The sequence below is a fragment of the Mastomys coucha genome, unplaced genomic scaffold, assembly GCF_008632895.1.
Source record: "Mastomys coucha isolate ucsf_1 unplaced genomic scaffold, UCSF_Mcou_1 pScaffold4, whole genome shotgun sequence".
NCBI classification, from domain to species: domain Eukaryota; kingdom Metazoa; phylum Chordata; class Mammalia; order Rodentia; family Muridae; genus Mastomys; species Mastomys coucha.
The window spans coordinates 23,054,777-23,125,705 of record NW_022196910.1 but is presented as its reverse complement, the minus strand read 5'-3'; the positions used below and the strand labels follow the sequence as shown (position 1 = coordinate 23,125,705).

General features: G+C 44.3%; 2 protein-coding genes across 9 annotated transcripts; one reads left to right on the top strand and one right to left on the bottom strand.

The window, feature by feature from the left end:
- Window positions 1-19,558: 19,558 nt before the first annotated feature.
- Window positions 19,559-22,403, bottom strand: LOC116075960 (protein transport protein Sec61 subunit gamma-like). The gene has a single exon (XM_031349487.1). It carries the CDS (start codon window positions 19,932-19,934, stop codon window positions 19,620-19,622), a length of 315 nt encoding a protein of 104 aa, XP_031205347.1. The 5' UTR covers window positions 19,935-22,403; the 3' UTR covers window positions 19,559-19,619.
- A 4,093-nt stretch (window positions 22,404-26,496) lies between these two features.
- On the top strand, window positions 26,497-57,829 carry Socs2 (suppressor of cytokine signaling 2). Of its 8 annotated transcripts, none has more exons than XM_031349480.1 (5): window positions 26,497-26,593; window positions 28,593-28,949; window positions 30,642-31,093; window positions 56,383-56,527; window positions 56,982-57,828. In XM_031349480.1, exons 2-5 carry the CDS (start codon window positions 28,811-28,813, stop codon window positions 57,029-57,031), a joined length of 786 nt encoding a protein of 261 aa, XP_031205340.1. In that variant the 5' UTR covers window positions 26,497-26,593; window positions 28,593-28,810; the 3' UTR covers window positions 57,032-57,828. The 8 variants fall into 8 exon arrangements, with proteins under 8 accessions (XP_031205340.1, XP_031205338.1, XP_031205342.1 ...); XM_031349478.1 differs by lacking the exon at window positions 26,497-26,593 and adding an exon at window positions 26,733-27,137 and having other exon boundaries at window positions 56,982-57,829; XM_031349479.1 differs by lacking the exon at window positions 26,497-26,593 and adding an exon at window positions 27,148-27,772 and having other exon boundaries at window positions 56,982-57,829.
- The last annotated feature ends 13,100 nt before the right edge of the window (window positions 57,830-70,929 follow it).

Sequence of the window (70,929 nt, the reverse complement as noted above, 5' to 3'; positions counted from 1 at the left end):
GGGGGGGGGGAGGGAGAGCCCCGCTCTGGTTCTTTATAACAACCCTCCCCAGAAATTTAACAAGGCACTTGTAAGAACGACTTCTAGTCCCTTCAAGGGCATACTTCCAATAGACCGAAGGGCTACCTCTTCCCACGAAGCATTACCTCTTCAAGGTCCCACAACTCAGCACCATTGCACTGGGGATCAATATTTCAACACAAGGACCCTTGGTGGACAAACCAGTTCTTAACCATATACTGTGAAAGAGAAGACAGCATAGGGAAGCAGGCATAAGCAATATGACCTCCATTAGCCTGTCTTTATCTCCTTGAATATAACTGCTCCTCCAGTAGTTTCCTTGGTGACTTCGTGCACCCTCAAGGCCCTTCTCACAGTGTAGACATATTATAATCTGTCAGTAGCCTAGACATTTGTCATCTCCCACCAAGTCTATATCAATACAGAAGAGCAGGCCCTTGACAATGCCCCCTACACACTGTCAGGAGAACAGCAGGGAGACCCTGTGGAGAGAATTTGTTTAGAGCTGTCTAAAGGGTTTGAAGAGGATGTATTCAAACATGGTTTTCCATTTTTTACTCCTGGCACATAATCATTAAATTATAATATTAGATTATACAAAGACAATTGTTTTTAAATATATCATGTGTGTTAACTGTATTCATGCCTTTTCTTCCTCCCCTCAGTCCTTTCTCCTTCCCCTCCCTGGTCATCTCCTTTCTTCCTCCATTTCCCTTCAGCTTCCATGTCACATATATATGTACATATGTATGTACATACATATATATATATATGCATGTATGTGTGTTTTTGTATCTGTAAAAAAAATAGTACCCACAAACATGAGTAAGTTTTGTTTTGTTGATTTAAAGGAAAGCTTTACCATTTTTGCAGGATGTATAAACTTCTGGCCAGGTTCTAGTTTGTTTGCTGAGCATCAGCCTGCCAAGGGAAGGTCTTTGGGTGCCACTAAAGAGATCTTGGTTTATTTTCATTGTGATTTTTTTTATTCTTGAGAATTCTCACATATATACAATGAAATATGATTGTAGCCAACCCCAGAAGACCTTATTTAGTTATAAATATAATATGTCATGTACCATATATCATAGTTTCTTTTTAAAAAGCGATTTCTAAGACTTTCCTTGGAGAGACTGCAGGGCATGGTAGCTACTGGCAGAAAGGACAGTTCCAAGCATTTACAACGGGAAGGGACGCATGTTGAGCTGAGGAGGAAGATGACTTGTCCCTGTCCCATCAACCTGGTTCATGGGATGGAAATATCTCTTCCTCCCAGACTCTAGTGACGTGGCCATCCTCTGATCCAAGATTACTGAATTGTCTCTCCTGCCCTCCCCCAACCTCAAAAAAAAAAGACAGAAAAAAAAGGACAGAATCCCAGATAGCTGAGGCTAGTCTTCAACAAGATATATAGCCAAGGATAACCTTGAACTGATAATCCTCCTGCCTTTACTTGCTAAATTCTGAGATTACAGATGTGCCACTATACCCTCTGAGTTGGTGTTCCAACCTAGAATGTATGATGTAAGAGTAGGAAAGGGAAGTTCCCCATGGGAAGCAGAGTAATGTGCCCCAGACTCCACACAGAGATCTTTTCCCAATCCCTGGAACCTGAGGGTCACATGGCAAAGGGGCATAGAGCTACCAATCAACTGACCTTAAAGAGAGGAGAATGTGGGCTAGGTGGTGGTGGCACATGCCTTTAGTCCCAGCACTCAGGAGGTAGAAGATGAGGTTGAGGCTAGCCTGGTCTACCGAGTGAGGACAGCCAGGACTAGACAGAGAAATTCTGTCTCAAAAAAAAAAAAATGTTACTTTAAGCTTAAAACAGCTTTGAATGGAGGCTCTATAGCCAAGGATTTCGAGAAGTTTCTAGAAGCTAAAGAGGTCAAGGAAAGAAGTTCCGCAGTAGCACAGCCCTGTTGACACCTTCATTTTAGCCTAGTGAGGTCTGGCTTGGACTTCTGAGTTCTAGAACTGTAAGATTCTAAATCTGTATTGTTTTGAGTCACTGATTGGATGGAAATTTGTGATAGCAACAACTAAAAATCACCAACACTCCCTTAAAAAAATTATGGTGTTCTTTCCAGAAGGAAGAAGGTGCTGGGTGGGGAAATGCCAGAGTCTGTAAACTAGACTCTGGGCATCTTGTTAGGTATTTGCTGTGGGGAGAAGAAATCTGCATTCAGTCACATCTATAGTCCTGCGTATGTGGTCCTCAATGCTCACAGTGCCCAAGTCAGCAAGAGCAGAAACGCCTGCCTGTACTGCCCAGCCCAGATCCCTGCTTCCTTCCCTCACTGCTGCTCACTACCAGCAAGTTACTCAATCTCTGTAGGCTTCGGGAAGATGATGATACTCATCAGATGGGTTTTCTGAAGATTAAAGATGAACACATAAATTAAAAAAAAAAAAAAAACTCGGCCTCACTGCTGGCACATTACTTAAGCTACTAAATAATTCTTGGGACATTAGGACATCTGCCTTGGAGCCAAACTGCTTGGGTGTGAAAGTTACCTTTGCCACTTGGGAATGTCTGTTAGGGCAAGTGATTGCCCAGTTTTATTCTTATGTGAAATGCATATGCTATGGGCATTACCTCATCAAGCTTCGAGGAGGAGCAGGGTCAGGGTATTTAACTCAGCAACTACTGTTTCATGTATATGATACATGCCACCCTCAGCATCATCGTACAGGGCCACGCTTCCTCTGGATGGTCCATAATTAAGCGAGCATGCGGGAAGGTGGCATCTCACAGGATCACCAAGACTTTCTCAGGGGGGAAGGACCATGGTTGCCATGGGAGGAGCAGTGTTATCTTTCTTCCAATCAGGAAGCAAGACATGGCAGTACTCCGGCAAGCTGCATAGTTAGCACTTGAAAAAAATGAGGCCAGTGGGAAGCTCAGTGTCCAAAAATGCACCTTGCTCTGTGGGACGGGAACCCAGACAGAGAGCAATGTCTTGTTTTCCTCTACCCTGCAGTCTGTAGGAGTGTATGGTTGACCTGTTGTTCTCTCGCTTGATAACAAGGTGAGAACACTAGGTTAAGGAGCCTTGGGGTTTTCCTGTTGAGAGTAATCCTTTCAGCAATACCAAGAACTCTCACTTGAGAGATAACAGGAAATATGACAGCCCATTTGTAAACAAGCGTTTGATGGCAATAGCTGATTTAATCAAAACATTCTGGTTCTCCCCCATGTGAACCCACACAAAGAATGAACCAATCCAGCTGCGAAAAAAATATTTGTTTAACTTTGCCACATTTATTTACTCGTAGGGACTGTTTAACTTGATTGGGCAGAGCAGTTGGAAAGAGTGAAAATACCTCAGGCCTTCTATGTCTCTGACAATCTGGCACCATTTCCCTCTCAGCCTGTTCGTCACAGTTTCTCAAGTCCTTTGCCCTCACCCTCCCAGTCAGAAATTTGGCCTGTTTCTGCACTAGGCTTTGGGGACAGGAGAGTAGAATGTAAACTGGAGAAAAGAAATAATCTGTCCCTGCCTGGCCTTGCAAATGATTTTAAAATATGATGCTTATTCTACAAAGTCTATTGAGAAATGTGTCTGTGCAAGGCATTGTCTGTGAAGGGCTATGTATCATAGGAAAGCAATGGTGAGTCAGACACGGATTAAATCTTAGGAAATTCCCAGTGTCATTAAGACCCACACTAGACACACAAAAAGGTCTGTAGCCGGGCTCTCAGGAAGTTTTTGGACAGGTCCTATATTGAGGACAGGCAAGTCTGCGAGGGAGACAGAAAAGAAAATGAGCATCGGCAAGATGGCTCAGTAGGTAAAAGTGCTTCTGCCAAGACTGATGATTTATTTGAGTTGGATCCCAGAACCCATGCAGTGGAAGGAGAGCGCAAACTTCCTCAAGTTGTCCTCTGACTTTCACGTGGGCACCTGGACACGTGTGTGTGTGTGTGTGTGTGTGTGTGTGTGTGTGTGTGTGTGTGTACTGCCCACGGCCCCTACAGAAATAAAAGCAATGCAAATTTTATTGTACTATTTAAGGCAAGAGCAGAGGAGAAGCTCGATGAAGAGGTGGCGGTAGCCGCAGTTGCAGCTGGTCTTTTCCGAACTGGGGAGGATTAAAAATATATACAGTCCTTAGGGTCACAGCTGCTCATTCAACCAACCGAAGCCTTAAAGGACTCAGAACCAAAACTGCACCTGCACAGAACTCATCACACGCTTTTAAAAATAATTGTTTTTAAAGGTTTTTTTTTTTTTTTTTTTTTTTTTTTTTTTTTTTTTTTTTTTTTTTTTTTTACAAGTATGTGTTAGGACCTAAATAAAATATTAAGGCCTAAATGAAATAGTAAGGCCCAGGTAAATGTTAAGGCCTAGTGACTGATACCTGGATAACCTGCCATAATAAGAAAACTTTCTCATATGTTTCTGCTACTGGGAAATGTTCTAGGAAAAGATTGACTAAATATTCTGTTATATTCTGTGCTCTTGAAAAGCAATCATGATAGAAGTCAGTAGAACTGTTTTATATAATCACCCACAATAAGCTTGGACCCAAACCAACCATCCAACAGCACTTCTTGCACCTAGTTTTATAGTATCTGCCTTTATAAGCCGCCCCTGGGATGGACCCTAACCTAAGAGAGAGACACCTGCACCAGTATAAGAAACTATTTGGAATAAGACTTCCATTTTGAATAGTGGTCTAAGTTCCCGAGTTTAAGTTCCCAAGACCTCCTTGGGAACTGATATCCTAGTTGGCAGAAAGAGACATATACAGTGGTAACTGACATCCTGGCTGGCAAGTTAAGACATGAATGTTAGACCAGACAAGTCCCCTGTCACAGTTGAATAACCCAACTAATGGGAGCAGGATTAGTGTACAACAAAGACATGTTCCTAAGGAAACCCCTATCCTTTAATGCTGATTAGTGGAATAATTTGGCACAGATGTTTGTGGAATTTGGGCTTAAAAACCCTGAAGGATCTGGACCATGGCCCCGGTTGACCAATCCTGGGGTGTATGCTCAATTAACTATCCGTGTCTGACTGAGATCATGTTCATGTGGTTTGTAAGGCAGTTCTTGGACCCTAACATAATGTATTAATCATACACAGCAACGGTACCATTATGACCTTTTCATACATAAAGACGGAGTGTCTTTCAATCATGTTTGTCCTCCTGTCTCCCTCCCACTCCTCTTTCCCACTAACCCTCTCTTGCTTTCAATGTCTTTTTCTATGACCCAGTGAGTTCCATTAGGGTTGTTTGTAGGAGTGTGTGTGTGGGTCATTTACAGGGCTGTGAGCACCTCACCTGTGATTATACCACTGAAGAAAATGTTTCTCCTTGCCTCATTGATTCCTACCTACCACCTACAATGGACTGCTGGCAGGCCCAGTCTTGGAGCGATCTTGTGCTGGTAATCATAGGTGTGTGAGTCAATGGTGTAACAGGCAAGTCGTGCCCAGAGGTCAGTGGCTTCCCATTTCCTCAGGTTCTGACATTCTTCCTACCCCTTCTTCTGTGATATTCCCTGAGCCTTGGAAGAGGTGGTACAGAAGCCCCACTCATGGTTGCACAGTCATGAGTTGTTTGAGTTGTTTACTCTCATTACTTTGACCTATTATGAGTCTTGAGGGCACAGCTGATGACTGCAAAGAGAAGCGTCTATGTAGCTGGTGAAGTGGTGCCTGAGTCTCACGATCTGAGTTCCATCCCCGTCCACCTGACGAGGAGGTAGACAGAAAAAACTGACAACTCAAGGTTGTTTTTGTGACATCCACACATCTACTATAGTTCCTAGACAGACAGGCACACAGACAGACACACACACAGATAGAGACACACACACAGATAGAGACACACAGACACACAAACACACAGACACACAGAGAGACAGAGACACACAGAAAGAGAGAGACAGAGAGAAAGAGAGAGAGGAATACGGAAAGTTCTGTTTCCTGGTCCCTAGGGAGGGAAAGGGGTTGCATGCTACGTTCAATGACTGTTCTAGCTTGGGATCTAAAGCAACTCCCCAAGGCCATATATTGACTTGGTCCCAAGACTGAAGCATAATCAAATTATAGAACCTTTTAGGGGTCGGGCCTACTAGGAGGAAGTTAATTCATTAGTGGATGTGCCTTCAAAGGTGATATCAACACTCCAACACCTCTCCTTTCTTTACTCCCTGGTTGTCACCAGGTGGACAGTTTTCCTCTGTCATGCAGTCACCATGGCTCACAGACAGAGGGTTCTGAAACTGTGATTATCAAGTTCATTATTACTACTATTTTGTTACAACAACAGAAAGCTAACACAATAACCAGTGATCAATCATGTCTTTTAATAAAACTGACACCAGTACCTCAGTGACAGGGTTGGCAGAACGTCTGCAGTGAAAGGTACATTCACCCTTCAGAAGAATCACATATCACAAGCCCATAGAGCAGTGGGGTGTTGTAGATAATATATAATTTCAATCAGCAGTTTTTCTACCCTGCCTTTGATCATTCAGTTCCCAGATAAAAGATGCAAAACTTTTATATTTTTAATAAGCCTTTAAAGCACTGGAGATGGACAGATATCTACCCTCTAAGTTATTCAAATTTATTTCCCCATCAATAACCCCAAGTTGTAAGTTTCCATTTTTCATCTGGGCTGCTCTTAACTCCAACTAGCCAGCCCTCAGGGCCATGTTTTTATGATTCACCCACCCCATGGTTCCCTTCTCTACTTTCTCTCTCTCTCCCTCCTCATGGTTCTTCTCAGACCCCAAGCCTGGGAACCGAAATTGCCTACCTCTCTTCTGCTCAGCTATAAGTCGTAGCCATCTTTATTCACCAATCAGGGATATTTGGGGTGGGGGCAGGGGGGAGCAAGGTTACAATAGTATCCCTTGGGTTTAGGTGAGAATCCCCTCATCCCTGGGGCAGCCAGGGCCAGTATTTAGCATTACAACAGAGCAGACTTCAACAAGTGCTTCTCAACCTTCCTAACACTGTAATACTTTACTACAACTCCTCATGTTGTGGTGACCCCTGACTGTGACATTATTTTAATTGCTACTTTATAACTATAATTCTGCTATTGTTATGAATTGTAATGTAAACATCTATGTTTTCTGATGGTCTTGGAGACCCCTGTGGAAGCATCTTTCAACTTCCAAAGGAGTCTTGACCAACAGGTTGAGAATTGCTGGCACAGGGGTTCCTGTAAGGGGATCCCTTTCCTTGGATCCCCTCAACTGGCTGTTTATTTGTATACTGTATAATGAACCGCACAGTGTTAAGTCAAAATTGCAGGTCACTGTGGGCCAGGCTCCTGAGACGCACTAAAGTTACATTCACTAGCCAAAATGAAACTGGTGTCTGACTTTCCAAGAAGTCAGAGAAAGATAACCCCTGGATTTGCCCAGAGGCAGCTTCCATTGGCAGGGGAATGGTGCCCTTTCTGCCTTGATCCTTGATCCAAAATTGGTGACTGGAGTGACCCAATGTTAATCATATATTTTTCTATTCTTGCATCTTCCAGCTCGATGCCTTTACCAGGAGAGCAGCCTGACACAACAAATTCACCTTCTGTTCTTTAGTTTTGCTTGTTTCAGATCCCTTAACCTATAGAACAGTGGTTCTTACCCTGGGGGTTGCATCCTCTTTGGAGATCAAATGACTCTTTCACAGGGGTCTCCTAAAACCATCAGAAAGTACAGCTATTGACATCACAATTCATAATGGTAGCAAAATTAAAGTTACAAAGCAATGAAAATACTTTTATGGTTGGGAGTCACCACAATGTGAGGAAGTGTATTAAAGGGTCACAACATTAGGAAGGGTGAGAGCCATTGCTATAGGACCAAGCCCTTCTACTGAGCCTACTAAAATACTTTGGAATGAAGTGTTGCCTGCCTCTAGAATAATAATAATAATAAAAAAATTAACCTCCTGGGGTTTCGCTCAGTAAGTGACCGTCCAGAATGTACAAAGTACTAGATTGGATTCTTAGCACTTCATAAAATTGGCCATGGTTGTGTGTGCCTGTGATCCCACTATGTAGAGGTGCTGGAAGGAGAGTCATTTTGCTTTGGGAATGTGGTGACTAGAATGCCTGTGTTCAGTGGAGGGCCCCACACCATGCACGTATGGGTAGCAGTAGTTGGACTCTGTGGGTATCCTAGCTTTGCTGTCCTAGGACTCACTTTGTAGACCAGACTGGCCTCCAACTCACAGAGATCCACCTGCCTCTGCCTCCAGAGTACTGGGATTAAAGGTATGTGCCATCATTACGTGACTGAGAAAGGAGTCTCTATTAAGGAATTGTCCAGGTCCAACTATTGTGGATTGTGGAGGATCATCTTCTTTGTTAATTGATGTAGGAAGGCCCAGCCAACTGTGGACAGTACCATTCCCTGAGCTGATGGTTGTGGGTTGTAAGATTATGGAAAGGTTAGCTAAACATGAACCTGTGAGGGGGCCCTCAGGTTGCACGACCCGTGGTCTCTGCTGTACTCCTTGGCTGTGAATGAGGTGATGATGTGTGGAACAACAAGGAGGCCTGCCCTCACGATCCTGCCCTGACTTCTGGCAGTGGTGAACTGTGAGCTGGAAGTATAACCCCAAGAAATCCTTTCATTCCTTAAGTTGTTTTGGGTCAGTGTTTTATCAAAGCAACAGAAAGGAAACAAGAACAGCACATCATTGAAGGAAAAGGAGGTGGAGAAGGTGGAGAAAAGGGAGGGGAGGTTGAAATGAACATTACATTGGGGAATTACCATGTACTCTTTGAGCTTACTGGGAAGCTGTGCTCCCTGGTCAATTTCTGCTGAATGCTGATATTTTGATATTTTGCTAATTTACTCCCTCTCTCTCTCTCTCTCTCTCTCTCTCTCTTTCTCTCTCTCTTTCTAATATCTATCTATGTATCTATCTATCTATGTATCTATGTATCTATCTATCTATCTATCTATCTATCTATCTATCATTTACTTATTACTTGCTATTCATTCTCTTACTTAAACTTAATAAATTTAATCATTCAAAACCAGAATATAATGATCTTTGTTCATTCTCTGGATCATTTGGAGATTTTGTTTTGTTTTGTTTTTGTTTTTGTCTTTTGAGTTCTAAGGGTGATTGGAGGAGGGAGAATAGGGGATAGATGTAATCAAAATGTATTATATACATGTATGAAATTCTCAAGGAATAAGTCTTTTAAAAATTTTTTTAATGAAAGTGCCTCATTCTGCTACTTGTAGTGGCACATACCTTTAATCCCAGTACTTGGGAGGAAGAGGCAAGTGGATCTCTGTGAGTTCAAGGCCAGCCTGGTCTACAGAGTGAGTTCTGTGATAGAGCTACATAGTGAGACCCTATCTGGGAAAAAAACCCAACCCATCAACCAACTAAGACTAACCAACCAACCAAACCAAGAGAGAGAGAGAGAGAGAGAGAGAGAGAGAGAGAGAGAGAGAGAGAGAGAGAGAGAAAAGGCCTTATTCTGTCACAAAGTTTTATCCTAACTTGAGACAAAGGAATGCACCCCCCCCCATTTTTCAGAGGGCACTTTTGTTGGAATAATTTTTTAAAAAGAGGATGTGAAATTGAAAGAGACACATATTTGGGCACAGGGTTCTGGAGGACTTGGAGGTGGCGGAGGGAGGTAGTAGTCAGTAGATATAATCAAGATACATTGTATATACATATAAAACTTTCAAAAATAAATGGAATATTAAAAAGAGAGAGAGAGAGTTAAGCGCAGACTCAGCTAACATGCTTGGGGTGGCCAGACATTTTTGCTCTGTGTTGTATAAAGAGAGGGAACCTGCTTCAGGGCAAAAAGGAAACCCTGGCCTCACCCTCCCACAGACCCAAAGGCCCACCTGTGGCAGATGGGCAACCCTACACATAGGATCTTAAATTCATGCCAGGCCAGGATCAGTGACTAGCTGACGGGATGGCGACGGGAGAAATGGTTCACAGGAGGAAGCTGAGCTGCCAGCCTCAGGTGTGGACTGCATAAACTGCATAGTGTGATGGGCATCGACCACTAACTCTCTCTGTGTTTGTGTCCTGGCTCCATAAACCAGGACCTCTTCTCATCCCAAGGCAGCATGGCTCCTGAGAACCACTCCAGGATGCAACTAGAGGCAGGACCTGGTATGAAGTGAAGCTCCAAGACTCATTTCAATAGACCACCAGATTTTCCTCAAGAAATGTCTAGCCTAAGAATATAACAAAATTTCAGACGTGGGAGCACAGAGCCTGCATGCTCAAGGATGCAAACCTGCTAGAAGATATCTACATTTCTAACAAAGTCCCAGGTCCCTCACAGTACCATCCATTAATTCTTGTTTTAAAAAGGAACAAAGAATTGCTTAGCTATGTGACCTTAGAAAGCAGGAGAAGGTGGACCTTCCTTCACCTTCCCTTTCTTCTATAAAAGAAGCAAGGGCAACACCCTCATAGAAAAGACAGGAGGGAGGCTAAGAAAAGGCTTATATGTTGATCTGATTATGTTTCTACCTGACATGAGATCCTTCAGAATCTAGGACTCTGAAGCCCATGACAAGTCTATAGGTTTTAGGCACACTGAGTATTTGTGTAGAATTGCAATTGTACTATGGCTCATGATGTAATGGGATGACATAATAGGATGGTATAATGGGAATAGTGGGAGAGGAATGGGAATCCAGTGAGGCCTGCCCAGGTTCTTCTTGGCATCTCTTTATGACCTTCTTTCCTCTTGTGTATGGAGCAGGATCTTTCTAGAAGGAACTTATGATCTACCACCACACAAAGTAGGCCAGAGAATTCCTTTAGGGTCAGGTCACAGAAGGTGAAGCACTCTGAATGATATAGGGTTCATGGATGCCTTTGGGAGGAAGGATTTATAGTTTCTGGGACTCATCTTGAGGAACAGAGATGGCTTCTTTAGCTGGAGAAAAGGCATGGGATGGGGGCAAGAAAACAGAAGTCAGGATGGCAGAGATGGATTCGGTCTCTGAGATTGTTCAGTGCCATTTAATTCAAGGTGCTCAGTTTGCCAAGGTGTTATACTCTGGGGTCTTATTTTTTGAGCTGTAATGACAGTCTTCTCTTTGACTCTAAGATGGAAGCAGTATTTCTCTCCTGGTGGACTTGGGTGTGACTCTAATAAAATGATGCCTGCATGGAGAGAGGGAGAGGGGTGGGTGGGACAAAGCACGCAATAAGTGCCTGGAAAGGGTTAGCATTAATAATGATGAGTGTTTCATAGCTACCTTTGTTCAGGCTATTGTGTCCATTACTTCTAAGCTCTCTACCACTCCAGTTGGAAAAGAAACTAGGAAGGGTGCTGGTGGGAGGGACAAGCAGAGTTACAGACAAAGGGCAAAGCAGAAGGAGCTATGGAAGGATGACCACATAGGCCTTAACACATCTAAAATCCAGACTGTTCAACATGGGCACTGGAGAGAGGATGTTAGTGAATGGAGTGAATACATAAACCATTGAATCCCATACTTGCCTGCAAGCTGAGGCTCCAGACTATAAAAGACATACAGAGGTCTCTATGGCAGTGTTCTCAATCTATGGGTTGAGATCCCTTTGGAAAAATGACTAAGACTACTGGAAATCACAGATGTTTATATGTTGATTCATAATAGTAGCAAAATTACAGTTATGAAGTAGCAATAAAAATAATTTTATAATTGGGGTCACCACAACATGGAGAACTGTATTAAAGGGTCGCAATGTTAGGAAGGTTGAGAACCATTGCCCTAAGGGATAAGAAACTCCAGGTATTATCAGAGAACAGGTAGTGGAGATTCAGCTTCTAATGTCACCCTGTCCTGTCATTTCAGGAGTAACTAGAAGGATGTCACTTTCCCTTCAAAATCTAGACCAGGTTGTGAGGTCCTGGAGCACAGGACCACAGGAAAGCTGGCCACAAGGGGCTGCCTGGTTTCCATCAAGCTACATACAACTATATACAAGGAAGGGTTACATGGTCTTCGGCTCCTTGGGGGCCGTCTATCCTGTCCAATATAGAAAGTGTCCATTGCTCTCTAGCTCTGTAGGGAAGGCCAGGCTCTGAGGAAGAACAGACCTGAGTTCTTCTGCATGAGTCCCCACTGTGGAATCTCCCTGGCATTTAAAGATACTAATACCACCTGGGCAGAGTTGGCACACATCTTTAATCTTAGTGCTCAGGAGGCAGAGGCAGGCAGATCTCTGAGTTTGAGGCCAGCCTGGTCTACAGAGTCAGTTCCAGGACAGCCAGGGCTACACAGAGAACCCTGTCTCAAAACAAACAAACAAACAAACAAAAACAAACCAAAACCAAAATAAACAACAGAAAGAGGCTGATACCTAGGTCCCACCCTAGGGACTTTGGCTGAATTAATTCAGGATAATCTATGCATTCCACTATGCCATTGAAGGTTAGAACCAGTGTTGTCTTATTCATCTATATTTTCCAAAGACTTTTTTCAGCATGGTATCCCCAGTCCTAAGGCCCATGTGGGCCCAAGTTCATGAACATTTGCCTTCCCCGCCCTCTGTTCTCTGCCAGGCCGAGCTGTTATTCCAGGTACAACCTCAGATCAATTCTGCAAATATTATAGGAAATCTATTCTCTGACAAGCACCGTACTAGGAACCTGGAGGTATGTGATAATTGTTTTGTTTATCAACATTGTTCTTGGAATGTTAAGACTGAACAAGTTATCACTTCTCCAAAGTTCAGGTGCTGGGTCTACAAAATGTGATCAGTGTGGGGAGACTGCAGTGGCAAGAAGTCAAAATCCTTAGAACAGTGGTTCTCAGCCCTTGGCCTGCAACCCCTCTGGGAGTGGAACAAACCTTACACAGGGGTCCCATATCAGATATCCTGCATCTCAGATGTTTACATTATGATTCATAACAGTAGCAAAGTTACAGTTATGAGGTAGCAATGGAAATAATTTTATGGCTAGGAGTCAGCACAACATGAAGAACTGTATCCAAGAGTTGCAGTGTTGGGAAGGTTGAGAACCACTGGTGTAGAGGGATGCCTGGCCTGCATTAAGTACCTAATAAATAATAGCCAATATTGTTTTTTAAGATTATTGTTGACTACAGTGTGAAGATTTGTGTTCACATGCAGTTTGCTACTCCCCAGTGGATGGACTTGGTGTAAAGGCAGAACCTTGAAAATGAGATTAAGATCCTTGGAAAGCATACCAAGGGGGCGTGTTTGCCCCTAGTGTTGTACGACTTAACAACTAGAAGGTGCTACCTCTGAAGTAGAGATTGAGCCCTCAGCAGACAGAGTCTTGGAGACACTTTCTCATTTCCCTAGTGCCAGAACTGTGAGCAATACATTTCCACAGTTTCTAAATTTCTCAGTGTAAGGAATTCTATTCTCCAGCCTGAATGGGCTCAAGTATGATTATGACTACTGCCATCGTAGTAAACAAAATACTTGTAGCCTTCCAGCTGGTAGAAGGTGCAGGGAACTGGGAAAATAAGCAGTTTGAAATGCATGGTAGGTATTCATCTCCCAGGACCTGGGCGCAGAGGCACTGTGGAAACATTAGGGTACGGGGCAGACAGGGTTGGGAATATGGTAGTTTGAATGAGAATGGCCTCCATAGGCTCATGTAATTGGTGGACTGTGGGGAAGGATCAGGAGGTGTGACTTTGTTGCAGGAGGTGGGTCCCTGAGGGTGGGCTTTGAGGTTTCAAAAGCTCACATCAGGTTCAGTCTGTGTGTGTCTGCTGTCTGTGGATGTAGACATCCTCGCCATGTCTACCTGCCCACCACCATGCTCTCCACCGTGATGGTAATAGACTAATCCTCTGAAGCTATAAGCAAGCCCCAATTAAATGTTCTCTTCCACAAGCTGCCTTGGTCATGTCTCTTCAGAGCAACAGACCAGTAACAAAGATGGAAACAATGGCTTACATGAGACCAAGAAATGACTAATGCAATTATCTGATACGGGAGGAATTTGGAGGAGAGGGAACATTCTGCTCAGAGGGACAAACACTATTTTGTTTGACAGTGACAAAAGGAGTGGCCCTGGAGAAGCAGAAAGGTGAACAGGAGAGAGAGAGAGAGAGAGAGAGAGAGAGAGAGAGAGAGAGAGAGAGAGAGAGAGAGAGAGAGAGAGAGAGAGAGAGAGAGAGATGAGGTCATGCAGGCCATGAAACCAATTGTGGAGTGGTCTCTGACCCATTGATACCACTTCCAGGTTCACAGGCAAGTAAGTCCACAAGAAGACTTATATATGAATGCTCATAACTTTTTTTGTAATGGCTAAGTACTAACAACAAATATATGTTAACCAATAGCATCCATAAACAAACTCTACGACATCCCAACCATTCAGTAATGCTATGTTAAACCATAAGCAATTCTAAAAAACCAGTATGCTAAAATAGAAGCTGTACAACATTCAAAAGACTATCTATTATATTATTACATTTATACAACATTTTGTAAGACGGATTTCTGAGAAATGGAGTATGTGTATCACTGGGCCAGAGAATAGGCACATGTGTACTATGATAAAAAACTGTCCGGTGTTATGAAGGACTTTTGCCTTCTACTTTGTATTTATAGTTCTTAGCTTCCTGCTTTGGTCTCCTGATACCATTTCTCCTCCTCTGGGACTGAAGCCCCCAAGTAAACCCTTCCTTCTTGAAGTTATGGTGTTTTGGTCACAGCAATGAAAAGTAACCAATACACTGACTGCTCCTGAAGTTTGCCAGTTTGGCCTGCCTGCATGGCCAGCCCGCTCCATCCACCCTTCTTTTTCTGTGCTTCACCCCTTGCCCCAGTGCAGGGGTTATATTTGTATCCTGTGGTGCCTAGCTTTTCTGTGGGTGTTGGGATCCAAACTCAGGTCCTCATGCTTACATGGCAAGAACCATCCAACTGAGACACTTCTCCAATCTGTATGCTGTCGTTATTCTCGTCAAGTCTGCAGATGGAAATCAACAGAGCACAATACAATTAATCCCGTTGTCAATAAGGATGTGGCAGGGCAACGCTCGGGAGCTGTGGCGTGGTAGAAGGCACTGTAGGCTGTGGGCTTAAAGTATTACGCTGAGGCTGACAAGTAATTGCCTGACGACTTTGCCAGGCAAATCTGCTTCTTTTAAGCACGTGCTTTTAAATGGGAGAGGGAAAGAGAGAAAAGCTTGTTCAAAGGAAATAGCAATAAAGCTCTTCCCAGCAAGTTTGGAAGAGCCAAAGGAAAAGGCAGAATTTATGACCATGATGTCTAGAGAACTATTTGTAAAGATTTATTTTGAAGTGTGTGTGTGTGTGTGTGTGTTTGTGTGTGCACGCACAGGAGTGCAGAGCCCCACTGAAGCCAAAAAGAGAGCTGGAGCTCCAGGTAATTGTGAGCCATCCTAAACAAGTCCTGGGAGCCAAACTCTAAAGAGATTTAGGTGTTGAGTGTACATTTCATAAGAAACATACTTTCATGGGTGTTTTAGAAGTTTTGGCATATGGATACTCACATATTTCTTGTCTGGGAGTATATTAAAACAAAAATGATTTGACTTTTCCCAAGAATATTCTTAGTAATTTCTGAGGAAGCCAGGTGTTGTGGCTTAGGCCTGTAGTCTCAACATTCTGGAGGTTGACAAAGGTTCATCTGGTTCGGTTGCTTCTCAGAATTCCACGACTAAGCCAGGAATAGCGTTTGTTGTTTATTGATACACATTTCTTTTGCCTGTCTCGATTACCACATCATCACAGCAAACAGACCTACAGTGTGAGACCCTGTCTCAGAAAACAGACAAACAGACAAACATCTTTTGGAGAGGCTGAAGAGATGGCTCCTGGGTTAAGAGCACTTGCTGCTCTTGCAGAAGACCTGGGTTCAGTTCCCAGCATCTGCCTGGTGGCTCACATCCATCTGTTACTCCAGTTCCAGAGGATCTGATCTTTCCTCTGACCCCTACAGGCACTAGGCACTCATACTGTTCATACACATACATGCAGACAAAACACTCATACATGTAAAATAAATGCCTTTAAAGCCCTTTGAACTTGCACTCATAATTATTTAAATAACCTCTTTTATAAAGCAACTTTCTCTTCCAACTTCTTCCCCATGTAAAATTCTACCTTTGTACACACTACATCACTGTTGTAAGACAAATCTGCTTACAACTACAGAACTGCCTGATTAATGGACTTTAGCTTACCTTTGCTTACCTGTGAAGTAGGTTGCTTTTTTTCCCAACAATCATCAAAGGGCAGTTACAAGAACAGGTATCTAGATGACAATTATTGGTGAAGAGAGATTGCAACCATCATATAAAGGTAGATGGATATTCTTGGACCACCTTTCCTATGGTGGGACAGGAACTTTACCATGCTAACTAAGGTATCAGAAAAGACTATGTTCATATGCCATCATTTGGCTTTCCTTTGGAGAAGGCACATGCTGCTTTCCCTGTGTTGTGTGTGTAGAGCTAGCTGCAGCTCATGAGGCCTGCTTTTTTGGCTCTGCCACATGTTTACAGCTAAAGTTAGTCTCACCCGTGATTGGCTGATCCTGTTCGGTTGCTTCTGAGAATCCCATGACTAAGCCAGGAATAGCATTTGTTGTTTATTGATACGCATTTCTTTTGCCTGTCTCGATTACCACACCATCGCAGCAGACTTTGGTCTTTGTGAACCTGTCTGGAAAGTCAAATATATCTAGAGGCCTAGGGCTAATGACACCATCAACTGGAGGTTATGGAACAGAAGTTGGAGGTAATTCAAATGAGAAGAAAAAGTGTGTGTGTGTGTGTGTGTGTGTGTGTGTGTGTGTACACATGTACAAACTTACATGTGTGGTAGTACAGATGTGTAGAGGCCAGAGGCCAACCTCTAGTTTGATTCCTTGCATACTGTCAATCTTGTTATTTTGAGATAGGTTCTCTCATTGGCACAGAACTCATCAATTAAGCTTGTCTGGGTTGCCAGTAAACTCCAAGAACCCCCCTGTGAAGTAGAAATTTAAGGTTTCTTTGGAGAGTCAGTTGTGTTGGATGGTGTTTTGCTGGGTCAAACACGTGAAGGAGTGTTTTCCTAAAGTGGACACAGGGGAAAGACTAAGGCAGCTTTGTGAAGGAAAATTTCATTGAAACAGACACAAGAGAGAGGATGTTCTGCTAAAACAAACACATAAAAGGACACATGATGAAGGATTCTTTGTTAACAACACAGATATATTGGTCCCCCTTACATTGTATAGTTGAGCCCCATTTGTTGGGACTCCTTGTCCTTGGGCTGATTAGATGTGTGGGCTAAGACAAGGCCTGTGCTAAGGCAAAACCCATGCTGACGCAAGGAACATGGAGGACAAGTGATGTTTGGAGCATATATTTAAGACTCCACGGAGTGACAGAGACAGAGCGTGGCTTGCTGGTGCAGCTAGCTGTGTAATGCATGTGCATCTTGTGTTTTTGCTGATCCTCGCTTCCCTGAGAGAGGCACAGCTGAGACCTTCTTCTGGTGTTCCTGCTGACTCAAGCGGAGGCTGAGGCTGGCGATCTCTGTTAGATCGTGTCACCGCTGTTGTTACCCCGACTCTATGGAACTGGACTGCTGGTGTATCTGTAAAGTGTTTGTGAGTCACCTGAGCTATTGCTGCCTGCTAACCTGTGAACTGAACTACCAATTTCCAGACAACACAGACGGGAGAGTTGTTCCGAAGAACCTTTCTAAACAGGTCCACTTCCCCTTTTCCTTTCTTTTCTTTTCTACCTTCTTTTCTTTTCTACTTATCTTTTCTTTTCTACTACCTCTGGTAGGTGGTGGGCTACAAGGGAGGTTAATGTGTTTAAATACAATCATAAAAATATAATTTAAAAAATTAAAAGCTATACTACAATTGCCTGGCTTCTTTTTACATGGCCTCTGGGGGTGGGGCAGTCAAACTCAGGTTCTTGAGCTTACAAGGCAAACATTTTACTGAATGAACTGTTCCTCCAGCCTGAGAAGAAAGCTTAATAGCACATTTACCCCCCAACCCCTTTTTTCATAACACTAATGAGAAAACGAAAGTTTAGAGGAAGTCTACAGAGATGGCTCAATACATAAAACCCTTACTGGACAAGCTGACGAGCTGATTGGATTTCTGGAACTCATATAAAGGTGGAATGAGAGAACTGACTCCACTGACCTTGACACATGCACCATGGCACGTGCATTGGTGTTCTAAACAACAACAGCAACAACAACAACAACAACAACATATTAATATCTACTAAGGGTCTTAATCAAGGTCCCCTTTTCTGTGAAGTTAGCTGAGAACTTCCAAAGTGGTCAGAATGATACTTACCGAGTGTCTGCAAAGCTTCTCTTTGTGTTCTTCCATGAGGTCTCACCCCCTGTTGAAATTATCCTTACTAGGAGTCCTTCTCACTACACTGAGACCTTCTTAAGGGTGAACCCAAAAGCTCAGAGTGTGGAAAGAACTCATGTGTGCTTGAGGATCAGGTGAGTCTTGCCCATGTTCTTTACTTGATACTACATGTAGGGGGCTGGGGCAGGGTGGTGTCAGACTCACAAAGGATTGAGGAAAAACTTCAGGGGAGCCAGGCTCCTCAGAGTCATAGGCCCAAGAGTGGAGTGAATCAGCTGAAGAGGCACAGTAAAGTGTGAGATGAAGAGTCAAAGAGATGCAAGCCAGGAAGAAGGTAATAGAAAGGTTTCCATTTCCTGATTGAAGGATGCTCTCCAACCATTTTGATTCTTCTTTTTCTCATCCAATGAGTTCTGGTGGGTGCCTACCATGTCAGGGGCTGTTTAGAGTACTAGGGATATAACAGTGGGGACCCAGACTGAGTTTCTACTCGTATTCCCTTGGGGAGAAAGACAAACAGAAGAAATGAACAACCGGTGTCATGCCAAGTATCAGAAAAGGCATAGGTAAAAAGTTAAGCCAGAAAGAAAGAAGTAATCACCCATAGGACTAAAGTAAGAAAGCTTTTCCAACCAAAGGCCTGAGCTCAGTGAATGCCTTATGGATACAGCAAAGAAGGGACAAAGGTCTCAGGGAAGGCCAGCTGTATTGAGAAAAAAGATGACATGAGGTTAGAACACCTTGGGGGAGAACAAAGGAGATAAAAACTAGCCCTGGTGAAAATCATCACTTTCCCAGAATTGATGGTGACTGATGTACCTTTGACTGCATATTCCAAAACGCATCACTCCCCTGCTGAAGGCAACTTCTGCTTCTCAGAAGTACCTATAGAGTCATTCCACTTAGCTCTTGCAATCAGCGCTCTCACCTGAGGCTAACAGGCCTGGGGCCCTTACAGAGACTTTTTTTTTTTTTTTTTTTTTTAAAGATTTATTTTTGCTATATGTAAGTACACTGTAGCTGTCTTCAGACACACCAGAAGAGGGTATCAGATCTCATTATGGGTGGTTATGAGCCACCACGTAGTTGCTGGGGTTTGAATTCAGGACATTTGGAAGAGCAGTCAGTGCTCTTAACCGCTGAGTCATCTCACCAGCCCCGAGACTTTTTTTTTTTTTTTTTTTTTAAAAACAGGGTCTCTCTTTTTTTTTTTTCCCCAGGCAGTGTTTTACTTCATGAGCTTGTCACCCCCTCCTTGGTTCACTTGTCCCAAGAGAAAGGACTCAGCCACCCACAATAATGTTATTAATAGGGATATGGATCAGTTTCACGAAGAAGCCAATGAATCCCATGATAGCAAATCCTATCGCTGTGGCCATGGCGACCTTCTGGAATTCTTTTCTGTCAGGTTTGATACATCTTTTAACCAGGTGAATTGAGTCCTTTACAAACTGCCAACTTGGCTCTACAAACTGCATTACCTGATCCATGTTTGTGGGATGGCGGTTTGAGAGCGTCTTTTTTTTTTTTAAAGATTTATTTATTTTATGTGTATGAGTACACTGTAGCTGTACAGATAGATGGCCATGAGCCATCATGTGGTTGCTGGGAATTGAACTCAGGACAGTCCTGCTGGCTCCAGCCTTCTCGATCCAGCCCTGCTAATATACTGTAGTTGTCTTCAGGTGCACCAGAAGAGGGTGTCAGATCTCATTACAGGTGGTTGTGAGCCACCATGTGATTGCTGGGATTTGAACTCAGGACCTTCAGAAGAGCAGTCAGTGCTCTTAACTGCTGAGCCGTCTCTGCAGCCCAGAGAATCCAGTCTCTTAAACACAGAGTACTTCACTTTCATTGACAAATATGCTCCCTCCCACGTGTCATGATACAATCAGTCTTTTAAAATATCTTTGAAATTACATGTATTTATTCATTTGTTCATCTAGTGGGTGTAAGTGTGTGCAGTGGCATAAACCTGCCAAAGGATGTCAGGGAACATCCTTTTGGGAGTTAGTTCTCTCTTGACACTGTGTGGGACTCAAGGCTAGAACACAGTTTTCAGGCTCCATGGTAAGTACCTTCAGCCACTGAGCTGTCTCTCTGGCTTTCTATTTAACCTTTTGGGGCCTCCTCATATTTCCCCACTATGGATAGTGAGTTATTTCTCCACTGTAAGATAAAACCACAAGGGTTTTCCACAGAAAGAAACTCCTGTGCAGTGCTAGGGAAGTCCCTGGGTGGGTAAGGGCTGTGGCCTATGGGAGGGCCACGTGCTGGCCAAAGAAGGCAGCCACTATTCTATGTCTGCCGATCCTGTCATATACTTGGGCAAAAGAAGGGATTAATCTGGATATCTTGGTAATGAAATCTATAGAGTTTCAATCTCTCTCTGCTTTGGAATACTGGCACATCGACCAACCAATCTGAGGAAGCCAACCCATAGGCAAGTGGTTTGTGATCTCTATATTTACAAGAATCTCTGAGAGACCTGATTTAAATAGCATGAACAACCTCCACTTATCAACATCTACTTCGGTGGGGAAATCTGAAGACATGGCCACCTGCTATGTTGCTAGGTCTCAGAAGTCCGGAGGATGGGTTGCATCTGACCTACTTCTCCTGATTTCCCAACCCTGATCTAGGGCACTTATTTTAATGGCATCATCCTCTCTCCCTCCCCTTTCCCACAAACACGTCCTCTGTTATGGGGATGGTACAAGTAGGACATTATGAATGAAGCATGGTATTAAGAAACCCCTGGAAGAAAGTGGGAGATGCTACTTAGCATTGAAGATGGCTCCTGTATGCCTCTTCACAGGACTCTACACTCCTTCCCCTAAATCCCCCACATTTAGGCCAGCCACAGTATAAGAATGCCTTCACTTGCAGTTACAGAAATTCATCAGCTCCATACCCGATATGTACAGCGTCATACAGGTTGGATTCCAATGCATGGGGTCTTTCCCTGTCCCTCCAGCCCCTGTTGCCCTTCCTTCTTTCATGTGGCTAAGAACAAGTTGACCTACTTGGTTATCATTGCTGTTTCTCCTGGAGCCTTTATACTCAAAGACAAGGATCTAGTTGCCAGAAGGGGTTGTGACACTAGACAAGGCCTGTGTCCCAGAGCATGAGTCACTCCTGTAGATAAACTAGGCTTACATATGCTCTAGAAAAGAGAATGGTCCCAGAATCAGAGAGAGCTGAGGGTACACTGCATGGTGGCTGCACAGATGTGAGACGTGGAACATTTGAAGGAGAGGGGTATTGGATACTTAAATACGTGCTTTCTGCCTACATGTACACTAGACTCATATCAGATTCAGTTGCCTAAGATCACCCATTGTCCACCCAACTTCTGTACATTGATAGAAGCTTGTCAATTCCAGTACTAGCATATTGTCATTGCAGAACAAACATGTCTGGTTTGGTACACTTTGAATGGGTGTTCAAGTCCAGGCCACTCTTCAATGCGGGCAATGAAAGCTCTCTAGTTCTGTGAACAACACTCCCATGCCCTCCCAGGGTAGAACCATAGTAGGGATTTGCCATAGTCAGTATGCTATCCAACTGAACAGACATGTTCTTAGGCATCCAGTAACAGAATTATATCACTTTTTGATTTTTTATAAGTTTTATTTATTTGTTTAAAAATTGTAATTTTTATGTGTGAGGTGTTTTGCCTGGATGTATGTCTGTGCATTGTGTTCATGCCTACTGCCCCCAGAAGTCAGTATGCCCCCAGGCATTGGATCCCCTGAAATTGGGGTTACAAATGGTTGTAAGCCACCATGTGGGTACTGAGCCAGGTCCTCTGGAAGAGCAGCCAGTGCTCTTAACCACTGACCTATCTCTCTAGCTGTAACACCCTACAAATTTTAAAGCTGAACCAGAGCTCCCCAGAGTTCTTGAGCAGCCACTGATAGAAGTTTTTGGTGAGAATGGTGGGTGATCACTTCATTCCATATAGGCAAAAGTAAGACAAGCTTCGCCATAATGAGCACAAACAACCAAACTCTCTGAGAGTAGAAGGACAAGTGAAATACCAGGCAGTCCTTAGAAAGAATGTGCTAAGCACCATGGATTATTTTAATTGTCAGACATCTTGTGGGGCAACATGTCTGTTCAGTGGGCACCAGGCATAACATCCCTGTAAGATAGGTTCTACCAAAAAAAAAAAAAGAAAATTAAAGTTCCTATCATTCTTCCATAAATATTTGCATCTCTGTTGCTCAATACCCTCTTTTCCTGTTTTCTTTTCACTTTACTGGAGAGGTCCACATTTCTGACGTATTATAAAATTTTCTTAAAGAATAAAACTCTCTCAAGAGAGAAAAAAAAAAAAAGATAGGTTCTACCGCTGTCTCTCTAAGAGACTAACTTGCCAAAGATCACATATGTAACAAATTGACGGTTTACACCTGAGAAGTGCAATCATGAAGCCTGGTGGATGACTCATTCATTCACTCATTTATTCGTACTTACATTCCTTAATCAATGATGTCCCATGCCTCCTCCATATGTTGAGGATGGTTCTAGGTGCCCAAGCAGCATCCGTATCTGTGAGCAATGGAAGGAGAAAGCATATGACACTCATATTCTAGAAGAGAAGAAGCACTGCAAGTTGGACATGTACATGAAATGTTATCTACATTGATACAGTGGCTCACACCTTTCATGCCTGCACTTGGGAAGCTGAGGCAGGAGGATTCCCTCGAGTTTGTGGCTAGCTTGGGCTACTGAGTGAAACCTTGTTCCAAAAGGCCCTCTGTCCTCCCCAAATAAAATATCAGAACAGTGAACAGCGTTAGGGCCTAGAAGAGGTGTGTGCGTGTGTGTGTGTGTGTGTGTGTGTGTGTGTGTGTGTGTGTGTGTGTGTGTAAAACTCTGAATTGGATGGTGAGTCTTGTTAAGAAAGGAACATTAAATAAAGATCTAAGGAACGTACTCAGGAGTAAGCCATACAGATATCTGAACGAACACAAGACATGGAGCAGACAACTGGACCTGCAGAAGCAGCAGGAGAACATTATTTTAGAAAAGGCAAAGAGTCAAGAATGCCTAAGGCTGAGGCTGACTGGGGCAAGAATGGACTATGAGTATAAATAGACCTGGGACTCAAAGCTGTAGGAAACAAGATCCGAAAGGTAAATGGGAAGGGATCTCAGAAGACCCTGCAAGTGGCAGGGCTTGGTCTTCTACTTGGCTGCAATGTAGTCGTTTGGGTTGGGCCAGAGGAAAAAATGTGAAACGACTCAGTTTCCACATGTGGACTCTTGCTTTTCTGTCAAGAAGCTGCAAAGGGGCAAGGAAGCCATGTAAGAGGCACTGCGGTGACCTGGGCAGAGGTTAGGCTAGTTTGTTCCGGTATGCACTAGACATGTGGCAAGTACTTCAAGTCTAATTCATTGTGAAACCTCAAGTGGAAGGATTGGCTGATGGGTAATGCCCCAGGCCTTTCAGACGGAGAGACTGAACCCTGGGATCCATGGCAGGAGAGGTAGGGCGGGAGCAGAGGAATGGCATGGTTTTGTTCTAAGTGGGAGGGGTCATCAGGGCTCAGTTCAGGGCTACCTAATTAGAGATACCTATTAGGAACCTCCAAAGGTGATGCTGAGGGTCAGGCTGAGAGCTCAGGAGAGGAGTCCTTCAACGCTGAAGTCCAAGGTCAATAAGATAAGCTCTACTTCAGGGCAATTGAAGATGTTGATTCACACACAACTTTGGGGAAATGATGATTCTCAAAAAAAAAAAACTTGATTTAAGAACGTCAGATTTAAAAATCCACTCCTTATTCTGCTACCCTCAAATACTTACTTTGCTTTCTCTATATTCCCTCCTGGTTTTGCCCACATGTACACATAATTGCACAATGTCGGTCTATCATAATTGCTTGCCAGGAGCTCATAGACATTTCCTAGGTGGCTCCTACGTTGTTCGTAGCGCATTTGAAAGGGTGACAAAATGCAGGGCATGAAATATGCTAGAAACAAAAGTTGAAAAAATCCTACCTAGCTTGATGACTAGAATAAGCTGCATACCTCAGTAATCTTGGTGGCCGGTTACTCCTTGTTTAGGAGACTAAACTTTGATATGAATGAGGGCAGGCCTCCCTGCACTCAGTCAGGGAGAGATTCTAGAAAAAGGGGTCTGTGCAAAGGCCCAGGAGGCAAAGAAAAGCACATGCTATGGTTTGAACGGAAAAATATCCCATAAAGGCTTATGTATCTGAACACTGCTTCTTAGCTCGTAGCACTGATTTTGAAGGTTGTAAAGCCTTTAGGACAGCAGCTCTCAACCTGTGGGTCACGACCCTTTTTGGCAAACCTCTATCTCCAAAGTTACTTACATTACGATTCATAACAGTAGCAAAATTACAGTTACAAAGTAGCAATGATAATAATTTTATGGTGTGTGTGTGGGGGGTCACCATGATATGAGGAAATGTACTGAAGGGTCGCCCCTTAGGAAGGTTGAGAGCCACTGTGGGGCTTAGCTGAAGGAAAGGAGTTGGAGTGGTAGAAGTAACCAATTCTACCCGTGGTTTCCTGTTCCCCTTTCTGCAGCTGACTGCACCACTGATTCCTGGCTCTGTGGAGAGCGACTTCCAGGCCCCAAGCCTTCCCGGCCATGTTGGATTGTGTCCTGTAAACCAAGATCAATCTTTCCTCACTTACGTCGCCTCTGCCAGGTGTTTGGTCATAGTACTCAGTGAAGTAGGGAGGCTGGAAGATTTACTACACCTGACAATTAAATAAATATTCATCTGTATGATCTCAAAAAAAAAAAAAAACAAAAAAACAAAAACCAAAAACACCTTTAAGAGTACAGAGGCCTAGGCACAAACTTTCTCTGAGGTTTTCTACCAAGAAAGGATCAGCCAGACATAAAATGTTGGTCTTAGTGAACCCCGGACATTTTTAGAGGTTTAAAAAGTTTAATTCGGGCCTCCCATTACACAGGAACTCCAGCCCGATCTGCTTTGTCCCTTCATGTTAACCTTTTACCCACAGCTTGTTTTTAATTTTACAGAAAAGGTTAGGGATCTAAAGAAGGCAAATTCAGCTACTCACCTGCTTTACACAGGCTTTTAAAGACTTCAGCAAGAGCCATTCTTCCCATCAAAGATTCCAAGAAAACAGGCCCCCCATGCACACGAATCCATCGCTGACAAAGCCCCTGTAAGCTGGCTTATTTCTTCCCCTCTCATTCACCGTTCTGAAAGTGCATAGGATTGTTTAAGAGAAAAAAATGACTGTGGATAAAAATTGGTTCAGGGTTCCTGGTCTTGGAATTGGTTGGTTGTGTTTCCTTCCAGGGCCGGCAGGCGGGGCACCAGGCAAGGCTTGGAAGCCGCGCCTCCCCCAACCTCTCCTGGCCTCGCTTGCCCAACTTCCCCATAGGCACAGCTTCAACTAAAAGTGGCCATTGACCTTTCAAGCTTTTGAGCAGTGATGCAACAGAATAGTATTTCAAAGAAAAATGGTTATCGAAATTTCGAACCCGGTTTTCCCATGAGTGTTATTTTTTATTTTTCTGTTAAAAAAAAAAAGTAGGTCACATCCAAAGTGGGTCACGTTTCAGGGGCCGGTGTGCCTGGATGCAGGCTGGGAGGCCAGGTGGTCTTTTACAGAGTGGGAGGCGCAGGTCCCAATAGGAAAGAAGTACTGGGATCCATCCGAACTCCGGGTACCCGCCTTTGTTGGGAATAACAGGAACATACGCACCAGGCCTGACACCTCTACCCAGGCACAGGTAAGGGCACCTCCTCTGTAAAGTGGCCAGGGTGGGTCTCCCGAAGGACAAGCTGGAGTTGAGCTGAGGAGGAAAGCAGAAGCTGGGCAAGGCTGATTCAGGGGACTAACAGTCGGCCAGAGCTCCAGGGGGAGGGATTGAGAGCAGTCGGCGCAGCTTTAAGGAGGCGCTTAGCTAGGCTCTTTCTTGGCCTTCTAGGATGCTGGCGTAGGGGACGACCTCTGGTTCGCTTTCTGAGGTGCCCGGGAGTGGTCGTCGGACCTGGGCAGTGGCCTGCTAGCTCCGGCTCCGAATGTCTTAGAGAGGGAGGGACCGACATCTGGGCCCCGCCCCCCTCCCCCATCGCCGGTCCAGCATCCCGTACTGAGGAGAGGAGGGTCGCGTCTGGCAAGAGCACAGCGGTGTGGATGGCTGGCATAAAGGTCCCTTCCTCCACGGAGGGCTGGGGAAAAAAGGGTCTGCTATTCGCAAGACCAAGGCGCTCAGCTGATGCGCACAGGGGCAGGTACTGGTCACTTAAATAGGCATCGGCTGGGAACTTCTCCTTGTCCGCCCCCCGGCCCCAGCCCCAGCCCCCCAGCACCCCGAAGTGCGGGGTCAGAGGAGGGCGGAGTCGCAGGCTTCCACCCCGCAGCCACCGGCACCCGCAGCGGCTCTCTCAACCAGGGTCCCTTGAAGCCTGCGCAGTAGCGCCGGGGCCTCTTTAAAGCGCTGGCGGGGGCCGCGGTCACGTGAGGCGGATTCCTGGAAAGTTCCTGGAAAGCGGGCTCCGGCGCGGCCGGGCGGGGCGCGGGGCGCGGGAGGCGGGGAGCGAGGGAGGCGCGTCGGGCTGGGAAGTCGCGCGCACCCTCGGCTCCGGGGACAGACGTTTAACTCTTGCCAAGTCTCGCCGCCTCTGCGGCTCGCGGGCCTTGGGCTTTCCCCCCCTGAAGCATGAGCCTTTCCTCCCGCAGCCTCCAACGCTGCGCGGGTCGCGGACAGTGCGCGCCGGGGCTCCAGGCGCGCGGCCTCAAGATCCCTCGCGCCCGGAGCCCGGAAGCCTGCGGCAGGTACCGCTCGCGAAGCCCGAAGGTTCCGCCCGCAGGGGTGGGGGACCGTGGCCGGGGAGGGCGGCGGGGTGCGAGCTCGGGAGCGGCGGACTGCCTGGACTTCCGCAGTTTAGGGCGCCCCGGGAGAGTTCAAGTCGGGGCTCTGCCCCAACCGGACTCAACTACCTCCTTTCCCGGGTTTCTTCTCGGTCTCGGGAAATCTTCCGAGCACCCCCACTCCCCCCAACAACAACTGCTCTCCAAATTTATAATCCTAATAACCTGATCTCCCGCTCCTCCCCGCCAGCCTCCGCCCTTGCTCCCCCACCCCACCCCTTCTCTTTCGCCCATCTCCTCCGCCGCAGCTGGAGGGAAACCCGGCATTGGCGAGCTGGGGTGTCAGCCTGGGGCGGAGGGGGGGAAGCTAGGCGACGATCCCTGGGATTTTTTTTTTTTTTTTGTCTGCCTTTGGCGCAGAACAACCCGGCTGCTTCTACGGAGCGCAGAGCCGGTTGCATCCCCAGGCATCTCGTTCCACAAATAAACGTCACTCGGGGAACTCAGACGGACACCCCCTCCTCGACCCCTGGCTCCCCCCTGCCCCTTGTCCACTGGGGAGGCTGCCTGGCGCGGAGGCGGCAGTCGCCGTGGCGGAGGTAAGACCTCAGTCCCGGTTGATGGCATGGCCCGCTGCGCTCTGTTGAGGGCTCAGCCCCGGCCTCTTTTGGAGCTCCGGCGGGGGCTGCATGCTCCGGCCGATTCCTCGACAGCGCCCGCGGCGGCAGCTGCGGGAGCAGCGGTCCGCGTTTTGGAACGACTGCCGCTGCGTTCCCCCCTCCCGCCCCCCCTTCCCCCCAGTCCTCCTCCCGGAGCGCGCTCCGAGAAGCGGCAGGAGTCGGGGCGAGGCCGCCTCCCAGGCGGGGATGCAGCGGCTGGCGTGCCGCTCGCTCACCGCAGCACCCTCGGCTGGCGACCCAGGAGCCCTGCGGCGCTTTAGGGCGTGGAACCTGATTTTGCCGGATGCATCCTCCCAAGGGCCCTGGGGCTGTTCGAAATGTAGGATGGAAAAGCCAAGTGCTGAGAACTGCCCTGTTCTTTGTGTTGAGTTTTTTTTTTTCCCCCGACTTGCCCATGACAAAGGCCTATCCGCACCCGCAGGTGACTGTTTCCAAGGCTGCCTATGTGTGATTCCTGCACACTGTTCTTCGGCGGGAAAACACGTTGTTTACTCTCATCCTGTCCCCCCCCCCCCACTTCACCCCTCCACTCAGGCCAACTTTAGTGTCTTGGATCTCTGCCCTTTTTACCCGTCTTTCCCCAGAGTTGGGCAGGGCGTTAGCTGGATGCTCCGGGTTAAATGGTACAGGCGGAGGAGTCCCTGGGATTTTCCACGTGTCTGTTTACCCACCCCTACCTTGGCCCTCGTAGGGGTTCAGTCCAGACTGACCCAATCTCTGTCCCATTGTTTCTTCACAGGCGACCTGTGGGTGACTGTGTCTGCGAGATACTTTGCCATACCATTCTGCCGGAATTTGGAGAGAATCAGCTGCTTCCAGCCCCCTCCCCCTCCGCCACCATTTCGGACACCCCGCACAGTCTCGTTTTGGGGTACCCCGTAACTTCCAGGCAGCACGCGAGGTCCACTGGCCCCGGCTCCGGCGACCACCTGTCTCGGACGTGTTGACTCTTCTCCCATGACCCTGCGGTGCCTGGAGCCCTCCGGGAATGGAGCAGACAGGACGCGGAGCCAGTGGGGGACCTCGGGGTCGCCGGAGGAACAGTCCCCCGAGGCGACGCGTCTGGCGAAGGCCCTGCGCGAGCTCAGTCAAACAGGTAGGGAGCTGGTGGCTGGCGAGGAGTGCGAAACGGGGCGCCCCCATCCCCACTCCACCCAAGGCTGTGGCGGAGAGCGCGGCTAGGACACGGACCCAGGTGGGGAGCACTGAAAGCGATAGAACTATGTCTCCTCGCGTCCGGTCTCGGCTCCGGGGCCCGGGAACCACAGAGAGGGATGCCCAGATCTTAGGTAACCACAAAAGTAAAGTGGAGGGACGCTGAGGCTTGGGCGAGGGCCGGGAGCGAGCTGGGTTCATTTTGGAAATGCTCTCTCAGCGCCGTGGAGCCTAGGCTGCTTTCTCGCACCCGCCTGGGAGAAAAGCGGCCAGCGCCTCTCTTAACGCCGGGTGCGCTGGCGGCCAGTGGGCTGTGCTGCCTCTTGTCTGGGCTGCGAGCGCTCCCGGGAGCGGCCGCCGCTGCCGCAGCCCGGGATGGTGGCAGCCAAGTTCAGACTGTGTGGATCGCAGCTGCCGGGGTAGCCTGGCAATGCGGAAGCGCTCCCTGCATTTGAAAGCAAAGAAAGAGAATTTTATATTTTCTCCCACTAGCTCGAAAACAATTTGGGTCTTAAAAATTTGGCTTCTGGAAACTTACCTTTGAGGCAAGACAACTTTTGCAGCAGTAGATCTTGGGAGAGGAAAATAGTTCGTCTTTCCTTTTGGCCCTGGGCTTTCCTTGGGAAAGTTTCCAAGTAATTTTTTTTTTTTTTTTTTTTTTTTTTTTTTTTGGTGGCGAGGTGTATATGGGGGAGCTGTTGGCTGAAGTAGGGGGGCACATTGTTCAACATTGTTCAAAGTTATTAAACGAAGTATCTTGAGTTACTTTTGTAAGTGAGTTACAGAACATGTCCAAGATGAATCAAATGGAGATTTCAGAGAATAGGGGTTATAATACAATTTGAACCAGGGCAAAGTCCAAAAATATAGTGAAGACTGTAAACTGTTTCTGCTCTCCCTCAGAAACGTAGCTAGTTGTAATCAAAGCAGTCAACAGGAGTGCCTTCTAGGGCTTCTAATAGGAAAAACCATACACGTTCTTAGGGGCAGATCAGGGGCTACCGGCCAGTCAAAAAAGTTGTTTCTGTTTTTATTGGAATTACCGGAGATAAGTTTTCCACTTTGTCCCCTAACTTCTAATGTAGTTCTGATTTACTTAGGTTTTTGTTTCAGTTAAACTGAACTTAAAGTATCTTTTTTGTTTTGTTTTGTTTTGTCAGCCAATATGTCTGTCATATTGCAAAAGTTCTTCTGGCTCATTAGAAGAAAACCTTAACATAATTTAAAGAAAAGCTACAGAAAATCATTTGAAAAGAAAAAAAAATTGTTTTACAATTGTGCCTAGAATGGACTTAAGTTTTTGTTAAATACTTACCCAAAGATTTGTGGTAGGCCTTGGTAAACATTCACTCACATGCTTTAAAAAAAAAAAAAAAGATATAACAAGAGAAATTAGTCAAACATGGTAGTGCAGGCCTATAAATCCCAGGACTTGGAAGGTGCATGCAGAAGAATAAGAAGTTCAAGGTTATCATTGGCTACAAAGTAAAATTGAGGCCAGCCTGTGCTATAGGAGGCCCTGTCTCAAACAAAGCAAAACAACTAGAAAAAAGACTGCCAAGTATTCTAAAAATTCTTGATAATAACTATTTCATTTTCTTTTCTTTCTCTTTTTGAATGAAAAAAACCCCAGGATGGTACTGGGGAAGTATGACTGTTAATGAAGCCAAAGAGAAATTAAAAGAGGCACCAGAAGGAACTTTCTTAATTAGAGATAGTTCGCATTCAGACTACCTATTAACTATATCAGTTAAGACGTCAGCTGGACCGACTAACCTGCGGATTGAGTACCAAGATGGGAAATTCAGATTGGATTCTATCATATGTGTCAAGTCCAAGCTTAAGCAGTTTGACAGTGTGGTTCATCTGGTTGACTACTATGTCCAGATGTGCAAGGATAAACGGACAGGCCCAGAAGCCCCCCGGAATGGGACTGTTCACCTGTACCTGACCAAACCTCTGTACACATCAGCACCGACTCTGCAGCATTTCTGTCGACTCGCCATTAACAAATGTACCGGTGCGATCTGGGGACTGCCTTTACCAACGAGACTAAAAGATTACTTGGAAGAATATAAATTCCAGGTATAAGTATTTCTCTTTTTTTAAAACACATGCCTCATATAGAATATCTCCGAATGCAGCTATGTGAAAGAGAACCCGGAGGCCCTCCTCTGGATAACTGCATAGAATTCTTTCTTAAGGACAGTTGAGCTCAGTCTAACTTAAAGGTGTGAAGATGTAGCTAGGTATTTTAAAGTTCCCCTTAGGTAGTTTCAGCTGAATGATGCTTTCTTTCCTATGGCTGCTCAAGACCAAATGGCCCTTTTAAATGAAAAAAAAAAAAAAACAAGAAACAAAAACGTCCCAAGGAATGGCAAGAGACTATTCCTGTCAGAATGACTTGCCTTTTTTTTTTGGGGGGGGGGGGGTCCCTATGCACTGGGTCAAAAGTCGAAGCACCATAGGAGAGAAAGGCTTCCATGTGGGCAGCTGAAGGAGGAAAAGCCTGGCTGACACAGGCTTCAGCTCCACCTGTAGCTGCCTGGTGATCAGTCTGTGTTAGAATTATAGTTTGCATTCTGATATATCTCGTAGGAGGTCCGTTGTTAAGCTGACCATGCTTGTATTTATCCCTCGTTTTATGCAACTAATCAAATCAACCAAAAAAAAAAAAAAAGAATCATCACCATGAGATCCTGTACTTGTCTTTTTTACTACATGTGTGAACTCCCACGTGAATGAGTACTGTAGTAATCCATTTCAAGGCAGCCTTACTTCAGAAACATTTCAAACTGGTGCAAACAGAGAAGACTTCTCTCTTTTCCTTTAAGGCTAAAGACAAGAATGTCATGCTACACAGGTGCAACTCAATCCTCGAAAACAAAAACCAATGCAGACAGAGACTTTTATCCCTTGACGTAGCTGTGAGTCCTTACCTATTGCCATTGATTTTTGTTTTTTGGAAATGGCTCTAGAACTTTCCAAGTTGTCCTTGAATTGTCTGACCACGGACATCCACAGCTGCCTCCCTTCTACCATGTAGAGTACTATGACTTAACTTTTCTTCCAGATATAGGGGGGTACCTGCCTGTTTTTCAAAGTGTTTATTTACTGCTGTTACTATTTGATTAGAATGTATTAAATAAAAACCAACCTGACTTTTACAAGTTGCACTCATTACTTTGAGTTGTAGATGTATATTTCCATGCTAATAAAAGGTTGCCATAAAAACTCATTATCAAGTGAAATAAACTAAGCAATCAGCACAGGGTAGAACATTAACTCGCTCGGCCTCCAAATAAGGCCTGCACCTGCTCTCCGTGTTTTAGAAAGCATGGTTTACAAGCTAGGAATTGTCAAGACAGCCTGATTGAGTGCAGGCTGGATGGGCATAATCCTTGTGCCTTCTGCGTTTTCAAAAGGAATGGTTTAGAAGTGATAAAAAAAAAAAATGTCAAGGTCTGACCTTTAACAAGTTGAACAGATGCAATACTAAATAAAAGCAACAAGTTCTGTGGCCACTTTCTCTTGGCCACCCAGTCTTAAGTGTGCCATCTTTTCTGGAGTCTAGACACTACTCTTGCTGCCCTTTACATTTTTCCTGGCAGGCATAGGCTCCTGTGTGCCGGGTGAAAGGAGAACCTGGGGTATCATGTGCACACTCTGAGTGAATAGGAAATTATAAAAGCTCAGACTAATAGAACTTGCGTACTTTGCAGTTTTTGAAATCCCCAGTTTTACACCTGGAAGGAAACCTTAGGCTTATTCAAACTGGAAGGATTGCCGGGTGTGGCTTGGGAAGGGCTTACTATTTAAAGGCAAGCTAGCTCTGCTGGGTGGTGGGGCAACAACTTCTCCATTAGGATACTTTGATTTTCTTTTTCGGATCTCCCTTTTGCATACCGACGGTTCTCTGGTAGAATGCTTGACTCCTGGGAAAACTCTCACGGGATCAGTAGCAAGGGTCTGTGTGGAATCCCTTTATAGGTCTCCTGCCGTTTCTCAGGTATTGGGAGTGAGGAGGTCGTCAGGAGGCACTTGTGCCTGTAGAGTTATGACAAGCCCCACAGTAGTGCATTCAGCGGCCTGCAGGTGGGGAGAGCCCTGATTCACTGCATCAGGCTATGAAATGGATCACCTTATCTTTTCAATCCTGATGGCAAGGAAGTTGATAAGCATCCGGCAGTTTTTTTTTTCTTCTTGCTTTATAGTTTCTAATATTTATTTATTGAGTTCCTTGTGTGCCAGCTTCTGACTCAATACTTCATCCATATTATCTCATTTGATCCTTGGAAGGACCGAAAGAGCAAAGTACAGTATTTATAGGAAGTGAGTATTTCCACACTGATCCAGTGAACAAGTTAGAGCAGGCTGTAATAGCAGCCCTCGGCCTTTGTTACTGTGGCCTCAACCAGACTAGCACAGATACTTTAACTAGTATTGTGTTGTCTCTCTTTAAAAACGTTTTTCAAGAAATGATTTCTTGGTGCATGTGTATGTGTACGCATGTGCCATGTCATGTGTGGGAGGTGAAGCCCAACTTGTCTGTTCTCTCCTTTCACTGCGTGGGTTCCAGGGATTGAACCTCAGGCAGCACCTTTACCCACCGACACATCTTGCCAGCCAGCCCTCCAGTCAGTCTTGTCAATGGCTTTTTCTTTGAAGACCCCTGAAAGGGGAGCTCACAATAAGTGGTAAAGGGAAGGTGAAGAGAGGGAAAGGAAGTTTGTCCCCCTTACTGGGTGGCTGCTAAATGACGCTAGGGATCACTGACGGGGGCCCATTGAATAACTGAAACAAAACCGTATTCGCCCAAAGTATCCTCAACAGGGGCTGGTAATTTTTTTCAATGTTGTTTTTCTGTGTGGGGTGGTGTGAAGCATTCATTAGTAAGGATATTTATTCTTGGGATTCTAATTGTTGCTGTTCTTGTGGAATGTGCTGTGCAGGATTTGTATACTCGCCTTCCCCCCTTCCTCCCCTTTCAGTGATTCAATGACTGCTATGAGTTTCTGTTCAGAGTAAGCAGAGGCGAAGGAGCATTTGTCATTCCATCTAAAGTGGTAATGACATCTGCTTTTTAGAGACAGGGACCCTGGCTTGTATGAGCTTGGAGGTCTTGCTCAGTGTTGTCGGTATGAACGTTTGACTTCATCATAATTACATAATCCAAAGAGGTGACAGGAAGGGACTGTTGGTTGTTCCACATAGTTTATTTTTTTGGGAAGACTTTCCCCAGCTTTTAAAAAAATTGTACCCTGCTTGGCGGAGGGTAGGAGACAGAGACGTCATCAAGTAATCCAAGGGATGGAATGTCCCGAGAGCACACTGTGCCCTTCTGGTTGTGGGTTTGGGCACATGGCGGGACGGGGTGAGTGTCTGTGGATCTAACAGCTGGGCTGCAGCCTCACTGGCTCCCAGAAGTCCTGTCCATCTTCTGGACCTCTCTACCCTCCCAGTGAAAGAATGTGGCTCTGGGCCTGTCATTCCCTCAGAGGCTCTGCATTCTCCTCATCCAGTAGTTAACTCCCTGGAATCCTGGAGTCCAGAACACACTGTTTGGGTCACTCAGCTCAGGTCCTTTATATGAGCCAGAACATTTCAGATTCAGGGATTAGAGATCATGTGCCCGTGCCCTGGCCAGCAAATGGGCAACGTCCAAACACAGAGCTTAGGTCTCGTATCGGCAGAGGCTCCACACGTCTGCCCTTGGTTAAAACCGCTTGTCCCCTTCTTTGCTGCAGTTAATGTAACTCAGAACTTTCTTCCTCTGACATGTAAAATCAGGCTTTGGAATATCACCACAGGAGGATACTTTGAATTCTTGGCTTCTTCTGCCCTACTATCCAGGATTACCCCTTTTGCTGGATTTCAACATGTCCTCATCCACTGTGGAGTGTAGAGATCTGTATTAATTTGAATTCCTCGGTTCTTTTTTTTTTCTTTTTTTCTTTTTGTTGTTTTGGTGATTGAACACAGGGCTTTCCTCATGCCTGGCAAGCATCATCCCATTGAGCCACATCTCCAGTCCATGTCAATGTCTAATCTGTTTGCTGTTTTAAAGCCGCAGTCCTCCGGTCCTTGCTGTGTGGTGATCTTATGACGCGTCTGCCATCTGTCACCTGCACATGGCCAAGGTGCCCAGGTGACTGTCTACTTTCCTGGGCTCACTTACCAGTAGAGTACGTTTTGGCTTTTGCCCCCTCTTCCACGCAGGTAGCTTCTTCCTCATCCTCTCTCCACCATGCTGTCTTTTTAGTCTATTAGATGTAAATCCTTGGTGGCTATGTTATGGACCAGTGAAGGATGGCAATTCAAGTCTACTTGAATTAGGTAAATTGACAGATATAGGGTCCTTTGGATTAAATCTATCTCTGTTTCTCTTTAGCTCTCTTCAGGACTTAAAAACCAAAGCGAGTTCCTAACACCACATTTCAACACTTTTTTTTTTCTTTTTAAACTTGTTTATTTAAACAACCATAAGCTCCGTACTCGTTAGTTGATGCTCTGCTGGGAAGGAAGAAAGACCGCTCTTCTTCAGCTTGCTTGTTGCCGAGAGCGATCCTTGCAGCTTCGGTTTGGTCTTCTCCTCCTTTTCGGCTGCCTTTTAAGACGTTCTCCAATTTTCCCTCTGTGGTTTCAGAGTAAAATCACCTCACCTCGCACTCAGCTTAAGTGACAGCTGTTGCTGGAGTCAGCCTCTAAAAGCCCCGTTTGTCCCAAATGCTCGGCTAGCCGATCAGCTGAAAGCAGAGGCTTTGCGGTCCTCCGAACCCCGTCCGTCCTCAGCTCTGTCCACAAGGGAGGTCTGAGTTGCCAAGTCTGACGGGGGACTCACTTCAATAAACATTTACTGAGCCATAAAAATAAAACTGCTTTTATAGACAACTCTCACTTTGAACTCCATTCTTCACTTAGAGAAGATTGCCCTGCCCTAGAGAGCAGGAGCAGTTTGTGATGGGTAATCCGCCCTCTGTGGCCTCATCTCAACGAGGAACCGAGGGAAAGGAGGCTCAAGCCAGAGCCTTGGGACATACTAAGAAAATAACACCAGCTGCCTTCCTCTTCTGTTTCGGCCTAAGTTCTTCGCAGAGAGCCCCTTCGCTGTGGCGAAACAAGATGTATTTGCTAGTTAAATCGTCACAGGACTTCATAGATTTTTCCTAGACTGTTCCAGTTTCCAGTCATGTTAAGATAAAAAGATAGCCTTTTTGCCAAATGGTTTTTCCCTTCTGTTCTTTTGGCAGCCCTTTTCCTGTTTAGATTTTGATCTTGTGTTGCTGTGATCATTCTTAGTCTTTCAGGAAAACCCTCCCCGTGTTCTCTCTGCCCAGGAAAGTTGTTTTCCTACTTTGACTTTCGTCACCCAGATGAACTGATGAACTGCATTCCCTTAGGTCGTAGACTTAATTGTGGGTTTGGTCAGAAAGAGCCTTCTTGTTTTCTGCTCTTTATTTACTTACCTGTTCTCCATTATCTGTTGTGATAAAGGGCGGAGAGAGTGTGCGTGGTCAGACAACTCTGCTTCTTCTCTGTTCATTCTCACTTACTGGAACCACTGTCAGAAAAATGGCTTCTTGTTATTATTATTTAAGGATATTGAAGGCAATAAAAGGGTTGGGGAAAGTAAAGGGATCAAGCCTCAGCCCAGCAGTGGTGGTGCACGCCTTTAATCCCAGCACTTGGAGGCAGAGGCAGTTGGATTTCTGAGTTGGATTTCTGTGTTCGAGGCCAGCCTGGTCTTCAGAGTGAGTTCTAGGACAGCCAGGGCTTTACAGAGAAACCCTGTCTTGAAAAACCAAAACTGGGAAAAAAAAAAAAAAAAAAAGGGATGAAGCCTCACTGGCCTGGTGAGGGGCTCTCCTGAGTCATTAGGTACTATGATCAGTTCATTTCTATCACCCTTTGTACCAGGCCTTGTTCTTGTGCTGGGGTAGGACTTAGCAATTTTAGGAAAAAAAAAAAAACAACTTTTTCTAAGACAGGGTCCTAGACTTGAACTCACTGTATAGCTAAGGATTATCCTGAACTCCAGATCCTCCTGCCTCCATCTTTCAACTGCTGGGATTACAGGTATGTGCCTGTATCAAGCCTGGTTAATGCAGTGAAGCCAGGGCTTTCTGTGCTCCAGGCAAATTCTTGACCAAGTGAGCTGCTTTCCCAGAAACTGGCAATCATTTTTTTTTTTTTTTCAAAATTCTGTTTGACTTTTATACTGGGGAGTGTTACCTTTTACTGGTGGACCAGACACCTTCTGATTCTGCATCTTTTTCTCATCCATTACAGTGTTATCTGTAGAGTTTAGAGTTAGGGAGAAGGAATATCTTTCAAGTCTTTATTTTTTTTAAAGATACATTTTATATATATGTGCATATTATATATATATACACATACATATATACATATATGTATGTGTGTATCTGTGTGTGTAAATACCAGAAAAGGCTAGAAGAGGATGTTGGATTATGGTTATGAGCTGCCCTGTGGGTGTTGGGAATTGGATTCAGGTCCTCAGGAAGAACAGTAAATGCTCATGGTGTCTGAGCCATCTCTCCTGTCTACATCCATGAAGTCTTGGGACCCAGGTCTGATAAATCAAAGTTTTAACCTTCTATTTATTCATTTATTACATAGGCACTCCTCTCCCTCCCCTGCATTGTCTCTACTCCCTCTTCTTCCTGATGACATTTATTGGGCACCTGTTATATTATTCATAAGGAACCCAGGGAAGAGTCACACTCTCGAATTACAGGGACCCTTTTACCTGGTGAGAAGAGATGGAGGACAGGATCCATATTTATTTAATAATTTGGTCTTCCTCATGCCCCCTGGCACCATTGTTTAATCTCCACAACAGCCAGGAGAATTACGGACTCCTTTTATTGAAAATAAAATGAAAGCTTGAAGATGAAACTGTAACACCCAGCAATACTGCCCAATGACTAGGAGTTTGTACCTGGATAGATACTATGGAACAAAACGCAGGGTTATAGCTATGAGCATCACCATGAGGACAGGTGTCCTGCGCCTGCCTCTGGGCAGATACCATGTAGCTAAGTATTAAGGCAGGAAGCCATTCTTAGATGGACTAGAGAGGAAGACCTTTTGGTCTTGGGAAGGTAGAGAAAAGGCTTGTGGGATGCGCTGTCAGAGAGTGAGCTGGAACCAACTTTACCTTGATGGAAATTTTAGATGTATCCTGTAGGGTACAGGGAACTGGTAAAATGCTTCTACCAGAATATGTTCTAATAGGATTTCTTTATTGTTAGCAGATAATCACTGTATACAGTAAGGGGTTCTCTATGATGTTTTAATCCAGGTATATAATATACTTAGTAATATGCTCGCTTCTCCTCTTAGTCTGATAAAATACTCCTTAAATGAGAGAACTGACTTAGACTTGTGCTGTGTACTGTCCTGGAATCCCTGGGTGGTGGGGCTTAGAAGTCGAAGAGTGATGGGTGTGTGGCAGGCAGGTAGGAAGTAGGAGCCTGGGAGGAGTGGAAAGGCAGACAAGATGTTCAAGTTGGTCTTCAGGCTCAGCTTTGTCCCACAATTTGGAGCTCTGGGTCTGGAAGCTTTCCATTTGATACCAGCTTCCACTTCGGGTGAGTTGAGCTGACTCTGCATTTTCAGAAAAGCAGGGAATGGTGGCACAGTGGGGCCCATTCTGAACTGAGACTGGAGAGAGACTATTTCTAGTTGCTTTGTCTTGGACCAAACACTGAGCTTCTTAGAGTCTCAGAGACTACATTTGTAAAATGTAGAGCTTACAGTACTGATGTCTACAGTCAATCTCTTTCAGGAAGTTACTGTCACCTGTAAGCACATCATGGGGTGGGTGGAGAAAGGAAGGGCAAACGCCATCTTTTGTTGGGGTCTCAGGTTGACTTAAAATTTTAGCATATATTTTGCCTCTATGCTATCAGACTCTGGTTTATTTGGGGAAAGAAATTCTCTCTACTGTAAACTATTTTTTCTCTTTTCACAGTCAGAGTCAGTAAATTGTTTTTAGTATGGTAAGAGGAATTTTATGTTGTTTTCTGAGCTGTGGATCTTTGAGCCGTGGTCTGTATTCAGAGTATGGACTTGGGATTTTAGATGTTGGTTGGGATGGAGGAGGCTCTGATGTATACCTATCCTTAGCTTAATAACCCTGGGGAGGAGCTTCCATCATGGAGGGGCCCAGATGACCATCCTTGCTGCTCTCTGGCCTCTTGAGATAATTTCAAAGGATAATTTCTCCAGTTATAGATTCTTCTAAGTTTTGATCCATGGTCTTTGAGCTTTGTGTTCCCTTGTCAAGCAATTTATTACAAAAGTTACAATTTGTTATAAAATGTTACGACCTCCCGGTGTAAGATATTAAGGAGATTCTTAGACTCTTTGGTAAAAACTAAAAGAATTGCTCCTTTTCCTTATCAGCAACCTCTGGGCTTTGCTCATACTAAGCAAGTGTTTTACCATTGAGCCACACCCCCAGCCTCCACACTGAAAACAACTTTGAGTGTGAACTCTTGGGCTCCCTCCCCCTCCACCATCTTTTTTTTCCTTTTTCTTTTTCTTTTTTTTTTTTTTTTTAAAGTTTTCTTTTATTATTTGTGTGTAAATGCTTGTTGGATTGTATGGGCACATATGTATGTATGCCTGTGAGGCCAGAAGAAAAGAAGGCTTCAGATGACCTGGAACTGGAGTTACAGGTGGTTATGAACCTCACTTCATATGAATGCTGGGAACCCAACTGTGGCCCCCGTCCTCTGCAAAAGAGCATCAAGCTCTCTTAGGTACCTAGCCACCTCTCTAGCCCTGAACCATCTTTTGTACTTGGGAGTCTACTCCCGGGCTTGATCAACTGATACTTTGTTTCCACCTCCTGCAGCTGGGACTATAGGTATATACAGTTCTGTTCGGTTCCTTCTGGATCTGTCTTAAAGCAGGGGTGCCCACTTCTGCTCTTGACACCCACCGTGGTTTTGATGCCCTTTGTTCCCAGCAAGAGAGAGTCCAGTTGAAATTTACTTGCTAATGTGATAGAAATGACAGCTGCTAGAGCCTTCCGTGCTGTTTTTCATAGGAGTAAGTTCTTGCTTTGCAACTGGATGCAACTGGAAGTTAGTCACGGTGAGTGAGTTGTAAGCTTGGCTTTCTCTGCGCATTTACCTCATCTCCATTCTTGTTTGTTTTGTTTTTCTCGACATAGGGTTTCTCTGTGTAGCCCTGGCTGTCCTGGAACTCACTCTGTAGACCAGGCTGACCTAGAACTCAGAAATCCGCCTGCCTCTGCCTCCCAAGTGCTGGGATTAAAGGTGTGCGCCATCACTGCCTGGCTATCTCTTTTCTTTATAGCCACCACTGCCCTGCTATCTCCTTTTTTTATAACTCACACACATGAAGACCGTCTGCTACACCAGTGGAAAATAGACCAATATACATCAGTCAGGGAGAGAAGAGAATCATGTAGGCATCAGATCACTTAGTCTGGCAATAGCTAAAAGCTCCTGGGAGAACCAGGTTGAAGTTGTGTTAGGTAGGTTGTAGAATTCATCATGTTCAAATTATGGGAGTAAGACAGCGATTCCAAAACAGACCAACTCTTGGGTTCCCAAAGGACTGGGAAAAAAAATTTAGTAATACCAGGCATTGATTGTTCTTGTTAATCACCACGTATGACCTCAGCAAGGGTACACAGCAAACCGCTGAGCTCTACTTTAGAGATGAAGAGGCTGACGTTTAGTAAGATTAGATTAGTAAAGCCAGAGAGCTAGGCTTTGAGTCCAAAACTGTCTGACTTCAAAAACAATACCTATGACTTTAGTCTCTCTTCCTGTTTTCTTAGTGAGCTTACTCTATACCTTTGCTCAATGATGTATGACAGAAAGATGTAGTTAATATTTAGCATGTTAATTTTTAAAAGGGTATGACTCTGCCCAGTGTCTAAGTACCATATTGTTAGTATTCTACTGAATCCACCAAAATCCCAAGCATCAACTCTAGAAGATTCTCTTATCTAATTTATGCCTTTCCCTCCCCTTTTCCAACCTTTCCATTTCTGGCCAGTGTAACCAGGTTCCATCATCTCTTTCCTTCTTTCCTTTTGTCTTATTTATTTATTTTTGTCTTATTTTTTATTTATTTATATCTATGAAGGATGCTGTCTCTGTTCTATTGCTGTGAAATGACACCACATCCAGGGCAACTCTTATAAAGGAAAGCATTTAAGGGAGGCCGGACTTGCTTACAGTTTCAGACTTTTAGTCCTGTTTAGTGGGGAGCATGGTGGCCCACAGGAGGGCATGGCCCAGGAGAATTTTACACCCTGATCCACAGGAAGAGCCACACACCTCTTCCATCAAGACACATACTCCAAGGAGGCCACATATCCTAATCCTTCCTAACAGCCCAAGTGGGAACCAAGCATGCAAATATATGAAGCTAGGGGGTGGGGGGGGGGAGCAGAGGGGCACAGGGGTGTTGGAAGAATCTCATTCAAACCAACTCAGATGCGTCTGGCTTAACGGGCTGGGGTCTACTGCAAAACAAACAGCCGGAATGCTTGGTGGTTTAAAACAGCAGAGTTTTATATCTTAAAAATAGCAAAGACTTCTACATCTGAGTCTGTCAGGTCAACAGCAAGGCTAGTCACACCAAACCCTAGTCTGATGAAGTAGCCACCCATTGGATGATTCTGGAATGCTGAGCCAATGGGAAACGAGAACTCAGAACATCTAGCAGTACCCACATTCACCTAAACCTCAACTGCTCTCAGCACGTGGGGCCAGAGTGCTATAAGCTGGTGCCACCCAACCGTAAGGGGCAGGCAGTGTGACCCTCCCATGTCTCCTGAAGGAGGAAACAAATGCTTGGTGAATGGTCTTCACCGTGCATTGAAGCTAAGCTCTTCAGTAGCGTCTTGCTGACTTCTCACCTTGTTGAAATGAATCCTGTCTCTCTATAGTGTGAATAATTCAACACAAATAAATTATATGCTCATTCACTTTCAGTATTTACTCCTTTACCTAATTTACTTATTCAGCATTACCTTTCTTTTTTTTTTTTTCCTTTTTTTGGGGGGGATATTTTCTTTATTTACATTTCATATGTTATCCCCTTTCCCAGTTTTCCTCCCTCCTGGAAACACCCTATCATATCCTCCCTCCTCCTGCTTCTATGAGGGTGTTCTTCCACCCACCCACCTACTCCCACCTTCCCACCCTCAATTCCCCTACAGTGGGGCATCTATTACGCTTTCATAGGACCAAGGACCTCTCCTCCCACTGATGCATGAAAAGGCCATCTGTGCTACATATGCAGCTGGAGCCATGTGTACTCCTTTGTTGATGGCTTAGTCCCTGGGAGTTTTGGGGGGTCTAGTTGGTTGATATTGTTCTTCCTATGGGGTTGCAAACCCCTTCAACTCCTTCAGTCCCTTCTCAGACCCAGCACTCAGTCCAGTGGTTGGCTGCTAATATCTGCCTCTGTATTTGTAAGACTCTGGCAGGGCCTCTCAGGAGACAGCCTGTCTTTCTTCCTTTCTCTCTTTCTTTCTTTCTTTCTTTCTTTCTTTCTTTCTTTCTTTCTTTCTTTCTTTCTAAGTTCTTTCTTTTTTTTTTAAATATGGGTTTCATGTGGCACAGGCTAACCTTGAACTTTCGATGTAGCTAAGGCTGGTCTTGAAATTGTGTTCTTCCTGTCTTTAATTCCTAAGTGCTGGGATTATAGGCATCCTTTCTGATGTCCAACCTTTTTTATTTTTAAATCAATTTTCAACAAAACATGAAGCCTTTTTAGGCACACTTCAACTGCAATAGCCTTTTTTAATGATAAATTGACAGTTAATCACTGATTTTTTAATTGCTTTCGTGAGGATGGTATAATAGTTAACAATGGCTAGGAATAAAATAGAATTCATTATTGATATTTTCAATATTGGAGTTCACTACCTGACATTTTCAGACCACTGTCGATTGAGGACCAATGAAACTGAGGGAAGCAAAGCCTGGGCCAATGGGAGTAGGGGATAATGCCTCTAAATCTGCAGGTGTTAACCCATGCAATCAGACAACATAAATAAAGGCCATTTTTAGAAGGCTGTGATTGTACTGACCACACATAAGGTTGTCTCCTTCTCAATGCCTCTCAGACAGTGTAACAGCGTTTGGTATAAGTGCTGCATTAATTGCATATCACTACTCAAATTGCCCCTCACACTCCCCCACTTCTGCTGGTAGTGCATGTTGCTCATCACCATTCTTGAATGAAACACACACACACACCCTTCTATTTGAATATGCTTTAAACAGTGCAATGGTTGGGTCACTCTCAAACTTCCACATTGCTAACGCCCTGCCCCACCACTCCTGAATTATTACTAAAATCTAAATTCCACCTTTGCTATCCTAGACCAAATGTGGGACCCCTTGGGTCCACTCTTCCCCAGCTCTTACATGGCAGTACATACACTCTTGTTTCTCTAGCTCTCAGGCCTGATTTTTATTTCTCCGGCAAAGCAATCCTAAATTCTTCTCCCCTGAGTTCCCTTGCCTGTGAAATCTAAAGCCCCACCTCTGTCTCCCTGCCCAGCCATTGGCCGCCTGCAACTTTATTTACCAATTAGAGTCAACTGGGGGCGGGGACCCTCAGCATCTTACATGTGGTCGTGCAAATTCCCATGTAATTTGGGAACCCAATTAAATACTATAAGCAATAAACCAAATCCACAAATGTAAGTGTGCATCTTAAGCAATCTAGAGATGATTTAAAGTTGGCCCTTGAGTTACATACAAATGCTCTGCCATTTTACATAAGGTGCATCTGAGGTTTGAGGTGTCTTGTACAAGGTCCTGGAGCCAACCACACTTTGATACACAAAGATACTTGTAGATTGGAAGAACAGTGCACCCTGGGAAGGAATACCTAGATTTGTCTGAGGAAATCTAGGGAGACAGCCAGGAGGAGGTGACTTCTGACCTGAAACCTAAAAGATGAGTTGGCCTGGAAGACAGACTGGAGGACAGACTGGAGGACAGACAAGCACTAAGGGCTTTGCCTGTCTTTCACAATTGTTGAATGCTTACCTGGGAAATGAAAACACTGCAAGGCTTTTGAATGTATAGAGTGATAGCCTCAGGCATGGGGTCCAGAGCCTTTCAACCTCATACCTAGACTTGCAAGGGACCCAGAGCTAAAGTGCTCGGGGTAATGAGCTTGACGAGGTTGTTGTCAGCATCTTCCCAAGGAGAAGGTGCTTCCCTTCAGATGCGAGTTATGAACAGGTGAGATAGACTTAGCAGAGGATGAGAATGGTCACCCATGGAAACCTGGTGTTTTGATATGCGATTACAGCTACTGCTTATAGTACAAAATATGTTTTATACTTAAACAACCCAAACCCTGAAGTTAATATGGATATCTCTTGCTCCGTCTTTTATTTTTAAAGATTATAATGACATCGTTTTCCCTTCCTTGTTTACATTCTGATGCAAGGCTCTTTTACCACTAACTTGTTACATACATACATGTACACACACACACACACACAATGTATATATATTATATATATACATTCTTAGTCTGTACAGTGTTCATTGTACATGTGGTTTCAGGGCTGACCATTTGGTATTGGCTAGCCAATAGGTGTGCTCCTTCCAGGGAAAGACTTGTCCAGGTCACAGGTCTCAGCTTGATTACCTGTGCTCTTCACGTAGGGTCGAGCCCCCCTGGGGGCAACATCCTTCATCACACCCTTTCCTTCTTCCCTGTTGCAGCCTTTTAAAATTTCACCCAAGGAAAACATGTAGCATGTTTTCATCAGTGGTTGAGTATGGGAAGTCGTACTGAAAAGCAGCCTCCTTGACTCTCTTCCTGTCTGTCTGTCAGTCCTGAATTTTGTTTTATGATTTCTGAGACTCATGTAGCCCGAGCTGGCTTTGACCTTCCTATGTCACCAAGGCTGGCCTTGAACTCTTCCTTCCACATCCTTCATGTTTCCTACACAAGCCCAGTCCAACTTAGGCCTACACCTTTTGAACCTCTGTCTTCTTGCTCCTGGGCCAGAGTGTATGCAGACAGTGCCCTGGAGTCTGTAACCCTACTCTACTTTTTCACAGTAGGTGCTGAGTAAATGACTATGTGAAGACTGATTCTTTCCAAAGATAGTTCCTGTTTCGAGGTCACTGTATTATTTATCAATTCTCAATACCAGTTTTAGAAGCTGCAGTTGCAAATAAATAATGTATTCACGTGAGCTTCTGTGTTGGTTTTTTTTGTGTGTGTGTGTGTTTAACGAGTTAAAGAATGCATTTGATGTTACCTCAAGCCAGAAATAGAAAAGGTGCCATTTATTTATTTATTTATTTATTTATTTATTTATTTTAGACTTTGGTTTGGTTTTCTTTTGCTGTTGTGAGTCCCAGGTAGCAGCAGAGGTTAGTGTCAGCTCGGCTGCCTGGGCTGTGAATGCAGATGCCACAGCAGCTGAGCTCCAGGGTTGTCTTGCTGTGGTCCCTTGCCAAGCTCCATGTGAGGTCCAGGAATGTATAGTTTTGTGGTCTGATATATTTTGATGGTTGCCGGATAAAATCGATGTCTGGCACTTTTTTTTTTCTAGGAAAAACACATTTAGACATTTCCAAGCTGATTTGTAGGACTTCATGTCGTTAGAACTCTGTGGCAAAACTTTTTCTCAAGTGGCTGAAAACATAAAGGAACTTCAGTCTTGAGGGCTGCTCACAGCACGTCCTGGGAGTGCCAAAGCCAAGAGGCCGACAACGGCCTGGATTGTTTAGACGGCCTTTCTTCAAAAATAACTGAGTATTTGGACTTTTTCCAATAAGGAAAATAACAGCTTCAGCTACTGACACCAGATTAGTCCCACAACTTAGGAGAAACAGGGTCCCTTTTCCTCTCTTTTCTGATAGCATTTCTCAGGCCGGCAGAGAGGACTCAGGTTACTCATGAAGGTTTGATTGCTGTTGGCTCTTCTTGCTTGACTTTTTTTTTTTTTTTTCCAAGAAGAGCTGGGTTGGGAGAAACAGACTGTTGAAAAGTTAGCTTCCGAGTCCAGGCGTGCAGATCACAGTCTTTTTCTTCATTTATGTCATAAGTATCTGGGATGCGAGTTAAGAGGCTGTTATGAAGGAATGAGACACACACACACACACACACACACACACAAACACAGAGACAGAGACAGACAGAAACAGAGACAGAAAGAGACAGAGAGAGACAGGGAGAGACAAAGACAGAGAGAACCTGGTGATACACACATTACTTTTTCTTCAGACAGCCTGGCTTCTCTCTAAGGCCAGCGCCAGTGGGTGGATAACAAGTCTTTACTTGTTGGCAATGCATTGAAACTTCTTGAAACAAAATGACTATTGAAAACAAAAAAGCAGCTTTGTGAGATACACTTCAACTAGGGAGCTAGGGAGTCCTGGAGTAAATATTTTAGATCTGGAAGAACTTAAAAAAAAAAAAAAAAGCTACAGATCTCCCAAGAAAGACTTGGCATTTAATTAGTAGGTTAATGAGGCCTTAGGACAGAAAACTTGATCTTTTTAAAGCACCCACAAAAACTCAGCTAGAGCCTGGAAGCAATTCGACCTTGATTTATAAACACACGAGCAAGGAATAGGCGGGCTTTGGCTATTTCGAGGAACTGGATAAGGGAGAAAGGTGTGTGTGTGTGTGTGTGTGTGTGTGTGTGTGTGTGTGTGTGTGTATCTCCTCTACGGTCTCCATTCTTTCTGAGGGAGTCCACGCTGTCTGGGGCTCACCCTGGTTAAGCAAAGGGAAGGGCTGAGGTACCACCGGGTGACGCAGAAGGCGTTCCTTTTCTGCAGCCACCAGGGAGTGCCCATTGGGTCTGTGGCGTGGCAGTTCCTGTTGGTGCCCCGGCGCCTTGCGGGTCTCTGAGGGGTGGGGTAGGGTCCTTATGTAAGGCTACAGCTACAGAGGAGACGTCACCAAGTGCGTGTGGCGCTGAGCGCACAGCACCGGTTTTGACTTTTTCCTCAACAGAGACTGGGTTAACACCTTCTTCTGCAGCCCGCCCCCCGCCCCCACCGTTTTCCTCTTACAGATGGGGATCAGGAACGTGACTGCCACTGTCAGCTAACAGAGCACCTCTCTTGTTTCTGTTAATTCAGAGTAAATATAATCTTTTATTAACTAGTTTCTCAGTTATTCTGACAGCAACCTACACAGGGTTAAAAAACATCTAGCTAGCTCAGCAAGTCACCAAAACAGAGGGAACTGCCCACCTCCTTCCTCACCCCATCCCCTAAGGACCTGTTATCTATTTGTAAAGAAGATTTCAAAATGTTCTAATGCGGTAGAAGCGTCTTTTTTCTTTTTTTTTCTTTTCTTTCTTTCTTTCTTTTTTTTTTGTTTTTTTTGTTTTTGTTTTTGTTTTTGTTTTTCGAGATGGGGGTTTCTCTGTATAGCCCTGGCTGTCCTGGATGGAACTCACTCTGTAGACCAGGCTGCCTCCAATTCAAATCCGCCTGTCTCTGCCTCCCAAGTGCTGGGATCGAAGGGGAGTGCCACCACTGCCAGGCTGAAGTATCTATTTTTAATAACATTAAAAAACACACACACACATACATACACAGTATCATGTATGCATTTTGCTCTGTAATTTGCTTCTCAGGTTTACTATTTGGGGTCTGTGTAGCTTTTCATGTCTTTATGCTACTCCAAGCTCCTTGTCATTCTTCTCAACAGCTGCAACATATTCAGCCCATGCATGGATGCACTGTTGTTGATGGGCTTGGTCCCCATCAGTGGACGTTGTCTCTGCCCTCAAAAACAGCAGTGTATCAAAGCCTCTGGGCTTATGAATGCTCTGTGTGCTTATGGGAACAAAGGCATGGAATAGATCCCTGGCCCTGGAACTTTTTTGATAAAGGGGTACTCACATGTTTAAAGGTTTTCAAAAGCGCATAGTCCAGCAATATTTCAGGCTTAAATAAGTTATCACATCTCCAGCCTTTAGCAGGCTTTCTTGAAAACACTGTTAATATTTAAATGACGAATTTGGTATTGAGAGCAAATCAGCTTGTGTTTAGTTGCTAATTAAGTGTCTTTAAAGTTAAATTTCTAGTCCCAAACAGAGGTCTCTGGAGTGTGCGATTCTCTGCCAGGGCCTTTAGGACTAGCAAGAAGCCAGCCATGACAAACTCATCCCAGTCTCCAGGGACATCAACTGCTGTGGCATGTGGCTCCAGGAAAACTAGCTGCTTTGAGAAACTGTAGGGCGGGATTGGGAAAGCGTTTGCTTCATGTGTAAGAGTGTTGTCTCCAATTAATTCACTTCAGAAACACTGACTAAATACAACCATAGCAAAAGTTTCTCCTCCCCCTGCTTTTCTCTGTACCAGCCTCCTGACACCAGATGGGAGCCCAGTTCTAGGAACCACAAAATTGATTTCCTGCCACTGAAAGGTGATCCAGCAAGGGGATTAGCTTTGCCTGAGGATGTCACCCGGGTGGCTATACACTGTATCTAGATCTTGCCCCCAAAGGGATGTTTGGCCTGCTTATGAGTTTAGTGGCTCAAATCGTTCCACCTGCACGGAACAATCCATTTTACTCCTGACTTGAGTTTTACAGGTAGAAACATTGCAGATGAAAACAGATTCCAATGGATGAGTCAAGTTTTAGAACTTGGGATTCAAACTGCTATTAAATTGCTTTATAAGCAATCCTAGTAGCACTGTCCCCCTCCCCCAGAGCCTTTTAGATTATAGTCAACCTTTGGGGGGGTTGTTGTATAGAGTGTTGACAGTTGTCCTATTTTCCCCACATAACCATTTGGCTGAAAAAAAAATGGCTGTTTTAAAAGCAAACTCCCTCACCCTCAAAACTCATCTTCAACAAAGACAGTCACTTTGGAATAGGGGGTCTGGGTACCATCCAAGAGGAAAAAAAAGAAAAACAAACAACCAAGAACAGAACTCAAACCAAACCAGATGAAACGAAAAAAAAAACCTTCCCATTCTAGGTCTGAATCTGTGCCTTAAGATAAAGGAGACAAATCAACAGGGCTGAGGAACTGCCTAATAAAAGCCTCTGATTTCAAACCATCGTCCAGTAAGTAATACACGAGGGGTGCATTGGAAGAGCAAGGCGGGTGAATTGAATTGTCCCACGATGTCCTTAAATAGAACGGCCCTTTCAACGGCCAGGAAGCACCTGGGGGCTTAGCTGCTTAGAAGTCCAGACAGAAATTATTTTTGCAATTAGGGGGAAATGAGGTTGCTAAGTGCCAACGCCTTTAATATCTTCACGCCTTTATCTGCTTTTTTCCATCAACCTGAATTACAGTGATAATGCATTCAAGTCAATACGGAATGTAACTTTGGTTGAGTGTTGCAAGGGTAGGGCAGATGATGTCAAGCTAGGAAGGACACTTAGACCCGACACTTGGCTTTAACTCTCAATCTCCCTTTTGGGCTTTGATGGGAGCCTACACTCCCAGCCTGCAGGACTTTCATTTTTACAGCTCTTTCCCAAGAGTCTGTTTAAAAGTCGAAAAGCGAAACAAAGATGTTTTAATTATTACGACGTCTCCCACCTCTTTTAATTTTTTTTTCTTTTTTCTTTCTTAACATCCATAAAGACTTTAGTCCGGAGCTTCTCAGCCTTCCTTCCTAAGGCTGCGACCCTTTAACACAGCTCCTCGTGTTGTGGTGACCCCCCTAACCATAACATTTTTGTTGCTACTTCGTAGCTGCAATTTTGCTACCATTGTGAATCGTAATGTAAATATCTGATGTGCAGGGTATGTGCTATGGGTCTCTGATGAAAGGGTCATTTGGGCACCACCCTGCGAGGGGTCACCACTATAGGTTGAGAAACACCTGCTTTAGAAGCTGATCTTTTCCAAAGTCCCCTTTACCAGCAAATGCTCAGGGTTCTTTTTTTTTTTATTTTTTTTTTTAACTTATTTTTATTTTTTTACTTAGTCACTTTACTCCCACTCACTGACTGCCTCCTAGTCACCTCCTCCCACAATCCTTTTCCCCATCCCCTCTCCACTTCTCCTCTGAGTGGGTGGGGATACCGCCGTGTGCCCCCACCCTATGACAAGGGTTCTTAATAGGATTTTTTTCCTTTCCCTAAGAAGTATTCCAACTCCTTTGTTATTCTTGTTTCTTTAGATACAATCAATCCTTCATTTTTCCTTTGGCACTTTAATATGAAGGCAGTTGATTTGCTTGAGAATTCTGTTGTTTCAGCACTTGAGAACTCGAACCCACAGTTACCGGGTTGCTAGAAAAGGATGTTGTGAATTGGCTTCAAGCTCTAGAAGGCTGGTAGTTAAGGGGATGGCTTGAACTTGCGTACCATTGATCTTTGCGTTTTAAATAAGAGTTTAAAAAAATTTTCTGTGGTTATGTAACCGGTCCTTGAAGCAAGTTTTACTACACTTTCTTCAAATGTCAAATTGAATAATCCAGTCAGAAGCACGGGGTCTCAAGTCTTGTCAGCAGTATTCTGAGAGTGAAGATTTATTGCGACTTCTTTCATTGCCTCAGCTTTATTGCTTTTGAAAAATATGTGATGGTATTACCCTTGGATTTACTGGGGTTCTTAAGGTCTTGTCAAAATGAAACAAGCCCTCTTTGTGGTATGAATCACCCGTAAGCACAGTGATGAGGGGAAACTTTGCCTTGAGCATATCACTCCTAAAAACTGCGCTCAGCTTTCTTTTTTTCCAGTAGTTATTTTATTTTACTGATTCTGAGCCAATGGTCAACTTCAGGGACACTTCACACAGTTTTAAACATGCTTTTTAAACATGGCTTGCATTTCCTGCCCCTCATCCCGTTTAGAAACCTGATGGTGTGTTTCTGTAGACAGCCTTACTCCGTCCCTAAATTTTGAGAGGGAAGCTTGACTCTTTCCACCATTCTTTGTGGTCCAGAGTCCAGATCTGGAATAGGTGGGCTTCTTGTCAATTCTAATGCACTTTGAGAGGCAGGAGCTGAGGCTGTGTGTGCCCCTCCGGTTGGAATGTTTCTCTTTGGCCAACTGAAAGCAGAACCTGCTCCTCCTCTTCTCCTAGATTAAGTCTGCTTTCACTCCTTTGAAATTAGATTGGTTCCTGACCAGAAATGCCTCTAAAAAAAGAAAAAGAAAAAGAGAGAAAGAAACTGAAGATCCCAAACCAAACCAAACCAAACCAAACCAAACCAAACCAAACCAAACCACAGCCTATAGTCTTTCTTTCTGTTATTTTGGACTTAATCTAATAGAATCTCCTTCCTTTTCCTTCCCCCACACTCTTTCTTTTTTCCTTCCCCGCTCCTCTTCTTCCTCTTCCTCCTATCCAGTAACTTTTATTTCTTGAGCTCTGGGGTTTTCTCTATGAGAGTGTGTATGCAAGTGTGCATGCATGTAGGCGCCAGGAAGTTAACCTTGGTTATTGCTCCTCAGGTGCTGTCTGCTGTTTTTTGAGACAGGGTACCTCTGTGATTAGGGGCTCTTTGGTTTGGCCAGGCTGAGTGGTCAGTGAACCCAAGGGATACATCCTTATGACTGGCTTTCACCTGCATTTGGGGGCCTTGATTGAGCTCAGGGCCTCATGATTGCACGGCAAGTACTTTACCCACTGAGCTTGATCCTCAGACCTGGTGTGTACTTCCCCTTTCAAAAAAGTTATCTTATTTATTTATTTATTTATTTATTTATTTATTTATTTATGTGTGCACAATGGTAGCATCCAGAAGACATCAGATCCCCTAGAGGTGACTGTGAGCTCCTGACCTGGGTGCTGGGAATCCAACTTGGGTTGGTCTGGCAGAGCAGCAAGTGTTCCTATTTTGTTGTTGTTGGGTTTTTTGTTTTGTTTTTAGAGACAAGGTTTTCTGTGTAATCCTCCTGGCTGTTCTGGAAGTTGCAGTGTAGGCCAGGCTGGCCTGGGACTCGGAGATCTGCCTTCCTCTGTGTCCTGAGGGTTGGGATTAAAGGTGTGTGCCACCACACCTACAGCAAGTGCTCTTAACCATCAGGCCTTCTCTTCATCCCCTGGCCTACTTTTGTTGGCCTTTGCTCTAGGGTTAGAACTCTTTGCAATCTGGAGGCTTGCAACCAGACAAGCCCTTTTTCCATTTTCTTTGTTTTTCTTTTCTTTTTCTCTGCATGTGTGTGTGTCTGTCTGTGTGTGTGCTTGTGTGTGTATGTATGTGTTTGTGTGTGTGTGCATGTTTGTGTGCTTGTGTGTGCATGTATGTGTTTGTGTGTGTCTGTGTGTGTGTGTTTGTGTGTGTGTGCATGTTTGTATGCTTGTGTGTGTATGTATGTGTGTGTGTGTGTGTGCATGTTAGTGTGCTTGTGTATGTATGTATGTGTTTGTGTGTGTCTGTGTGTCTGTGTATAGAAACATGGTTCTTTCACTCACCCTTGCTTTACCTCTCTGATTCAGTACTTCTCAAACCCAGAACATAACCATAGTTACACAGTTGGTCAAGAAAGTCCATAGGAAGGGGCTTGCGACCTGTCTGTGCTCCACATCTGAGCCTTGTCTCTGGTGCCTGTGAAGGCCAGAATAGAACACTGGATCCCCTGGATCTGGGGTTATAGACTGTTGCTATGTGGGTGCTGGGAATTGAACTCAGATCTTCTGGAATAGCAGCCAGTGTGCTCTTAACCCTGAGCTATCTTTCCAACCTGATTTCTATTTTTGTCAGAAGTGGGGAGACCTCATCCTATCTGCCAACTTTTATGGCAAGTACTTTCTATATACTATTGGATTCAATCCTTACCAAACCATTTCTGTCATGTAGTTGCATTGTGACCATTTTGAAGATAAAGAAACTTGGGGCCCAAATGAAGGTGAAGTAGAAGGACATCTTGTCACTGTGTCAGGGCTGGGATTTGGAACCAGGCTCTCTGATTTTAATATCAGATTCAATCTAGACTCTCAAGCAAGGTCGTGCAGCCAGAGTAACTAACTAGAATGTTTCCTTAGAGAAGGCTATCAAAGGACATTGACCCACACTTTCACTGATCTGACTCATTCAAAGCAATGGTAGGCCTTATAGGCCTCTCTGCTGTGCCCTGTGTCATTGTTTTATGACTTTTTTTCTGGGAGGTCGACAAGAGTCTCTTCCACAGAGATAGGGCATGAATAACAGACCAAAGTGGTTCTACCCAAGTGTCGCCTGGTGAGCCCGTGGTTTTCATGAGGTTTGCTTCTAGGGGCCTAAGGTGAGAGAGTGATTGACGATTCTTTGCAGGGGCCTAGGCAGCTTACGGGAGGCTGCATCAGTGAAGAGAAAGTCTCTCGGTTGCTTCTCACAACCGTTCGGCTCTAAACACACTGGGAGGCTCCTGCTCCTTCCCACTCCATGGAAGAAAGTTAATGGGCTCCGGCGTGGGCAGGTCTCCTGTGGGTAATGACAGCCGCTCAGAGTTCAAGAGGGTAACTGCCGTGGCGAACTTGGAGGGTGGTGTTTCTCAAAAAATCCCGCCACTACAAATTATATTTTTCCTTGTTTATGTGGACTAGAGACATTATTTGAGATGAACTATAGATGTATTTTAAAAAAAAAACACTTTAAATAATTATGGATCTCTCAGGAAAGTATAAAAAGATATGACAGAGAGGGCCTGGCCTGTGTCCCCTTTGGCCACAGCTTGTGTTATGGACACAGAACCTTGACACTAGCCTAAAACTGTGTGTAAGGGTCTGCAACACCATGACCCAGAAGTCTATGATGGAAAGATTACTGTGAATCAGAGGTCTGTCTGGTCTACACAGGAAGTTTCAGGCCAGCCTGGGTTATGTAGTGAGAGTCTGTCAAAGAAATGAAATGAAAATTAAGAAAATGAATTACATCATTGTTAAAATTTGCCTATCCTGATTACCATGTATCTTTTGTCCTCTAGATTTTTTCTTCCTTCCTTTCCTTTCTTTCTCTCTCTCTCTCTCTCTCTCTCTTTCTTTCTTTCTTTCTTTCCTTCCTTCCTTCCTTCTTTCTTTCTTTCTTCCTTTCTTTCTCCCTAGACAGGGTTTCTCTGTGTAGTCCTGGCTGTCCAGGAAACCACTCTGTAGACTAGGCTAGCCTATATCCACGCCTCTGTCTTCCAAGTGCTGGGATTAAAGGCGTGGCTAGATTGTATTTTCTGAGAATTGCTTTTAGCTTGTGCTCATTCTCTTGGCGTTTTTTTTCTTATTAATTTCGGAGACTTTATATAGTCAGGATGATAACACTTTTGTGGGTTAATAGAAGTTGCCCACACCGGGACTGCCCTTTTTCAGCACTATGGCCCTAAACTTCACCCCAGCGCTGTCTTCATACTTTACAGTGATGGCTGACATTTACGTTCCCACGCTGGCCTGATTTAGCAATGACACGATTTCCGTACCCGAGGTCCTACAATCGAATATGTAGAATATGGATTTCTTTTTCTCTTTCCTTTCCAAACAGAGAAGTGCCTGACCTAGTATGATTCAGTGAGCAGGCGTGTGCTTTCCCTGTTGGCTTCTCCCACGGGCATGTGTCTGTTACATGCCCCTCACTTTGCCCTGTGTTGTGCTAGCCAATGCCATAGCTTTAGGATGAGCCTTTTGTCTAGAGTGGCCAGGTGTCATTCTGTAGTCTTGATGATTTCTGGTTCTTAATTCTTTGGAATGAATGGAAGAACTAACTTGTCATATACCACAGGGGAAACTAGAGATGCCAGTTGTAGTTACAATACAGTTACATAGTTCCTGGGAAGTATTGTTGGTATTGTGTCTTCCTATGATGAACTTGATGGTCTTTTCGTTTACTTCTCTGTGCTGTGGGTCAATCTAGCTTGTCTCTATCTCAGTCACCCTTTGTTATATCTGTCTTCGAATTCCTATTTGAAGCTTTATTGCTATTACTAATGGACACTTTTAAAAAGTTCTTCCCTTTCTTAGTTATCTGCATGTACATGAGATCACTGTTAATTTGGGGATATTTAATTTTTATCTAGGTGCCTTGCTGAACTCTTAAAATGGTTCTAAGAGTTCATTTAAAGAGTCTTGGATTTAAAGAAACAATGTGAATCTGAGCTTCCATTTACTGTTTTGTATATATGCAGGATTAAAAAATGAACATGGATACTCACTCTTGGTACATTAAAAAGTATCTTTATACATTAACTTTTTTTCCTCCTTCTATTAATTTTCATGGAAAATTTAAAAGTTGTCAATGAAAATTTTAAATATATAATAAAAGTTAAGTTTTTAAAATTAGAAACCTCACATTGTTGATAACCTAATTATCATGTGGCTTTCTAATCTCATCGACAATGTGTGACTGTGGACTGAGACACTTACTGGGCATCATATAAATCTGGGGAGATGATAAGAAAGAATGAGAAAAGGAAAACCATCAATCTTCAATATTGTTAGCACATGTATGTATATGTGTGTGAACACATGTGCTTGCACACACACACATACCATTTGTTAATGTGTAAAATCATGTGAGTTATATAAGTTATTGGCATGAAGAAAACATGTACCATGAAAATGAAAAATCAAATCTGGGAAGTTGCTCCATATCCTGAGTAACTATGGGCACTCTGGATTGTCTACTGGTCATGCCAACGAACCCATTCCTAACTAGAGTCTCAGGATAGGTGATCGGCCTGTAAGAGACCATGGAGGTATTATTTCAAGGGATGGGCATCTCTGATAGATCCCTAAGTTGAGGGTCGATTGACGGTTGAGTGTTGCTTGCTGCCTAGGACTACCCAGGCTGCCCTCCATGAAGGCTGGCTATGGCAAAAAGGCCCTGTCAATGCTCAGTCCCCAGGACAGCGCAGGTCGCACTAAGTCTTTAACCAAGAATCTAGGCTGGGATCTAGAAGCATACTTCCTTAACAAGGTGTGGGCAGTGGTGGTGGTGAGGAGAGGGGCCTATGAAATCAGGAAGTCCATGCGACTCACAGCCAGGTTGTCATCCAGTCCTATATTGAAACAGGAAGCGCCTAAGACTGACTCCTCCTGAAGGGAGCCTCTCAAGAGCCTGGCTGGTCCCATCGGAGGGGCTTGTTTCCCAAGAGTGTTCAGATTTCGCTGGAGTGAGGTCCAGGATGTGGTCTGAACCAAGAGGCACTTGCCACGCTTTTTGGTTCTCCACCACTGAACCTACTTGGTCAAAGACCCGAGTCATAGCTCTTCTCCGAAGCTATGCAAATAAACAGTGTGTCCTATTTTTAGGACGTCATTGCTAACAAAAATAGCTTGAAACCCAGACATTTGAATGTCAGCAGACTTCAGCTTAAGACGCTATCCTGTGACAGCCATGCCAGGCCATGCTGACATTTTCTCTGGGGTCGTTGTTTGATCTCCCACCATACTCACTGATGTTATTCCTGTTTCCATTTAGGAGAACCAAGTCTTGGAAATATTAACCCCAAGTCAGCCTTTCATAAGCGGAGCCCAGGATGCTCTGCGAGTTACCAGCCCGACATCACAGCTCTCGATTTTGAACATATTTCCTTTTCACCTTGCCACATTCCATCTTGACACTGGTAATGGGATGTTGTTATTACATGGGACCTGGTCCAGTTTCCTGAAAGGAATTTAGTTGCTACATTGGATTCAAGTTACATAATCAGGAAATTACTTATCCTTTTTAGCGTCTTATTTGCTTTATTAAAAAAAAAAAATTGGAGGGGCTGGAAAGATGGCTCAGCAGTCAAGAGCACTGGCTGCTCTTCCAGAGGACCAGGCTTAATTTCCAACACTCACATGACAGCTCACACCTGTCTGTAACTCCAGTTCCAGGGGATCTGACACTCTCACATAGACATACATGTAGGCAAAACACCAGTGAACATAAAGTAAAAACCAGTTATACACTTTAAAAAAAGAAGCCTATTTGTAAAGAAAGAGGAAGGAAAAGAAGAGGAGAAGGAGGAAGAGAAAGAAGAGGCATCAGATTTATGTTCATTAAGCTCATTTCATTGTGTTCCTTTTTTACAGAGACTCAAGATATTTTTCCAAACACAGCATTGGCTGTGGCAATTGTTTGACAATTTAAAGGGCTCCCAGGAGTTACATGGAACACAGTCTTAGGACCTGCAGTAAAACCCATCAGACTCTGGACAAGCTCTACAGGCGAGACCAGAAGAGAAGCTACCTGTCCCTGGCTGATTGCTTTAACCCAAAGACCAAGTTCAGGATCCCATACTTGCTGAGATGATTGACAGGTATCATAGGAGAAACTACATCTGGGAAATTTCTCACCAGGATCTACTCATCTCACGTCAATGAAATATGGAGAACAAATGTTGGTTTGGTTTGCCAAATAAAAGCATAGCTCCCAGCACGTTGTGGACATAATACATATAGTTTCAGTTTGGTATCTCTTGGCAGGAATGCAGTGCTGTTTCCTGATGAAGTCCTGTTGGCTCTAAAAGCTTCAGTTACTTTGTGGCAAGGTGGGAGAAGAATGCCTCACTGAACACCTGGGGTTGGCTCAAACAGCTCTGGAGACTACCTGTTCAAGGCTCAATTTCCGAGCACTTTCTTTTCTTTCTGTTCTTCTGAACTGGAAGAGTCTAAACAAACTAAAATTGGACTTCTGTCGCTGTTGTTCCAGGACAGATGGGAATGTGATAATACTGTCCTCGAATGGCTAGGGTGTCGGTATATGTGAAGGAGGCCACTCCCCTTTAAAAATTAAATATTTCAGCGATCTGCATTTTTATCCTCTAGAACAATAACAGCAAAAGGATTTGTCCAATCTAATATTTATATGCTTGAAAGTTTTCAAATGATCACATCAAAATTAGCTATAATGACTATAATTAAAAGCAGTTTTAGCTGGGTGTGCTGGCATGGGCCTGTGATTCCAGTTACTTGGGAAGCTGAGTCAGTAGTGTTACAAGTTGACGAGGATCTGCCCGGGCTGCAGAGTGAGTGCAAGTCCAGGCTGGGCAGCTTAGTGAGACCAGGTCTCAAAATAAAAAGGGCTGGGATTGTAGCCTTGCATTCTTACTTACCCCATGCGAAATCCAAGACTCAAGTAGAGATACCCAGGAGAAAGATCAGACACATTTTTAAAGCAATTACAGGTATAAAGACAAATGTGCCTGCGTTCATCTGGGTCAAGGTGCAAGCTGTTCCCTCCTGTCTCCGTACTCACAGGATATTGTTTTTGCACTCCTGGTCCTCTTGATTCTCTGAGCTATGTTCAAATACCCAACAAAAGCAACTTAAGGGAGGGAGGGTTTGTCTCACCCTTAGAGAGAACAGTCCATCAGGGTGGGGAAAGCACACAGCAGGAGCGTGAGGCAGCCAGTCACATCGCAGCTTCGGGTAGGAAGCAGAGGGATACGAACGCTGGGGTTCCACTCACCTTCTCCTCTTTGTTCAGTCTAGGGCCATAGTCCAGGAGTTGATGGCATCCACAATTTGTGGGTAGGTTTTCCCTACTCAGTTAAGCCTTTCTGGGCACACCCTCATAAACGCACCCACAGGTGTTGATTCTAAAGACTATTAATGGGTTTGATGAGGATTAACCATATTCCATTTATAACCTTTAAATGTTGCTCGACATTTCTTTGGCCAAAATGGGATCACCTGAGCCCATCTGACTGCAAGGGAAGTTGGGAAATGTAGTCTTTATTCTGCACAGCCATGTTTCACCAACTATATATAAAACTAGGCTTCTAGGGCTGGAGAGATGGCTCAGTTAAGTGCCTGTTGAGTAAAGGTGAAGAGGTGGGTTTGGATGCCCAGCACACATGCGAAAGTTGGATGTGTCTGTATCCCCAGCATCACCAGGGAGAAGACTGGGAGACTTCTGAAGTTCTTTGATCATCGAGCTGAGCACAATTGATCAGACCCAGGTTCAGTGAAAGACCTGATCTAAATTTTAAGGTAGAAAGCCATTGTGGAAGTCGCACAATGCTAACCTCTGGCTTTCCCATATGTGTGCACATAGCCACAAGAACAAGTGCATTGCAGACACACGCACACATACCTTTAAACTTCACTTCTAATAGAGGGAGACTCCTCTGTTGTTACCTGGAGCCACTTAGACATCTGTGGCTTCTCTTTATTTTCCCAGCTCTAGGAGTCAGTTGCAAATGAACACATTCATTATTCAAGAACCAGAGAGATCAAGTTACCTGCTGAGGGAGCACAGCTAGCTCTTTGTGAGCCTTTTGGGTGTGACTTTATTTCTGTTCCCTTTGTTCATGTGTCTAGTTTTCTGCGTTCTAGCTCTAGCATCGGGGTAGAGATACCTCTGTTTTCTTGGGATTGCCACAGCACGCTGGTACCTCATTTCACCATACCACTTAAGAGCAGGTGTCCAGGAAGGTGTCCCCATGCTTTTCTTTCAGAGTTCAAAGCAAACATACGTTTGATTTTGTTCAAGGAGTTCTGTGACACGTATGGAGCAATGGGTAGAACGTTTGAGTGTTGCTTAATCAAAACTGGGAACTAGACCAAGGGAGCACCATTCTTTGGTTTGGTTCAGATATATTGTAGTTAGGTTAGAAAATCCATTCTCCAAAACTCTCCTTTCCTTCCTTCCTTCTTTCTTCCTTGCTATTTTCTACGCTTTCTCTTTTGTTGTTGTTCTTGCTTGTCTGTTTTTAGCTTTTTGATACTAAGTCCCAGCTATGGAAGGGTGGGTGACCTTGAACTCACCCGATGGATGAATGTGGACTGGATTCTGATCCTTTGTTTTCCATCTCCCAGACATTACTGTTCAGATGTGTGCCACCTGCCCTCAATATCTTTTTAATTAAGAAGGAAACACTTCTAAGTACTTGGGAGCTAGATGCAGGGTAATCAAGAGCTCAGAGGGCTACATAGGGACTTTGAAGCTAGCCAGGGCTACATGAAACCATCCACCACCACCCCCATACACCCTTCAGCAAAAGAAGAGAAGAAAACCTTCATTCATTGTTCTTATAATTTTTTTCAGCGGCCAATGCTGACACAAAGAAAATCTCTTAAGGTGGCAGATTTTCTAGAAAGAATTTTATTTTAAGGAGAAAAAAACACCATTGGAAACAGATGTTGTTCTTCTACGTCATCTAACCACTGGCATCTTCCATGGAGCAAAATTTGGCAGGAGGTTTTGGTTCTGGGTTCCCAACCCCCAGAGCACAATTTCCAACAGATGCTGTGTACTGGAAACAAAACTTAAAACAGGGAAACCTGGCTCGTCAAAGTTCAAATCTGAGGTTTTCCAAGGTAGTGTTCCAGATCCGGAGGGTGTACCCAAAGAGGAAGGTCGTGGTAGAAGTCACATTTGCATGACTCAGGCCCAGGCCAAGTGAGCCCCTCACCTTTGGCAGCAAACACCACCAAGATATCAAAAATCCTTATAACCAAAAGATGTTAATATAATGCTGCATTTAAAAAATAAATGTTAAGAATAACCATGATGAACAAATATCATATCTAATTTTTTTATTCTTAAAATTTTCAAACATGTATAAAATGAAACATGATAATATCCCCCGATACTTTTCCCTCCTATTCCCCCCAAATGCCCAGTACAGCCAGCACCCAATTTCATGTCTTTTTTTTTTTTTAAATAACCTACATATTGGAGGAGGGTCTTGTGCTCTGCGGTGTATTTAGATGCTGATTTCTGTGCCTCAGGATCTAGTTACATTAAGGATGAGGGCATTGTCATGAATATTGAATAATCTCCTGTATCAATGTCATGTAAAGACTGTTCCCCAGTTATTTCTGGTTAGTTAATAAGAGGCTAAACAGCCAATGACTGGGCAGAGGAGATAGAAAGGTTGGATTTCCGGTCCCAGCCAGGGGTCTCAGAAAAGAGCTAGGAGAAGGAGCCCAGATGCAGGGGAGGGCCCTGGTCCTGGAGGCAGGAAGAAGAAGAGGAGGAGGACGGAGAGGAGGAAGAGGAAGAGAAGAAGAACATGAGGTCGGCATAAGGAGCAGTCACCAAGGGAGTTCGACTTGAGAATGCACATGAAACAGAGCAAGCCAGGGCGAAAATCAAACTGCAAGTAACACCAGACATGTGCTGGTATGTAGATAGTTTAGAGGGTTAGAACATCTTATAACCTGCCCAGTCCTAGTGCGTAAAGCTTGCTAATAAGCCAGGCGGTGGTGGCGCACGCCTTTAATCCCAGCACTTGGGAGGCAGAGGCAGGCGGATTTCTGAGTTCGAGGCCAGCCTGGTCTACAGAGTGAGTTCCAGGAGAAACCCTGTCTCAAAAAACCAAAAAAAAAAAAAAAGCTTGCTAATAAACTTAATAGGACTCTGTGATGGTTTCTATATGCTTGGCCTAGGGAATGGCACTATTAGAAGGTGTGGCCTTGTTGCAGTAGGTGTGTCACTGTGGGTGTGGGCTTTAAGACCCTCATCCTAGTTGCCTGGAAGCCAGTCTTCTGTTAGCAACCTTCAGATGAAGATGTAGAACTTCCAGCTCCTTCTGCACCATGCCTGCCTGGATGCTGCCATGTTCCCGCCCTGATGATAATGGTCTGAACCTCTGATCCTGTAAGGCAGCCCCAATTAAATGTTGTCCTTATGAAAATTGCCTTGGTCATGGTGTCTGTTCACAGCAGTAAAATCCTAACTAAGACAGACTCAATTATCTGAGAGCTAGCCAGGTTAGAAAAAACTGCTACCTTTAAGCTTCATCCTATACCCACCAGGTCTAGTTACGGCTGCTTACATGCGCATGGTTGTAGGGCCATGCACTGGAGGCAGGGATACCTGCCAGTGGCCAAACACTCAAAAAATAGAATGATTCTCCCTTCCTAAGTGGCTATCAACTGCCAATAGCTTCTCAGTAGGAGGTGGGTTCTAGAGAGAGCTCTTTTCCTTGTCTATGCCAGAAGTTTGGTTGGCTTGATCTTGAGCAGGCCTTGTGCCAGTGACTAAAACCACCAAGCGTTCATGAGTGCTGCAGTCACGTAAAGACCAGAAACTCGCTTTTCACAGCATTCCTCCCTATTCTCTGGCTCTTACGTTCTTTCTGCTTATCTTCCACAATGCTCCCTGAGCCCTGAAGATGGTGGTAGTTGTGATGGGTGTGCTGAGAAAGGCGTCCCGTTTAGAACTGAGCACCCAGTCCCCTATTACCGACACCTGGACCAGCTATGCATTTGCACACTGACTGATGCCTACTGCAAAATGAAGCTTCTCCGGCCACAGTTGAGAACAGCCCAGGTCTATGGGTAAACGTTAAATATTCAGAAAGCAGTTTGACAACACCACCTTAGCAAGCTAGCAATAGCAGGTTCTGTCCCAGGGCTCGTGGTTTCTCTAGCCCCGGGCATTTGAAAGGCCTAGATTTTAAATAAAGTAAGAGCTGTTTGTTTTTTGCTTTGCTGCCGTCTTTTTTGTGTGATGGAAACATTAATTTCTCACGAGGCCTCCAAGATCCTGGTCCCCAGATTTCACTTCTCTTTGGGGGATGGGTTATACCAGTTACAGCTGTGTGAATTACATGTTACATACATACAGTCACAGCTGGGGGCTTTATCCATATCTGCCTCTTTGATAGAGCCTTAATTTTTCTCACTGACTTCAAAATGAAGCTATTTGAAGGAGTGTATAGATATTGTACATTTTCCTCTTGCTTTGGGCTTCAATATGGCTCTACAAAGTGGTGTTCAAGACCTTTATGGTGGGGGTGTAGCTCCATGTGAGAACACTTATCTAAGCATGCGCAACGATCCGAGTTTGATCCCCTCCACCAGAAAAGTAAAGAAGCACAAAAAGCAAGTCTCCAGAAAACCCATGGTCTGTTCTAGCTGATCCGTGACTCATCCAGGTTCGAGTACCAGGGCCATATCTTACTATCAGAGCATCCTTGCTTTCTAATCCCAGGGCCACATCTTACTATCTGCGTACCCCTGCTTTCCCTCCTGCCTACAGAGGACACAGCAGTAGGCTTTGTTGCCCATCTGCCACAGGAGAACATAAGAATCCCACTCCTTGTTTGACACAGAACTGGCCCACATCAGATAACAAATCTGTTACCACCTTGAGATCTTGAACCTTCCAGTCTCTCTGGAACTCTCACATTCCTGTTCTTTTAAAAATATATTTTATTAGCATTATATTAACTACACATAGTAATAGGTTTCATTGTGATGTTTTCAAACATTGTCTTAGCAAGGGTTTCCATTGCTGTGAAGAGACACCATGACCAAGGCAACTCTTATGAAGACAACATTTAATTGGGGCAGGCTTACAGGTTCTGAGGTTCAGTCCATTATCATCATGGTGGGAAGCATGGCAGGGATGGTGCTGGAGGAGCTGAGAGCTGTTGTTCTGAAGGCAAACAGAAAACCATCAGGCAGCTAGAAGAAGGGTTTCAAAGCCCACCCCCACAGTGACACTCTTCCCCAAACAAGGTCACACCTACTTACTTCAGCAAGCCAGACCACCAAATAGTGCCACTTCCTGGTCCAAGCATATTTAAATCATCACATACATGTATGTAATGTATTTTAATCTTGTCTACTTCCAGTATCCGATGTCTCCCTTCCATTCTTGTTGAACTTCCCAGCCAGCTCCCACTTCTACTTTCATGTCTTCTGCTGAGTGTAATGAGACTCAATGAGTTTCACTAGGGTTTCTCACAGGCTCCTTCCCAGAAGCCCCAGAACTGAAAATGCCCAATCCCTCCCTCCCCAGAGCAACTACCTGCAACTCAGGAAGGGATGAGACCTCCCGAGTCCCTCCCCTCTCCTGCCCTCCCCTCCCCTCCCCTCCCCTTCCCCTTGAACATTTTGTTGTTTGTGACTGCCCAGGCTAAAGAGTTTTGTTTCAGCAGCAGGGTGACACGAGACACCCAGCTGGAACAGTTTTGTGATGTCTTATGGATGCCCATACTTGAGGTCTGTGCTGGTTAATTTTATATCTACCTGACATAAGGGTAAAGTCACTAGAGAGGAGGGAGCCTCAGTTGAGAAAACGCCCCCATAAGATGGGTTGTAGGTGATTCTGTAATAGGGCATTGCAGCTGAACTAATTTATTAATTTAAACTTATCCCCGTTTAGCTTACAAACGAATGAGACTCAGACTGTGGTTATTTTCTTTGGCTTTGATGATTACTGGGGTGGGGGTAACCCCTAATCTACAATCTACTTTTCTAACTGTTGCACTGGCTACCTTCGTGGCAGTGGACCCCAGATACTTGCTGTTTCTCCTGGCCCTGTGCTCATGGTCCATCTTCTCTCATGGCAACTCCCCTCCCCTCTCTGCAATCCCTTACCGGGTAACTCCAAACCTGCCTACCTCTAATCCCTCCAGTGACTGGCTGTAGCTGTTTTTGTTTTGTTTTGTTTTTGCTTTTTACCAGTAGTTTTCAATTAAGGAACAAGGTTTGCACAACAAAAGCCGGTGAAAGTGAGAATTCACTCTTGGGCAACTAGACCTTCAGGTACAGAACTCAGGATTCCAATACATAGCTGCAGACCAAACAAACCTCAAGAGAACTGTTTTTCTTGATTGAGGAAGGAGAGACCAGCTCATAGTAGGTAGGGCAAACTGTGGACTGGTGGTTTGGAGTTCTATAAGAAAGAATACTGAGGAAGCTAGTAAGCAATACCCCTCCATGGCCTCTTCCTTCAGCTCCTGCCTCCAGGTTTCTGACCTCTTTAAGTTCCTGTCCTGACTTCCTCCATTGATGAACTGTGTGGTGGTTTGAAAGAAAAAGGCCCCATAGGCTCCCAGGAAGTGGCACTATTAGGAAGTGTGGCCTTGGTGGAGTAGGTTTGGCTTTGTTGAATGAAGTGTACCATTTCGGGTGGGCTTTGAGGTCTCAGGTACTCAAGCCAGGCCAGTGGCTAATAATAGTCTCTTCCTGATGCCTATGGATCAAGATGTAGAATTCTCAGTACCATGTCTGCTGGCATCTGCCATGCTTCCCTACATGGCACTGGACTAAACCTCCGAGCCGTAAGCAAACCACAATTAAATGTTTTCCTTTATAAGAGTTACTACAGTCAGAGTGTCTCTTCATAGTAATTAAAACCTTAAGACAAACAGTGATATAGAAGTATAAACCAAATAAACTCTTTCTCCCCCAACTTGCTTTGGTCATGATGTCTCATAACAGCAGTAGCGACCCTTGCTAAGACAGGTTCCACTTCTGAAGGCCAATGGATACTCAACTGTCAGCTCCAGAGTTTCGAATCACATCGTGAAGCTGGCATTACTGTCCCCCATTTTACAGACAACAAAACTAAGCCGCAGGATGGATTAGTGATTTCCTTGAAGTGTTTCTAACCCAGGTCTGACACCATACAGTTTCCCACTTTACACACCCCGCCCCCCCATTGTTAACTTACAAAGGTGTTGGCTCCATTAGTTTTTAGATGAATTCTCTTCCCTGTATGGAGGTGCCATAGTTCCCCAGGGAGTCAGTCTTCAGGCAAATCTTTAAGCAGATCTGTAGTGGATACTACAGGGTGCCTGAAGTGAGGGGTAGGGTGGGGTAGGGTTTCTTGGCAGATCTTCTTACAAGTAATTAGAAATTAAAAACCAAGAAAATATCAAGATACTATTTTTTGCTTTGCAGATTGTGTTATTCCAGCATTTTTTTATTATCAAATATACAAACCCAAGCCACCTAATTGCCTATTAAAAATATTTCTTTGAGTCCTGTAGAGGAATTTTAACCCAGCAACATGGCTGCTCTGGCAGGGATCAAATCCAGAGACCTTCTAGCTCTGTGTGATCTGGCTGGAATGACACACCTTTAATCCTTCTGGCTGGAACAAGACACACCCTTATAACACACCTTTAATCACAAACAATAAATGCAAAGTTAATTTTTAAAGAAAACAGTCATATTTGAAAGTGACATCTAATTGAGGGTCAGACAAAGTGAGGAATCAGAGAAAGATTTGACAGAATGAGTCAGAGATTGATATGTCCAACTCTCATGAGAGAAGCACAGGAAAGAGAGGTTACTCAAGGCAGCACAGAATGAGTTCAGTTTGTGAAGGGAAGGAGCCATCTTTCCAATAGAGCAATTCAGTGAGAAGTTGGGAGAAGCCAGTTTGAGTTGTTCAGCTTGGAGAGGAGTTTGAGCCAGAACAGCTGAACTGAACCAGCCAGCCAGAGTTCAGAAAGAACAAGAAATAGTGAGTTTATTAAGCAGTCTCCAAGGCTGAAATATTCTAGGCCTAGGTTAACAGATAGAGGCTGGAACTGAAGCCTTCAAGGTTGCAGCTTTCAGAAGAATAAGTTGTATGGAGGCTGGAAGCGTCCAGGCCTTAGGACTAGGGATAGTTCAGAGAAGGAAAGGCTCTTGGCTCAACCCCAATTGTGTAGTCACACATCTTGTGTATAGCTCTCATCTCACCACTCCATCTGAGGAAATAAAAGTGACATTTACATTTAGAGTCCTCTTTTATTAGTTTGTGATTGCTAGCTGCCCAAAGAGTCATATTTTATTATGATTCTGTTTATGTACAATTTTACTTGTTTTATAGTCCACCAAAAGCAGCATTGCTAAGTAAACACATCCCTCTGCTCAGAGAACTGTTTAGTTTGGTAATCAACAAGTAGTTACAGTTTCAACTCAGTGCCTGGTCAGGAACACTGGCTTTTCCACACAGTCCTGGGGGATGCTACTCCTTGATTCTATGACATGCTGGAGATGCTATAAGAACCTGGGGCAATGCCTGCCTGGTGAGGCTGTGATATCAATGAATATGTGTGGCTCATGTCCTGAGCATGTGCCTGGTATGTGCTCACAGGTAGTTGATAAAGACCTGCCCATCTTACATGAGGCAGAGCCTGGTAGTAGTGCTAGCTCCACTCAACTTCACTCCAGCCCAAGGTCTTTCCCTATCTGAAGCCCAACCCTTTGCTCCGGGCTCCATGTTGGTTCCTATTTGTTTTCTAGCATGGTTTTACCTCTCCTTTGTAACACCAATCACATAGCTCACATACTTCTTTTCCTGTTTATTTTATGTCAGAGAGGTTCCCTCCTCTACCTGAAAGCAAGTGGCTTTCAGTAACTGGTCAGACCCACCCTCACCTTGAGTGCTTGTTTTTTTTTGTTTTTTTGGTTTTTTTTTTTTGCCTCAGTTGCTACAATGTAGCCTTAGGCAGCCTGCCTGCCTCTAATATTGAAGAGAGCTTCCTTGCTCAGGACCACACATTTCAGTGACTGAGTCGTGGCTCTAAAAGTTCAGCCATCACACATACATCATAATATATATACATATACATATATATATATATATGTATATATATACATATGTATATATATGTGTGTATATATATATATGTATATATATATTAACATATATGAATGTGTTTTTGGACAGAGTCTTCTTGACTGTCCTGGAACATGCTATGAAGACAAAGCTGGTCACGAACTCAGACATCCACCTGCACCACCACACCCAGCCTAAGCTACGCTGTGGGCTAGCTTAAGTGTCCTTTGGTATTATTTCATATTCTGACACTGCCCTGTGCTCAATCTGCCTTCTCTCTTCCATGGAGGCAACCCTAAGAGTATTCCCTGATGTGGTGCTTGAATTTTACCGATGGCTTCCTGGGAGCCAGCATGTACCACCGTGCCCTTGGTAAAAGAAGTGACTATGTTTGCCAGTTGTGTATGTTTTCAAGAGTCTCTCAGAGTTTCCGACAGTGGGTGGGAATTGAGCTGATGAATCAAGAGCAGCTGAACCTTCGGGAATTTCTGCTTCGGTCCTGTCCCACCTCCTTTAGTCAAAAGGAACATAGCTTTCTGCACAGGAACTTTTTGAGCTTCTATCCTGGTGTCTTAGGGTTTTCACTGCTGTGAAGAGACACCATGACAACATTTAATTGGGGCTGGTTTACAGGTTCAGTCCGTTATCATCATGGCAGGAAGCATGGCAGCATCCAGGTAGGCACAACACTGTAGGAGCTGAGAGTTCTGCATCTTAATAGGACTGCAGCCAGGAGAGACTCTCTCTTCTCCAGGTAGCTAGGAGGAGGGTCTCTTCCACACTGGGTGGAGATTGAAAACCCACACCCACAGTGATACACTTCCTCAAATAAGGCCACACCTACTCCAACAAGGCCACAAATCCTAATAGTGCCATTTCCCATGTGACAATCATATTCAAACCCCCACACAGGGAATCTATTTCTTCCTCTTTATTCCGGTCCATATTCACTTTCTCAGTCCTCTCCTTTCGTCCTCATCCCCCTTTCCTCGAATCTTCCTCCTCCTCCTCCTCCTCTTCCCCTTCGTCACTTTTTGTGGCTCTGACTTTGTGGCAAAAGTCTGATAAAAATGGCTGAGATTCATGGAAACAGCTCAGTGAGTTGAGGTGTCATAACTCCAGTGTCTTCCCTTTGAAGCTGGTGTGGACCTTTTGAAAAGCTGTGCTCCTCTGAGGAAATCAATATCCCAAGGTGCTGCTTGCTAATTGTATGGCAGCCTCAGAGGCTATTTTCTCATTCCAAATGAGAAGAAAGAGCCCTTTAAAGCAGCAACACTCCTGTATAAACAGAGGGAAGAGAGAGCTCTCATTTTGAATCCTTGTGAAAAATGGCCTCTTTGTTGTTAAATTCTCATCCTTATAACTGCCATCCTGCTGCCAGCCCAGCGTTGTGGGTCTTTTTCAAAAAGCTCCTTCTGCATGTCTCAGAGAAAGCACCAGGCTCGACTCAGAATTCCAAGTTTGAAACCCGGACCTGAGTGCCTGGGAGTCTGGATAGTATTTCCAGACTCCCCCACCAGGCAGGGACTGCTAATCAGCCCATTTGGTCTACATGATACTCCATGGATGTGAGCACACTTTGAATACATCAAAGGATGCTGAAAAGAAATTGTCACTTGATCCTCAGTTAAACAGAACTTGAAAGATAAGGTTGATATAAAACAAATTAAAAAAAAAAGAAAGAAATGTACTTCAAGGCCAATATAAAGTTTTAGAAAGTATTATTTTTCGTTTTGGATGGATGTTTGACCATGGTCTGTAGCATGTAGTTTTTGCTCTGGACAGAACTCGCTAGCAGACCTCACCAAGATTCCTTTGGATCTACAATTAAAAAAAACACACATGCGTATACACACACACACACACACACACACACACACACAAAAGCCAGTTAATCTTAAAATACTTTTGCTAACTCAATGACTGGGCACTCCTAAACCTTCCCTGCTACCCCAGGCATAGTTGGATAGAATGGCCATTGGCCGCTCCAACCAAAAAAAAATAAAATAAAATCACATGGTCGGTTGGCATTATCTCCTGTCACTACTCCTCTTCTTCCCCAGTTCTCCCAATTCTCTCTGCATTCTCCTGTGCCACTCTAAGTGTCCTGCCCCGTCCTCACTCATTGGTCATTGTTACCTTTATTGATTGATCAAGAACCAACTGGGGAGCAGGACCTTAGTATGAGGCACAATGGTCCCTGTTAGCTACACAACTAAGAATCAAAAGTCCTTATTGTGGCAGCCCATCCTTTTCATTCATTCACTGATACAGGGCCGACCTGGGAAGACACCTGCTCTGTGAACCACAGCCTTGCGATGCTGAGGCAGACATTATTGTGCTGGGTCAACTGGTTCTTTTCCTGTTACTCTTTAGTCTGAGGCATCCCTGGTTCACATGCATCCCCATTTTCTCTAAACACATGATGCTCTGAGAATGGACACCATTAGGGAAAGGGTTTCATTCACCTGAACATAGAGAAAGCAACATGCCTTCAGCACAGGGCAGTTTTCCACAGCAAATTGGCCTTTTTCTTTTCTGTAGAAGGCAGATGGATGAGGGGACAAATGAGACTCCAAATGGCTGCCCTTTTAATGAGAATACAGTATAAAATCCATATAATAGTTAGGGTATACCAAGGTCTTAGAATTGGTTTACGATCAGATGTGAACACTCAAGAGTGTAGCCAAATTCTCAGCAGAGATGCATAGATCACAGTAAAGAGTTTTGGAAGACGAGTGGGCTTTTCTTTTTTCTTTTTTCTTTTTTCTTTTTTTTTTTTTTTTTTTTTTTTTTTTTTTTTTTTTTTTTTTTTATAGAATTCTGTTTTAAATAGTCAGCAAAATTTTTCTTCCATTTTCTATGCTATTTATTAGTAAATATTTTTATCTTTTCTTGCTGCTTCTTCAGTCTTTATTTTTAGAATATAAGCAGATTTATGCACAGGTATATTTATTTTCTATTCCCTTTAAACACTTTTTAAAATATATTCTGGTATTCACATACTATCAGTAGATAAAGTTGGTCTTCATTCTTTTTTTTTTAAACTTTTATTGCATTATGATGAGAAAAGTTGCTCTCAAGGTCTGCTTGCCTTGTGGGACTGAGCAACTGCTAGATCCTTGGGCTTTTTTTTTTTTTTAAAGATTTATTTATTATTATAATTAAGTACACTGTTGCTGTCTTCGGACACACCAGAAGAGGGCGTCGGATCTCATTGTGGGTGGTTGTGAGCCACCATGTGGTTGCTGGGATTTGAACTCAGGACCTTCAGAAGAGCAGTCAGTGCCCTTACCCGCTGAGCCATCTCACCAGCCCAATCCTTGGACTTCTATTCACAGCTGCTGCTGACCATTGTTGGGAGTTGGACTACAGACTGGCCTACTTCAGAATTCTGCCATATACTGAAGATCAGCTGAGAAATCCAGCCTTGTGGACTAAACCATTACCGGATTCTTGGACCTGCTTATAGGCAGCCGTTGTTAAACTACCTGGACCATAGCCTGAGGCAGCGGCTTCCAAGTGACAGAGGGGGTTCAGCGTCCTCCTCTGAGAAAAGTTACATGATATCAATTTATCTGAATTTTTTAACATTTAAAAACATATTTTAATTAAATAGAATTGAATCACATTCTTGTTTCCCTTTTGTACCCCAACTCCTCCCATAGACCTGCCCTTCAATACCTACAATATCTTTTTTGTCATATTCCTTAAAATTTATAAAATATTATAGCAATAAAA

Bases quoted from the DNA above. Each gene is read 5' to 3' on its own strand.
- LOC116075960 (XM_031349487.1), bottom strand. From the start codon at position 19,934: ATGATGGCTCATGGCCATCTATCTGTACAGCTACAGTGTACTCATACA.
- Socs2 (XM_031349478.1), top strand. From the start codon at position 28,811: ATGACCCTGCGGTGCCTGGAGCCCTCCGGGAATGGAGCAGACAGGACG. The intron at 28,950-30,641 runs GTAGGGAGCTGG...AAAAAACCCCAG, and splicing joins GCGCGAGCTCAGTCAAACAG to GATGGTACTGGGGAAGTATG. The intron at 31,094-56,382 runs GTATAAGTATTT...GTTTCCATTTAG, and splicing joins TGGAAGAATATAAATTCCAG to GAGAACCAAGTCTTGGAAAT.